At 29.5% G+C, this 62564-nt stretch overlaps 5 protein-coding genes across 9 annotated transcripts; 2 read left to right on the top strand and 3 right to left on the bottom strand.

Moving 5' to 3' along the window:
• Nucleotides 1-2651: 2651 nt before the first annotated feature.
• LOC8265526 (nuclear transcription factor Y subunit A-7) lies at nt 2652-11373 on the bottom strand. 3 transcript variants are annotated; one of them, XM_048372831.1, is made up of 7 exons: nt 11220-11365; nt 8789-8846; nt 8483-8546; nt 7666-7814; nt 4617-4727; nt 4339-4503; nt 2652-3422 (listed from the first exon to the last, which is right to left on the bottom strand). In XM_048372831.1, the coding sequence occupies exons 3-7, from the start codon at nt 8508-8510 to the stop codon at nt 3234-3236; spliced, it is 642 nt and encodes a 213-aa protein (XP_048228788.1). In that variant the 5' UTR covers nt 8511-8546; nt 8789-8846; nt 11220-11365; the 3' UTR covers nt 2652-3233. The 3 variants fall into 3 exon arrangements, with proteins under 3 accessions (XP_048228788.1, XP_048228789.1, XP_048228787.1); XM_048372832.1 differs by lacking the exon at nt 8789-8846 and adding an exon at nt 8143-8361 and having other exon boundaries at nt 11220-11359; XM_048372830.1 differs by lacking the exon at nt 8789-8846 and having other exon boundaries at nt 11220-11373.
• Nucleotides 11374-18991: 7618 nt separating this feature from the next.
• Nucleotides 18992-23340, top strand: LOC8265524 (ferredoxin--NADP reductase, embryo isozyme, chloroplastic). 2 transcript variants are annotated; one of them, XM_002523145.4, is made up of 5 exons: nt 18992-19293; nt 19607-19663; nt 21078-21410; nt 21912-22131; nt 22608-23340. In XM_002523145.4, the coding sequence occupies exons 1-5, from the start codon at nt 19267-19269 to the stop codon at nt 23105-23107; spliced, it is 1137 nt and encodes a 378-aa protein (XP_002523191.1). In that variant the 5' UTR covers nt 18992-19266; the 3' UTR covers nt 23108-23340. The 2 variants fall into 2 exon arrangements, with proteins under 2 accessions (XP_002523191.1, XP_048229014.1); XM_048373057.1 differs by lacking the exons at nt 18992-19293; nt 19607-19663 and adding an exon at nt 20215-20233.
• A 2143-nt stretch (nt 23341-25483) lies between these two features.
• Nucleotides 25484-32373, top strand: LOC8265523 (ADP-ribosylation factor GTPase-activating protein AGD12). Of its 2 annotated transcripts, none has more exons than XM_015721775.3 (9): nt 25484-25723; nt 26501-26590; nt 28061-28142; nt 28447-28522; nt 29672-29835; nt 30099-30234; nt 30572-30691; nt 31254-31349; nt 31867-32373. In XM_015721775.3, exons 2-9 carry the CDS (start codon nt 26554-26556, stop codon nt 32146-32148), a joined length of 993 nt encoding a protein of 330 aa, XP_015577261.1. In that variant the 5' UTR covers nt 25484-25723; nt 26501-26553; the 3' UTR covers nt 32149-32373. The 2 variants fall into 2 exon arrangements, with proteins under 2 accessions (XP_015577261.1, XP_002523190.1); XM_002523144.4 differs by having other exon boundaries at nt 25485-25751.
• Nucleotides 32374-35117: 2744 nt separating this feature from the next.
• Nucleotides 35118-36128, bottom strand: LOC8265522. Its single transcript, XM_002523143.4, has one exon. It carries the CDS (start codon nt 35675-35677, stop codon nt 35183-35185), a length of 495 nt encoding a protein of 164 aa, XP_002523189.1. The 5' UTR covers nt 35678-36128; the 3' UTR covers nt 35118-35182.
• A 22141-nt stretch (nt 36129-58269) lies between these two features.
• On the bottom strand, nt 58270-59599 carry LOC8265521 (caffeoylshikimate esterase). Its single transcript, XM_048372589.1, has one exon. It carries the CDS (start codon nt 59290-59292, stop codon nt 58321-58323), a length of 972 nt encoding a protein of 323 aa, XP_048228546.1. The 5' UTR covers nt 59293-59599; the 3' UTR covers nt 58270-58320.
• Nucleotides 59600-62564: the final 2965 nt, after the last annotated feature.

The following is a 62564-nucleotide window of genomic DNA, read 5'->3' as shown; positions in this document are numbered from 1 at the left end:
TCAAAAGAAATGTCTAATATACCAAAAACATCAAGTAATTACACCTTCTAAGTGTGTTAAGTAAGATAGGTACAACAAGGATAAGACTCTTTAATGATTTTGACTCCAAGACCACTTTTGATGGTGGTGTTAGCAATGGCAATAATGCATCAATTCTCTCTATTTCTTTTCTCTCTCTATCTATCATTCAAAATTAAAAAGAAAAAATGTTAAAATGTAGCAAAATATAGTTTTTTTTTCGAGCACTAGCATATTCTCATTTTTTTCTTCGGCGGTATTGGTTTCAAATTTAAACAATATTTATTTTTCTCCTATGTTATTTTAGGGTTTGAAAAGGTAAAGAAAATAATAGGAGAAGAAAGAGAACGAGGGTTATGTTGGAGAAATTATAGTATGAATCAAGTTTACGTTTTTCATGTCAGCATCTAACATAAAATGATAATCCAATAGAATTATAACATATAAAAAATTAAATTCATAAAAAAAATAAAATCCGACATATACTATATTTCTCGTCATATTAAGTTCATAAAAAGTGAATGGACTTATTTTGTAGTCTTAGGAGAGATGCATCTCACTTAAACAACATCAATATTATTTTTAAAATGAAAATATTTCTTTTTTTTCCTAGCTACCATGTTTTTTTAGGTAATTACTATTTACTCTCTGAGTTTTACTCTAATATAAGTAGCCCCCTACATTGATTTTATTATATTAAATCCCCATTATGTTCTTATAAAACTAACTAATAATCCTCTACATCTAAAGTCAATGCAGTCAAAAGACTAAATTAAAAATAAAATTACAACTTAGTCCTTAAACTCTTACTGAGTATGAAATTTATCCAAATTTTTTTTGTCATGTTAGAGTGAAATTATTAATTTTAGTGAAAGTAATAGTTAGTTATATAATAAGTTAATTTTAGTATTTTAATAAATTTAATTAATTAGCATTTTTACTTACTCTAATTTTTAGCACAATTTAACCCTACAAATTTAAATATTTTAAAATACTTATGATTATATTAATATTATCAAAATAGAATCCATATTCATATTCATAGTTAGAAATATATAGTATAGACATTAGACTTAAACTATGCTAAAAATAAAAATCTTATTTGAATTTTATAAAAAGAAAATTAATTTTAAATGATTTTAATATTTAATAAGTTCAAAAGATTAAATTATAATTTTATTTTTTAATTTAGTCATTTGATTACATTCACTTTGAATTTAGGTGCTAGCAGTTAGTTTTGTAAAAACAAGAGCCCATTCGTATAATGGAGTAAAAATCGGAGATAAAAATTAATTACCTTTTTTTTAATTAACCTGTTTAACTACGAATTTTCGTTCTTAAAAACCGACTTTGGTAATTCAGTTCAGCCCTCAATTTGATGGCCAAAAGAAATAAAGACTTCAGCAAAAAGACAGAACAGCTGTATGGTTTGTTTTTAACTGCCAGTGAAGAGACAGCGCCCTGCGAAGTGACGCAGTCTAAGCAAAATACCTGACGGGCACGATACAAGTAACTAGTGGTCAAGGCACCAGGCTGTTAAACATGGCCTGAAAGAATTGGACATTAACCATATCTTTACGGATTGGGATTTAAGTTTGCAGATATGTATTAGTTAAAGTTTATCCTGTCAAGTTACCTAATCAGGCTTTACATCTTAATTAGTGGTTCTTTTATTAGTTCTGTAAATCACTGTTGTCTCTCTCTTCTGATGATCATCACGGCTAATCCAGAAGACAAACATCCAATACTCACTGGGGCAACTTCATCATCACCATTAGCAGAAAACTCATCATTACGTTGAAAATAATGCAGAGCCAGCAATCAAACCCTCCCACTTGATGCTGTTTCAACGGATCAGTTTTCTGGGAAGAAGCAAGACTGGGTCGAACAGACATCTGTTGCCCAACCAAGAGGATAAAAAAGAACGATTGTTGTTTCGCAGAAAAGGCAAGGAAATTAGAGCAGATTTCAGAGACTTTTACGGTGCCACAGAGGTAGAATTCTCATTACAAGGTTTATTGCGCATGTCGGCCATGGATATCTCAAGAAGAAAAAAGAAAAAATGCCCATGTCAGTATGATCCTCAACCTATGCTGATTTCTCAGCTAGATAAGGTGCACCATTTGGAATAGTTCCAACCTGATCCAGGCTTTAATTGACCAACTTTTGCTTTCTGTAAAACCTTTGGTTCTTTCATCACTCTGACCATGTATTAAAGATATCAGACAAAAGGTAAACTGCATGTTCTCTTTGCTACTTATCATGTGGGTTCTAAAAACAAATCCTATTCCTAGCTAGGGTGCTGATGAGAATTACTAAGTCAATTACTGTGTATGATTGATCTTGATCCTTATCAAGGAATACATAATTATGCCTCGTCTCCAAGGGCTAAGCGCGCCACCATGTTCGATTGCTGCTACAGCCATACAATATTATAGATGATTTGAGTATAACTAGCTGGTACATATGCACAATCGGACTCGGATTAGAATCGCAAATGCATGGTAGACAAGATACATAAATAGCAAAGCTGCTGGTGCAGGTTCGCAAGTTTCGGAAAGCTTGGTTCACTTTCACTGGTAATACAAAGCTCAAACCTTAACAACAATAATAAGACTCGAGAAGAGAGAAAATTATGGAAGGATGATGCACTGTATTGAGTGCATCACTTCAAACTTTATGCTATTCAATGCAACTCAAACATGGCTGTCGTGCCAAACTATTTCACAATACTTAAAGTTCGAATCAAACCATCCAACTTATTAGGAAAGCTGACAGCAACAAGTAATGAACAAGCTAATACTAAATAGAAACAGCCAACCTAATCTTCACTAAGCTAATGACACAAACTTAACCTGACCAATTAACATCGCTACAAATTTGTTGTTAGAAAAGGCTCTAGCTCAACCACGTTCTTCAAAGAAAGAAAATGACTGCACACCAGATGTAACCATCACTCCCCCCATGAAGAAAAGGTGACACTACAAATAAATCCACTGCTGCGAAGACAACTATCCATGCCCCTTAATTACACTGCCTGCTTCATCTTTGCAACCTCACTACAAACCCACTGCTAGAAAAAGCTATACATACTAATGACTCACAAGTAAAGAGCCAGAGTCGAGCAATACAGACTTTGGGGGATGACTACCCTGGATGCCACCTTAACTATCTCATTTGTGGATGCAGTGCATGTACAACCAGCTTCCAGTGTATCAAGACTTCCCATCTGAGGAAACAATATCACTTTTATCAGAATTAAGATTGATATTGGATTGTGATTTGTCACCTGATGCCATTTCATTCTGCTCTTGATGCTGATTTTTCTTGGCATTGAGAAACCTCCCCCCCAATCCTCTAGCTCTTCTTAATGCATGCTGATGTCGAGATTCATGCAGGTATGGCTGCAACATTAGTCAAAGCTTAGTCATAAAGATCCAAAATCAAAAGAATTTAGAAACAAAAGACTGTTATACATGGTGACCAGATCTCATGTAAAGTTGAAACAGAGGTAAGATCTTTCACATGGAATCATTATCGACTGTGATTCGTATGATAATAGCCATTCAAGGAACATGCATACATTATCACATGGCATAACAAGATATGTGATTTGGTTTATCATTGATATGAGTCTAAATGACAAAGACCAATTCAAAGTTTATAACATATCTGGAAAAGGGGATATTTATCAACCTCAAGCTTTGAGTTGGCAGACAATGCAGGAGAATTCATATGAGAAGTAAATTAAACTATAACTGAGGAGTACTATCCACAGTGCTGTAGCGAGGATTTTGGTCACTGATGATGGGTTAAATTAGTCTTTCGGGTCTTAAATCAAGCCTATGACATAATTCACAGTTGTGATCTTTTTTTAGTTGTATAAATACTCATACTTCTAATTCTTACTATGCTTTGTTTATCTCTTATTCCTTTGCCAGCATTAAGGCTTCCTGGAGTTCTCAGTGCAAGTCTATCCCTAGGAGTGAATCCTAGAGCTTATAAATATGAGGCTAGTTGTTCTATAGTTTTCTGAATCCTTCTATCCTACTAAGATCAAGTATTTTCTCCTTCTCGTCCTACACCACCAACATTATACTTTTTGGAAACTAAACCAGTGTCCTAGATATGATTGACCTTGCAACTTTGAAGCAAGAAAGAAGATACATATAGTCTAACAGAATCAGAATGCATCAGCAGAGCAATTGCCAAAACTGATAATTGATAACAGATATAGATTTTTCTTTCTTATATTCTAATCAATCAGGTGAGTCAAACATAAGTAGGAAGATATTTGCTTCTGAATGGTCGCCAATATACCTTACGCGACTTGATGACTTTATTTTCTGATTCAGCTTTTGCACGGGATTGTCGACGTCTCAAAATACCATGATATTGTTTTGCATTGACAAAAACAGGTTCCTCAACTGTATCCGATGGCAAAGGGACTCCAGCTTGCTGAATTCCCATTAACTGAAGATGGACCTGAAGCAAGTAGTTATTTTACAATCATAAGTTACGTGTTAGAAAGAGTTTTTCAAGGATAAAAAGAGACTAGGGTTCAAGATGTTAAAGCATATGACAGCAAATGGAATCACCATTGGTTGTCCACCATAGGGCTGTGGCGGATATGGCTGAGCATCATAGGGAGCAAATATGCTTCTATAATAGGGATCCGGGTATGGGTAAGCTGCTGCTCCTCCTGCTGCCTAAAATTCCAAAAGCCATGAATGGAAGTTAGTACAGCAAAGTGCCAAATCTTATTCAGTCTGAGAAAATATCTGATTCTGAATCTTTAGCCTTATTTACAGGAGAATTTCATAGTACAAAGAAATGTTAGTAACTCTAACATGAAGAATAGAGAAAATGCAAAGGGATAGAATAAAAGAACCCTCAAAAGCAATTGTCAATAACAGCAGATCAGAAACCAAAGGATCACACTGTTCAGACCATAAAATTATATTTAACATAAAAATAAGTAGAAAGACATAAACTGGAACTGCAAGTTGTGTACTGAAGTTGATTCTCCCTCTGACTTTAAGACTTTTGTCTAGTAGGCAATGATAACATTAATATTAGACATGTACTCCCTATGCTTTTATAGTAGTGAGACTAGTAGGTGCATGAACTTGCATCCTTCGATTTCATAAAGTGTCTTAAATAAACCTTTTTTCTGTTGCTGGATAAGAAATGGTTCTGCCTACTTTAAAAACTCTTAGTTGTTTTCATTTGAAGGGATTCAGGAGAACAGATGGGCAAGCTCATTGGGTTTGTACAAGTATTAGGTGCTTTGAAGTGCTAGTTTGGAGCACAATCCTAGAGTTTTCATACCCTATCCACTGCCATCCCTATTAAGTCAATTGATCATTATAAGTTCATTCGATCCATTTCAATAAATTCTACTGAATTAATCTCAGTGGTAACAGACAGTTGCTACCAGTTTAATCATACAAATTGTATCTCTTAACTTTCAATTTCTCCATGCAAGCTGTTTGTACTGCTTTAAGTTATCAAATTTCTAAGTAAATCTCAAGTTATTGGCATTTTTTTAAACTTGCATGGCTATTTTGTTCAAGGAACAAGTTTGCAGTGCTATTGTTTTGAAATAAAATGGAAAACATGTTGTCTCTGGCATTCACTTAGTTCTTTAAGAGGGGTTCCAGATAACTATATGCAGCAAGGTTGGAGATTCCCTTCTTTCTATAACAGGCAACTTATGTTCTCTCTTTAGCTTATCTTAGAAGGAAATCTTTCCTCATTTTAATCTTTCTCTCCCTTAACTTTAAAATATTTGAATAAAACAAGATTTGGAACTTTCTTAAGCAACAGCTAAAGCTCCTTCCTTATTATCCGGAATCCTAAATTCTAGCACCTAAAATCACGAACCTGTAATGTACAATTATTGCTTGATGCCTTCTCAAGAAACAAATCTTTATAAAGACTGTTCTAGGCTGAAATCTGCTATATGTGATTGAACTTGATCCCAGAGAAAAAGAGATGATCCTGAAAAACTCTCCCTGCTTGAATATCTAGTTTCTTCTGCTTTTGTTCCCTATGAAAAGGATGGTACGAGTTGCACCTAGACTCCAAAAACATTTTATTTTCAATAAAATGTAAACAATTGATGTGACCAATTTTATTTACTCAGAAAACTATTAATCGGTGCTAAATGATAACAAATGACTAAAGTATCAAGGTTTAAGTCTTAATTTAAGCTCGCTTAGGTCAAAATCCAAATTGCCCCCCGTATGCCCTTTGATTTCACCAAAGAGATCTTGAAAAGGGGAGAAAGAGAAGAATATTTGTTCTATTTTATTATCACATATCCTTTCATATCAGCATTCTAGTTTTAGAATTGAGATAACCTTTTGATGCACTATAAGCCTTAGCTTCAAGTTTTACGACAAGCTTCAATTCTAAGAGTCATCATTTTGATAAAGGTGTTGCTGTACTTATGTTCCTTGCAACCGCCACACCATATCACTAGTTTTAGAAATACACCACCGCCAGCAGCAGCAGAATAATAGCTCTTAGTTAATTACTTTTGCTGAATTATAAACATATGATATGGCAATTAACAGTTGCTACAACCATCATATAGACCATTTGCAATAAGACGTGGGTATCCAAATTATTCAGCAGCATCACCTTATTGAACATTGAGCTTGAACCATCACTTATATTTTCTGCAGCCACCATAACCGCCACTATCTACCTCGTCAAGCCCTCTATGATCCAACTCAATTCTTATAACATTTAAACAGAAGTGAATCTGCATCTCTCAAACTTGAAAGAGCATCGACATAACGAATGACCTAATCCAAAATTTGATTCCCTACCTCTAAGAACAGACTGAACTTATCTATCACTCCACCATATTACCTATTTATACACTTCTCTATTCTTCAGTTCCACATTGCATTCAAGCATCCATCACTAAAAGGCATTCTAAAATTTTTTTTTTTTTTTTTTTAAATATCTGAAAACTCTAATTACTTGCCAATTTTCACAATCAATTAAGTTTATTGAGAGCGGACTTTTTCACATATGTGCTGAGACCTCCTCACAGCAATAGTCATAGTTAAATTTATCTTAAAGTGATCATGTCAGATGAGAATACTTGTCCATTGGCATTTGGCAGGACAAATCAGCACTTCAAATTACTGACAAACTGTACGAAGATTTTGGAAAACTGGGCTACATGAGATACATGCACATAGGCCACATTACCTCAAGTCAAAAAAAATATGATGGACCTCATGTTAAATAAAGATAACAAAATCCTGACCAAAATTTTTTAAAACAATAATGGACTAAGAAATACTAGATAAAATATAACTGAAATTGCAATTCAAGCTTTCAAGACACTGTTTTTCCACCTCTAATAGTAAATTAATCTAACAAGAGGAAGTATAGCTACCACAAAAAACAGTCTTCAAATAGCATATTCCATTTGACGATATGGAGAATCAATTATCTTCACAGCTTGAATTTACTTCCACTTTGTTTGGGGACACATAAAACCAACAAGCAAAACAGCATAAGCAAAAGACGCAATGAAACAACAGACTATCTAAATATTGCTTTCAAACACACAGCCATTGACAGAAAAATAAAATTCAAAAGAATTTACTTTCAAGATAGTACCATAGCGTGCCCAGAACCAAGTTGCCGACTTGTTGTATAATGAGCATTTGGGGTTGAGATCCCAGGGTGCACCATCGCAGTTGCAGGTGGTGATGACTGATTTTGGGTTTCCGAGAGTTTCTGCTGCTGCTCATTAGCATCACTATTATCTGGAGAATCATCTTAATTAATATCATATTGTTAAGCATTAAGAGAAACTCTAGACACCATAACAGTCAATTTGATTAAACTGCCTAGACCGTCAAATATTTGTTAAGCACAAGATCCTCTTAAGGCTCCTGTTTTACCCACAAGAAGTGCTAGTAGTGGAGTAGAACAAAAATGTGGGTATTGTCGACCTTATTGAGAAAGCCAAGCTCAGTGTTCATTATGAGCATCAAAGACTATATCTAGTAAGGAAGAGTGTCAGCTTATATTGATACTCTTCCAAGACAAACTGAAACACTAGAGAAATCCCAGAAAATACAAATATCTTACGGCCCGATTTTTTGACCATTAGTAGAACATTCCCTCCACAAGAGAATACAGATTTCCCACAAAATTTGGTAGGTGCAATAATCCTTTGCTTAGTTAAGAAACCTGAAAGTCCTTAAAACATGTATTAGCCCCACGATTGCCAGGATTCTGCTATACTAAGAGAAATATATAAAGCTTATCCAAGTACTTGTGTGGGAAAAAAAAGAATCCCATGTATCCCTGATAAAAGCAATGTAGAACAGAATATCTTAAATCAGTCTATAACCGAGTAAAAAGAAATTATATACTGATAAAGTTATCACTAAATTGCTTAATGGATGAACATTTTCAGCTAATATACCTGAATGATCATGCACGGAAGAAGTCATGAGGCTATCGTGCAGACAGAATCCTCAATATCAGATCTGACAAGACAATTAAAATAATCAGGTCAATGTGATACCAAAAATATTCAATAAAAGCTAGTCAAATGTCAGCCAAGCCTACCAAAGGTTTAAAACTACCAACATCGTTCGATGAACAGAACTGGAAAAGCTAAACTTGTGTATAGAATTGAGAAGGTGTTATGTCTATATGACCATCATATTTCTCAAGATGGAATGACAAGAGCCACTAGCTATGCGTTAACACTAACTTGTCCACATACATTCTTTAATTCATCAAGCTTACAATTGCACAACGGATCTGCCCTCATAACCTCACATCTATTTATTTAGACAAAAGAAAGGAAATAGCAGAAACCAAAACCAAAATAAGTCTACAATCAAATCAGTACATTGAAAAAAATCATTATAAGAGTAGACGTCTATAGTTTAGCTACTGATTATGCTTTAACACTCAAATTTTCCACATCTAATCTATAATTCATCAAGCTTACAGGCACATAATGTGACCTGCCCACATGACCTTGCATTATCTATTTATATTCAAAAGAAAAAAGGAAAGAGCTCAAATCAAAACCAAATAGATGTACAATTTCATTGGCATGTTAAAAGAAATCATTATAAGACATAGATTATGTAGTTTCTATTTAGAATTTTTAGTAACAGTAACCTTCTCAACATGCATCATAAATGAAAACCTATGCTACCCAAAAGAAATCCGCAGAACCTGTGAACCTCCTGCCACATGGTATCCTGCAGTCTGCACTATCCATAAAGAACAAATCAAACTATTCAATGGATTCAGTCCCCTTGTTCTGTGAGGGAATCAAATCTTGATACTTACACCATATAGTGATAAAATCATAAATAAGCATTAAGCAAACAAAACTACCTTTAAAAAAAAATGCTAATTACATACACAAACATGCACACACACACACACACACACACACACACACACACACACACACACACACACACACACACACACACACTCAAGTGCCATTCTGATATTTTTTCCCATACCATTTGGAATTTATAGAGATGAGAAGACACACAAACATGAACAGAGACGGGGGGGCAGTAATGCGGAAGATAAGATGTAACAGCAGAGAGAAGAAAATGGAAGAGATAATGGGAGGATGAGAGAGAAAAATTCTTGCAAACAGCACCAATAGCTTGTCCAAATTAGCAACATCTCCACATTGAGATGTTGCAAATATCATAACTAGTACTTGTTTATGATGTCATGGACCAAGTTTTTGTGCCTTTTCCACAAACGTACAGGCAAAAAACTACAACAGCAGTAGCTGCCTCCATGTAGAAAAATAAATCTTTACTTCTGATGACTTTAAGAACACAACAACACGAAAGGAGAAGAAGGGAAAAGAAAAAGCAGCCTATGCTACATGGTAGCTTGCTTTAGTTTAGGTATTATCACCATGCCAATTTGGATCTGGAGAGGTATTATCTCAATTGCCTACTTGATCCAAAAAATAAGCAGACAGTAATAGTTATATTGCTTTATATTAAAAAAAATCTACTTGTTTTACAAAGTTTATTCATCGAAGCTTTTTCTTCCAGAAACAAAATGGAGGGGGATCCTCCTTTTTAGTTTTCTCCATTTTACAGCCAAAACGGTTTACAACTGGAAACTTTACAAGATCTAAGAATGGCACCAAGGTTTAGTTAGATTTCACCAAAGCTGGAGCCATGGCATGTGCACCAGTTACACTTTTCTGATTGAACAAAGAAAAAAAAATACCTTAGAGAACATTAGAAAATGTATTACATGTTTTCTTATCATTAGGGACATGTTAAGGAAGTAAATGCAAAAAGCAATTTTTTGTGACAAGACCGCAAAACATATAGATAAGTAAACTATAAGCCAAGCACTGGCACAAGAAACTTAGTATTACAAAGAAAGTGAACCTTGAGGACAAGATTGACTTCAAATGCATTTAGAGTGTATAAAGCATGTCATTCAAACCCTAAACATATTTTAATCAAAATTATCTCATATGCATTTTGTTCTTCAAAATCCAACAATGGAAGGACAGCAACTACACAAAATAATAAGAACTTTCAACCAAACAATTGCTTAAGTCCAAAGCAATTATAAAATTGGATATAGAAAGGGCGCACACATTCAAAGAACTAAAATTAATCACAACTACGAATCAACCCCCAAAAAAGATCCTAAACCAGAGCATTGGCAACAACAGAAAGAATTCAATTATAGCTAAATTCACAAAAAGCTAGCTCAATTAATTCACGCAGCTACAAAATTTCCAACTCAACAGCAAAAAATTTCAGCGCTTCAACTCACCAAAACACACAAATTAAACTCAATTAATCAACACCCAATAGACAGAGTACTGAACGCTCAGTTAGCAATGAGAAACAACCAATCGCACAACGCTTCTTACAGTCATTTCCCATTCGTCCAAAATCCTCCAACATTTATTTTGTTTCTCTTCAACGAAACAAGGAAACTAATAAAAACCACACACGTAATCATATATACATATATATATATATAATATATCTTAGAAAGACTAATCCAAGAATTCGTTAATTCGGAGGCAAATAGAAAATCAGATTGTGAGAGACATAGAAAGAAATTTATCATCTCTAATGCAACAGATTAAGGAAAAAAGGGAGGGAATTAGGGTTTCGAATTTCGAAACTTACCTTACGGAGAAAAGAGAGAAAGGTATGTTTGTTACAAGTGGTGTTATTGATGTTCGAGAATCCTCTGTCGCAACAGGGGAAATGAAAGGGAATTATACAGGAAAAAAAAAATAGTACTATTACTGGTCTCTCTCTGTCTCTGTTTCTGTTTCCGTTTCCGTTTTTTCTTGGTGAAATTACTTGTGGACAAATGGTCAGATTCCCCCTTGAATTTGTGGAGGGATCAAATAGGAAGAATTTTGAACTATTATGATAAATTGGCCCACATTTTCTATTTGTGGCTCAAATTATCTTAAATTTTAATAGGCTAATGCTCTATTTTATTTCATGGAAAAATAAATTATTTCTGAAAAGCATTTTATGAGAAAAATATTTTTCTGAAAAATAACTTATTTTTCTAAATTTAGCTGTAATGTCAAAATCACTAGAAAAAGTAAGGTAAAGATATAGAAAGAAAGAGCATAGTATGTATTTTGAAGAGAGCAAAGGAAAATATTTTTTTCATTTCTAAAATGAAAAATATTTATTCTCCAAAAACATAAAAAACTTATATTGACTGAAAGAATATTTTCCTTTAACTTATTTTCTAAATCATTTCTAATACAAAAAACACATGAAAAATGTTTCCTTAATAAGTATTCTTTGTGAGACAAACAACACTTAAATAAATTGAATTTGAAAAGAAAATAGATTTTTTATATATTTAATGATAAAAAATATGATAATTATTATCTAGATATATCTTATCTCATTATTTATGTGTATTAACGTCAATTGAATCTAATTTCAAATTGGAGACTATGGAGATCAAATTTATTAATTTTAAAATAATTGAAATCTTGTTAATTTTTACTATAGATAGTTCATATGAATTTTATAAATTTAGTAGTATTTGAAAAATGAAAAATTATATATGATGGTGATAGAGTGGCCATGATGATAGCGGATGAAAATAAAAAAATATAGTTGATAACAATAGAAAAAAGAAGAAATAGATGACGACGAGAGTTCAATAATAGTATATGATAAACAATAATAAGAAATAATAGTAAATGATAATTTTGATATAGATAAATAAAAAGTTTCTTTTGAAATCTAATAACTAAATTAAGTACAAAAATATTTTAAGAATAAAAGTTTTATAAATAAAATATTTTATTTCAATGTTCTTTAAATAGTCTCGATTTTTAAATTAATTCTGGATTTAATATTGAATCAGTTTGTTAACATAATTTAAATTCGGTCCATTTTAGACCTTGGATACAAATTCAAGGGGGAAACCGACCCTTTGTCCAGTTACTTTATTTTACTCATAGATTGAGATGAACTTTTTAGTTACTGCTGTATTTCGCTGCTTCCTCTGTCCAAACATTGACTTTTTTTTCTAATTTTAGGCTTTTGATTTCATTATTTCAAAGATATTATTTAATTTCTTTTAATGTAACAAAACATGACAAATAATTCAGACATAATTATCAGAAAAGAATTTGCAGTCAATTTATTAAATTAGAAAATATATATAATAGATAATCTAAAATAATAATACTTAATACTTTATTAAAGAAAAATAAAACTAAAATCCATAACAATTTACTGTCACAGTTAACACACGCACTAACAAACAATGTGATTGGAGGAACGGTAAAAAAGTGAAAAACAGTTCTAGTGGTGGTAAAAAAGAAATGGGGACCGCGAGGGGAGATTCGGGCAGGAGAGAGAAAGTGCCCTGGAATTTAGGAAGCGCAAATTTGGACCAGAAATTGAAGTGGGGCCTACAGAAGAGTGGAAATGTGGAAGGGGTGACCGGTGACCGTGTTTTTTTGAGTGCATTTATTTATTTATATTTATTTTAAGATTAGGATATTATGTGTTGGAAAAGTGTACGGATCTGATGGAGGTGGACCCATGATAAGGGATATGATTGGGGTTGTAGAGTTCCAGCGCTTTCTATCGTGAATAACGCCTGTGGTTATTGATGTACACTTGCCACCTTCTTTTTTCTCTAATTATCTTGTGGGTAATTATAAAAAGGGGTAAATCGTATTTTTTTCCTTATATTAATCATATTTTCTATCAGAATTTGTATTAAATAATTTTTAATTTAATTTAATTTCTATACTATTTATTTTTTATTTTTTATATAATAAATAAATATTTTTATATTTTATTTATTATACTAAAAACTTTTTACACTAATTTTAATTATAAACTATTTATTTTGGTCACATTATATACCATTATTAGTATTAAGACCAAAAACGCATTACCACCTATACCAATTTTTTATTTGCTAAGCTAATTCGTTAAAAATCTGAAAAATATATAAAAAAATTAATATATAAATTTGATTAGGAATTATATATTATAAATAAATTATTATTAAGATATAATCAAATTAAATTCATATAAATAATTGAATAACTAAATTGAATTCATATTAAAAGTTGGATGACTAAATTGATAGCATATGTGATTTACTTTCTAAAAAATGAGTAAATTAAACTTATATTAGAAAACTTAAAATTAAATTAACTTAGAAAATAACTAAATTGATTTTGAATGCAAAATTTAGAAAGCTAGATTAAAGTTGAGACTTTCACATAGTTTTGGGTTTACGGTATTTGTTTTTACAATTTTTCTTTCAAAAAAAGTTGTGTTTATATGGTTTATTTTACTGCATTATAGTATTTTTAGTATTTTATTGATTTTGTTTTAGTATATTTTTATAACCGTTTAATATATTTTTAAATTTTATTTTAGTTAGTCTTCATGTATTTTAAATTATATTTAATATATTTTTATATATTATAGTATATTTTTTAAAATATATATTTTCATATCATTAAAACACATTAACTATTAAAAATATATATATAAAATCATTCAATTCACGAATACCAAATATAAAAATATAAAATAAAAATGATAAATCTATCTTATTTGGTTGATTTTATAGTTATACAAGTTAAAACTATATATTATCGGTATCTTATAAGTATATTTTTAGTATTTTTTAATGAAATTTTAAAATGTGAATTCATAATAATACAAGTTAAAATAAATAAAATTTTTGATATCTTTTAAGTATGTTTTTAGTATTTTTTTCTAGTAAAATTCTGAAAAAAATAAAAAGATAGAAAATAAAAACTGAATTTCACAATAATATAAATTAAAAAAATATTTTTTTGGTATTTTATAAGTACACTCTTAGTATTGTTTTCTTTCGCTTTCTTTTATATATATTTTTAATATTCTTTTATAACAAATTCTGAAAAAAAAAAAAGAAAATATATAGAATTAAAATTAAAATCACAATAAAATAAATTCATTTTTAAATTTTTTGAATATCTTATATTTCAGTATATTTTTTGAATAAAATTTTAAATAAATTAATATTAAATAATTTTTTTTAAAAAAATCATAAAAAACAATTTCACCGTAGAAAGAAATTTAAAAAACTGGAAAATTCTTCATTAAACTTTAACCCTAATCCTATTGGTCTTCGTACTAGGTTGGGCTTGGTTTTAGCCCAAGAGGAAAAGAAAAGGGTTATATATATATATATATATATATATATATATATATTTATACGAGAAATGGGCTTTATGGCCCAAATTCTTTTTGTTTTTTTATAAGGTTTTTTTGGAATTGCTTAATGGTAGTACTCATTTTATTATTATCTTTTTAATAAAGTTACGGTAACATCCTTAATTTTAATATATCCTTTTATTTTCATAAAGTTCAAACATAACATAAAGCTACTATTTCTTTTTTACACCCTTAAATGATTTTTTTTAATTTATCTTTTTTTATATATTGCAGTAGAATAAGAAAATCTACATCAATAAATTTAATGATAAAATCAAAGCAACATGTGGCTAATGCATTATTTAAATGATTTTGGTTTTTGTTTACACCATTCATTAGAGTTCCATCTAACTTTCAAAACCTAATGACCAAATTTAATTAGGTACTAATCCCCAATTTAATTTCAACTTACTTTCTTCTTCAATGTCATTCTACTTTAATCACGTGATAAATAGTATAATAATGATAACAATATCAATTAAATGTGCGATTTTCATTGTGAAATCGAGTTTTTTTTTTGTTAATATTTAATTATTATTTTTTTAAATTCAGATGAAAACAAATTTATTATAAATTCGTGTTTTTAAATCTAGGACAGAATCTAGCTCGCAATCAAAATATATAATTATTCATATATAACTTTATAAATGAACTGAATTTGCTAGATGACTATTAAAAAATAATATTTTTAAGTCCGTCTAAAAAATAATATTTTAAGTTCTTGCTCGAATAAATTTATTATCTATTAATATTGATAGAAGTTTATAGTAAATATAAAATAAAATATTGATATTTTTTATTGCATAGCCTATTAATTGCCATGGAGCATTCAATGAAATAATAATAAATAATAATCAAATTTGAAAGTTGACATGTGCTGTTTGCACATGAAATTTTACTAATTTTCTTGTTTAATGTAGAGTCAAGCCTCCATTGATGAACGAAAGGCTGCTTCTTGTCATATAAAACAATATGCGAACCTCTATTTTGACTATTCATCCACGTGGCTGCTCTTTAGTTTAATTTTTACCATATGATCCATATTATTATTATTATTATATAATAATCAAGAAATTATCAAGGACATTCAAGATGATTGTCGACTGACAAGAGAAAAAAATTGCTCTATTAGGAGTTTGACTTGCATAAAAATAATAAAATTATAAGAGCGACGAAAAAAAATCTTTTTTGTGATCAGTTATGATACATGTCTTAATAATTTGAGTAATAAATTTAAAAAATAAAAGGAATAAAATTTATATTTTTAATATTTATTTTTGTGATGTAAATATATAACCGTCAGATAAAATGGAACTATAAATGAATTTATATTCGAAACGGTGTAAAAAGAGTATAATTTGCATAATAAATTATTTTATTTTTTCCTTTATTTGTGAGAATGTAGGTTTATTTTATTTGTTTCGTTTTATGAAATATTTGAAGTGGGAACAAAATAAGAATACTCACGGGTTGGTTCAGAATCAGAACTAGACCGGTCAAAATCAACTTAAAAATCAGTCAAATTCGAAATTGAAATCGAAATCACACTGGCCTATAAAACTGGAGGAGACAATGCCGGTTTCGGTTTCGAATCGAAAAAATAAAAAATTAATTAAAATAATATAATAATCATGTAACTAATATTTAATATTTATTAATTGTATAATTAAGTTTAAGCTTTTTTCTTAAAAAATTATTTAATCAATGAAATGTATTATTTCGTTGGGGGTGGCCTTTTGGATTTGGTAAGAGCTTCCCTAGAACTTTAATGATGTGCCCATAAGCTTATTATAGCCCAAAAAGAAACCATTCGTAAAGCTTATAATAATATCAAATGCCTTTCCCAAAATAACCCTCAGACTGGCTCTCTCCCTGTGTTCTTAGCGGCAGCCGCCTATCAGCCTTCCCATGTAGCGCCGTCGTCTGAAATTGACTCTCTTCACGACAAAACAAAATTAAAAGATTTATAATACTCATTCTAGGATTTGATTCAAGAGCATCATTCTCTGTTGTAAAAAGTATACGTGAAACACAAAAATTCCTGATAATTGATTTTCTTTTAAAAATATTTTAATAATTATATTTTATTTTTCTAAAATTTAAAGATTAAGAGAATTATTTTTAAAAATATTTTATTTTCTTAGGAGTTGTATTTATTATTTTTTATAAATAAAAATAATTATTATAACATATTTTAAAATAAATTAAAATAAAAATTATGTATAAGTCAATAGAAACACACTTAGATAATATTGTAAAGAATCATTAAAAACATTTCTAAGATATCTTATATATATATATATATATATATATATATATATATATATATATATATATAATTTTTAATATTTAATTTTTTTGACACGTTTTAACATATAAAATTTTCATTTTGACATGTGTACGTTTTAACACATAAAATTTTCATTTTGACATGTGTACATTCTTAACACATAAGATTCAAACATATATATAATTTTATAAATTTTTCTATTAATTTATTGATTAATAAGTTACATTTATAATTAAACACTTATTCTAATCTTAAGGAACAATATAATTACTAATAAATTAATTTTTTTAAAAAAATAGCAATATCAATTATATTGATAGTATAATTTACATAATATTAGAGTTAATAAATAAATATTTTAAAAATAATTTATTGATAATATTAATTTAAAAATAATATTAATAAATAAATATTTTATTAAATACAATAATATAAATAAAATTTAAAAAATTAAAAGCATTTACAAATAGTTAGTTTGCTATTATTTTTAAAATTATTATAAATCAAATATTAAATATTGAATAATTGATTAAATTGTATCTATAAATTTAATTTTATAATCGAAATAATAATAACGGTCATACAACACATAGATAGACGACTAGTATATATTAATTTTTGAGATTTAGATTTTTTTATATATGTGTTTAATTTTTGACATGTATAATTTTTATTTTGATATGTGTACTTATTTTGACACATGAAATTCAAGTTTAAATGTAATTTTGTAGTTTTTTCTATTAACTTATTAATTAGTAAATTACATTCCTAATAAAATTTTAATTCTAATCATAAAAAATAACATATTAATAATAAATTAGTTTTTTAATTAGATAATAATTATTTTAAAGTATAGTATATTAATTATTTTTTAATATTATGTTAATTAATAAATTAATTTACTAACTAGATAATAATTCTAATTATAGAAAATAATATTTTTAAATATTATACTTACTAATTAATGAACTTTTAATTCTAAAAAATAATAACATTAGTTATATTGATAGTAATAATTTATATAATATTAAAATTAATTAATATATATATTTAAAATAGTTTTATATTATTGCACTAAAAATCTAAACTCTAAAAAATAAATTAAAAACATTAAAAATAATTAGTTTTCTATTATTTTTTAAAATATTATAAATTAATATATATTAAAAAATTTATTAAATTATATCTATAAATAATTAAAATAATAATAATGATAGTACTTTGCACGAATAAACAATTAGTACAATAATATTTTAAAACAATCATATTTTAAAATAAAATTTTAATATATTTTTAATTTCTTAAATATAATGTAAATGGTTAGTTTATCTCTCTTTTTTGCGTTCAATAAATATACTACAGATTTTTATATATTTTATTAATTAATATTCTTTTATTTTATTTTTTCATTAGTTAAAATAAAAATATTAGAATTAATATTATTAATATTTATAAAAATAAAAATAATATAAAAAGAAAACTACAAAAGGGTCTATTATATTTTAATGAAACTTTTTAATTCTTTATATATAAATATTTTTTTATCATAAAAACTGTATCTTTAATATAAAGACTACTACTAAAAATGCTGCAAGCAATATAAAATTTAAACATTTGAATATATTTTTTTTATTATAAATTTATATTTGACTCATCAAACATTACAGAGTTTTAGAGTGTTCATGTAAATCCTCTCCTTCAAACTAAGACTTATTATCATTTTATAATTATCCTCTTATATGCCCACAGTCTAATAGATATTTCATTAATTGAAGAAAGGTTTAAGAGAAATGGATTAACCAAAAAAAAAATGTTAAAATAGTGGAAAAGAAGAAGAAGAAGGGAGTTGTTGGTAAATGCAATACATAGCATTGGTATAAACTACATAGGAGAAAAGTTTGACAACATTAAAAAAACAAAAGGCAACATATAATAGAGAGCAGAGCAGCCAGCAGGTTGGTAGTACCACTATAGTAAACTGGAGAGGCACACCCAAAGATCCGTCTTTTGCTACTCTCCAAAGGGTCACTCTGAACTACTCAAGTTCTTCATCATCATCTTTTCTTTTTTACTTTCTCATGATCCAATCTTATAGACCCTATAAAACCAATTAAATCCCGTATTTTACAAACTCACTACACTCTCTCTACCTCTTTCTCTGATCTGATCATGGCCCATTCTGCAGCAGTTTCACAGGTCAGCCTCATCCCTCAAACTCATTGTTTTCAATTTTTTATTTATTTTTTAACATTCTCTTGCATTCTTTTGAATTTTTTTTTGGTTTCCCGGAAAGAAAAGTAAAAGAAAAGCGAAAATTTTGTATTGATTATAACGATTATGTTTGCTATGGGCATGCACTGGACACTTTATAAATTTTGCTCCTTTCTTAGCCTTTTCCTTCATTTTCTGCAATCAAACTTAGTTTTAATCATACCCCAGTTGGATGATTATAGATTAGAGATTGATTCTTGACAAAGTTGATTTTTTTTTTTTTTGTGTGTTTCTGCAGGTTTCTTTAGCTGTCCCTGTTGGGAGCGATTCGACTCTCAAGAGATCAGTTTTTAAGGTAACACCAGCAGATTTTAGGGATTTTTTGACAAGTGCTAATTTTGTTTCATGGAGAGATAAAAGTTTGACCTTTTACCTTTTGATAACGATGTGTACAAATTTGGGCTTGTAAGCATTGAGTGGACCCACTATTGCAAGTATCTAAATATCTTGCTTATGCGTAGCCCTTTTCTTAAAAATATTTAATACGTACTGATGGATGTATAACCATAATATCTTTTTCATGCTCAGATATGTTGAAAGGGTCTACCGTCTGCACTAAACTGTAGCCTCTGTTCTGAATGTTTACATTCCTTAAGAGAGTGCATCCCATTTGAAGAGTCTTTTAAGTGGTTTCATTTGTATTCTTAGGAGATAGCGAAGGGTAAACAATGAATAAGAAGATCTGGTGTTCTTCGTTCTTCCTTGTTCCTTTTATGTTCTTGTTTCATGGTTAAGTGTTATGCCAAGTTTGCTGATATGCTTCTTCAATCTGACTTAAGCTGCAGGCTGAATTATTAGATGGCTTGATCCTGAATGGATCAATGGAATTCTAAAGTAGGATTCTGTTGTTTGTATGCAGTGAAAGGTATATAGCCTTTTGATTTAGGTTGAAATGAAATTAATTTAAGTATGACTTGGATTGCTAATTGAATGAAAAATGGGCAGACCTTTTTAGTAATCATCTAAACTTTAAAGCCTAATAGAAGGAGTTGGTGAAAGAGAAAAGTGAAGTGCAGTTTTTTTTTTAACATGTCCTTGGCTTGATACATTATCACCCACATCTTGGGCTTTCGGCTTTACGGCTTTCTATCACTATATTTGGTGTTCTTAGAGAAATGTATAAATTGCACATTAATTCAAATAGGTTTAATTGCATGCTGGCCTTCTTTGTTTTCTTTTCGTGAAATTGTCTAAAGTTAATTCCTAGCACATGTGTATATCGCATTCAAGGTGCAAGGCGTTGTCACTGTATGAACTTTGTTTATTAAATTTGGATACTGGTTCTTATGCTTCTGTACTTTGTTTAATCAATTACTGGGAAACCCTGTATTTTGGTGATGAAATTGCCTCCACAAGGAAGAGCTAATTTTTTGACAAATCCTACTCAAAGAGGTCTAGTAGCCATGATTAAACTATTTCATTATTATCCTAGTAAGTATAACTGTAACTATGTGTATTTTCTTTGTTGATACAGCATTTTCTTGACTATTTTTTATTATAAGGCCAAATTCAATGTGAAGGATATGTTGTTGAGTTTCTAGATGTGCATCAGTATTTGATTCTGAATCCTTAGTATCTTTTTATCGGTTGCTCCTCTTGACAGTTTCTTTTGTCGCGATTTCTAAAATGACATTAACTTGCAAAGGGGAAATAGCCACCAAGTCTTTCTTATTTTTTGCATGTACTGAGCGCACTTTATCTTGTTGCAGACACACAGTATAAGCTTCAGTGGTAAATCATGGGCCCCTTCCTTGGCTTTGGACTTGAAATCAAGAAAGGTTCAATTGAAGAATCAATATGTAGTATGCATGTCAGTTCAACAAGCCAGCAGATCGAAGGTTGCAGTTTCACCATTAGAACTTGAAGATGCCAAAGAGCCTCCATTGAATTTATACAAGCCCAAGGAACCTTACACTGCAACTATTGCTTCTGTTGAGAGGCTTGTAGGCCCAAAAGCTCCTGGAGAGACGTGCCACATCGTGATTGATCATGGTGGTAATGTTCCGTATTGGGAAGGGCAAAGTTATGGTGTTATCCCTCCTGTAAGTTAGGATATTTATCGTGCTTTTTTCTTTTAATGTTTTACACTTTATTTTTAGTTGCTATTGCTATGTAATTTATTCTTAATATGTCACTTCTATCTTTTCTGTTTTGGGTGAGTTTAGCTAGGGGATTTAAAGGATTTATTCTTAAAAGCAGACGTTAAACTTTCTTTCATGGATACATTTCATTTAGAAAAATGCATGTTCTCAACTCTGCATTATCATCTAATTATTTTTGTACTGAATACTATGTGGCTGATTTGTTAACTATTGACTTCAAGTTTACATAGTTGGGATCCTCGGTTTTTTTTTTTTTTTTTTATCTTTTTATTGAATCTCCATTTGCTATCCAGTCTTTGCCAAAATGTGGGTTCAAACCTGTTACCTTATAGCCTCATTTATTTCCTACTTTGTCTTGGCATCTTGGTGCGCACATTATGATATTACCCTGTACAGAAGTATTGCAACTTGTTTCCTGATTGAATTTTTTTGGCATTCTAGGGTGAAAATCCAAAGAAGCCAGGGGCTCCTCACAATGTACGTCTTTATTCGATTGCATCAACCAGGTATGGAGACAATTTTGATGGCAAGACCGCTACTTTATGCGTTCGCCGTGCTCTGTACTATGATCCTGAGACTGGAAAGGAGGATCCTTCAAAGATGGGCATATGCAGTAATTTCCTTTGCAACTCAAAGCCAGGAGATAAAGTTCAGATCACTGGTATGGCCTTACTAATTTGTGGAAGACTACAAGATTCACCAAATCTCTTAAATCAGATCCTTTTACTCATTCATTCACTTTTCATGTTCTGTTGCTTGATGTTCAGTTATAGATTTAACTCCTATTCGCAAGCTAATAGATCAATCATAATATTTCTGTATCAAAAGACATGATATGGGTGTTTGGAGTTTTCTGCTTGTCTATGATGCTTAATTCTTGCCTATACTTATATCAGCAAATGGATTAGCTTGAAATTGTTCAATCAAACAAGTGGTAAGTGCATGTGGCTGCACACGCGAATTTAGGATTAAAATACTGTGTACATGTAAAAGAAAGGTACATGTGTGTGCATGTGCTGGAATTTTGAAGTTTACGTCTAATAATAGGTCTATTTATTTATTTAACTAGACAGTATGCTTTCCTTCCTTTTCTTTTCATTCCCCTTTTATTCAGCACTAGATTGCTTTTTGTGGCAGGACCCTCTGGCAAAATAATGCTTTTGCCTGAATCTGACCCTAATGCTACCCACATAATGATTGCTACTGGCACTGGTGTGGCTCCCTTTAGAGGTTACCTCCGACGTATGTTCATGGAGGATGTTCCCACATTCAAATTTGGTGGTCTTGCTTGGCTTTTCCTTGGGGTGGCAAACACTGACAGTCTCCTCTATGATGATGAATTCACAAAGTACCTTGAGGACTACCCAGATCACTTCCGGTATGACAAGGCACTTAGCAGGGAACAGAAGAACAAGAATGGGGGAAAGATGTATGTTCAAGATAAGATTGAGGAATACAGTGACGAGATCTTCAAACTCTTAGATGGTGGAGCTCATATATATTTCTGTGGGCTTAAGGGAATGATGCCTGGGATTCAAGATACACTGAAGAAAGTTGCAGAACAAAGAGGAGAAAGCTGGGACCAGAAGCTCTCACAGCTTAAAAAGAACAAGCAATGGCACGTTGAAGTTTACTGATATTTGCATATTATGAACCTGGTTCTTGCCTGTTTTTCCTTCAGAAGAAAATTAGCAGCCCCATCAGGCAATGTGGAGATTGTTGGATATTGAATTTGGTCAGCTTTGCAGAAACTTGATTAGCTGTTCCCATTCATCTGTATCATTTAATAATCAAATGATTCTCTTAATCAGAACAAATTAGCAGTCCTTCTGGCTTTTATAGTTTAAAGATTATTATATTAGTCCATCAACCAGTGTTGTCTTTGCCTGAACATGCATAGCCAGCGGATACCTTAGCTACTTAGCCCTTCTCTGTCTCTCTTGCACCACCATTTTTCTTGCAGATGCAATGGCAGTTGCAAATGGGCAGTCGCATTGTCTCCTTGGACATGCCTGGCTTCTAGGCACACATGCCTCAATATGTCAGACACTGTTTCTATAGTTTAACAATAGAGATTAACATGAGATTAGCTTCTTAATTGGAGTGGAATTTATTATAGTATTTTAAATTCAATGTTCCAAAGTTTCTGATTCTTTTGTTTTTCTAAATAAAAAGTGAAATTCTGTATCATAGAATAAAGTTTTTTTAAATAATAGGACTAAAAGAATCTGCACATTAATATATAAAAAGATTTTTGCATGATAAAGAACATAATTTAAATTTGTCTTATAATTTAGTTCTTAAAATTTTAAAAGCTTGATTACTTTCTATTCCTTTAATTGTTATTTTATAAAAGAGTTTCATTAAAAATAAATAAAAAAAGGGAACTTTTAAGTAATAAAAGAATGTCCAGTGAGAAGAAACTTCATAGATAGGCTTTTCATGTTGGTCCCTGGGGGGGAAATATATGCCTTGTTTCAGCCCCTTATATATAATATGGTGATGTTGACTCCTAAATGTCAATTTCCATCCTACTTTAGGAGCAATTATCAATGCCTTATCTTTTGCTTTTGTTCTTTCTTTTTCTTTTTTTTTGGAAAAATATATTATTAAATTGTTGAACTTTTAAGTATTATTTTGATGAGCCTCTTAATTTTTATTTTATATAATCATATTTTTATCTTTATTCTTATTTTTATTTAAAATTTAATAGTTTTTAATAAAAATAAAAAATATAAGTCTGTAAATATGTCTATTAGGTAATATCGAAAGTTAAAATATTAAAATAACAAAATGGACAAAAATCAACTGTGCAAATATGCATTTAGCGAAAGATTTTATAATTGTAGTAATTCTTGTAGGCATAAAAAATGGCATGTATGTATGCCATATCAGAGCTAGCGCACACCAAATTGAATTAGGATATATTCGACTAAAAATGAAAAAGTAATAGACTAAATTGATAAATTTTAAAAGTAAAAGTATATTTAAAAAAAAAATACATGATAGATGAATCATTTTGCTTTATATTAATTTGGTTTAATTCGAAGAAATCATCGATAAATTTTTTAGTCTTAAGATGGTTTGATTTTGATTTGTTTGATTCAAATCTTAGTATTGTGTTTTTGTTGAAAATTCTACTATGCATATAGGTTTTGGTAAGTAGATAAGTATTTCAGATATGTTTGTGTGTCTTCTCTGAATTTTCAAATCTTGAATTTAATAAATAAGGCTATTTATTTTATTTGATGAGATACATTGTATTATGTGGTAAGACTCTTCTAACACATTCGATCACGGTTAGCCATCCAAAATAGACAATTTGGTAACGTACAATTTTAAAAATTTAAGTAATAAATTAAAAGGAAAAAAATAATATATAAAAATAATAATTAAATAATACTCATTCTTTATATTTAATATTTTTTTTAGTTTTTGTCATTTTTTTTTAATTATAGGAGATCCAAATAGGTTACAAAATATATAATAGAAATAATTATTTAATTTTCTTAACACTGATTATAAAATAATAATTGATTTAATATAAATGTAAAATTTTGAATTTTAAAGTAAAAGTAAATATTTTCACCAGTTAAATTTATTCAGATTTTTAGAAAGAAAATAATAGTTATTTTTTTAGAATTTTATATTATATTTAGTCGAATTTTATTTAATTTAAAAAATATAAAAAATAAAATAAAAATAATAAATTTTTAAAAAATATTTTAATATTATTAAATATATTACCATATTAATGTAAAAAATTTTAAAATTTAATTTCAGCTGTAATAATTCAATACAATTCTTTTCCTTTAATCTAAACCAATTTCTTGTAAATGAAATAAATTTTATAGATTAAATATATACAACTTTTGACAATTGGCAGGTAGGCATTAATGTAGTAAATCAATTATTGATTTTCTGTTTTCTTAAACGAGAAGTTTTTCATATATTTATTAATTGCTTATTTATAAATTGGATGCGAGGGAGGGCATTGGCAGCAGAACAATCCATTTCCAACGAACAGATCAATTCATGTCTTGACCTTCCCATCTCACAAACTTTATCTCATACCAAAAAAACAGTCATATTTATTTTTCTTAATATTGCTAAAATGGTTTAATTTTCTTAATATATATTAAATAAATGGTCTGAAATACTTTCTCTTTTAAAGGCTGCAGCTTTTGTCTCTCTCTCTCTCTCTCTCTCTCCCTCTTGAGGAATAAGGAAGGATTTTTGGATTTTCAATTCAGGTTTTCAATTCTTTGACAACTTTTACTGGTGAATTCCCAATTCCGTCTATATCTCTCTGTCTCTTATTTAGATCATCTTATTCTTCTTCTGTTTTTTCTTTTTAATCTTTGCTTTCTTGGGTTCTGCATGTTATATTCTACATTCTATTGCCTATTTATTGGTTTAAATTGTTTTTGTTGCTATTCATTGATTATATATCATGGTTATAAATCTATATTTGTCATTGATTGACAATTTCTATTGTTTGTATTAATCATGCAATTAGAAGTAATTCTCTTTTTCATCGATTCTGATTTTTCTTTCTCTATATTGTTTGAATGCTGAGAAAGGGATAGAAATTTACATTTCTTGTGTCGTTTCGGATTTTCCCTCATTTGGGTTCTGATTTAACACGGCGAAGATCATTTCTTTTTCAATTTTTTTTTTTAAATTTTCTTGCTCTTCCATTTTATCCACGAGTAATAAAGATTTTATCTTTCTGTTTGTATACTGATCCATTCAGTTTACTATCGTGTGATTGCGTTGGCACTTGAGTGCCTATATAATAATCTTGAGTCCCCACTTGCAGATTTCTCTTATTTATATTTGGAGTTTCCTCCCCTTTTCTTTGAACCACTATCCGGATAAGTTTTGATGCATTCAGATACTGTGTTGTCCTTACTAGGCTATATTGGTTATTAGGTTCTTAGCCAGAAAGCACAAAGCTGTAATGGCTACTTTTGCTATTATTGTTGCTAAATTAGGTTCTACCCTCCATTTTTTGTGATTTATTGCAGACAGTTTAGTGCTTAAAGCTTTGTTGGATGATTTTTTTCTTATCAAAGAAGCAATGAACCGTGTATCAGACCTTCAGAGGCCTGGCTCAGGTACGATGTTGATGCTTCAAGTAATAATGATGATTGTTTTTATCGGCAGCAAAACCTGCGACTAATATATATGAATCTTAGTTTAGAAGACATTAGGAGCACATTTATGGATTCTTAGTGTACTTTGGATTAGGATTTGCTCAATTATCATCATGTGAAGGGAAATAATGCTTTACAAGCCTCTAATAACCTTCAGAATTGTAAAAACAAAAATGGCTGCAGGGTAATCAATAAGATAATTCAGAAGCTATTTGATGGCAGGGGACATTTGATAGGAATGAAGAAGCTCTTGGAGATGGAGAATTCATTGTGCTTATTAATAAGTTAGAACATGAATATCCTTAGGGCAATAAGGTGCTTAGCATTTGTGCCTTTCCCATTTGTGTTTGATCCAACATCGAGACAAAAGTTGAATAGTTAACTTCAAACACTGTACTGTCCTATGGAAAATTAAAATCTTTTCTTTTCCTTTCATTTTTCTTTTTCAACTAGTCTCTGAGCTTTTCTTTTATAAACTTATACTAGGACTGATGAATATAAGTTTCATCACTCTTACTTTTGTATAAGATTTAAATTCCTTAACAGTATAGGGAATTCTAATCTGCTTGAAATGCAAATTAGGTGTATTATTGCTTATCTGCATTATTTTAGATTTGCAAATTATCATTGTATTCTGGCAGTTCATGCATTTGCAATTTGTGAGGAAACTTGAGAAGCAATGCATTGCTTGTGGAGTCTAGCATTTATCAACCCGTGGAGGGTAATAGCTTACACTGGTGAAGTTGCAGATACTCTACAACTCATACTGGTCTGTAGGATGAACATCATGTAGTGTCGTCTTTCAGCCTAGGATTATTTTTTATATTAAGTTCGGGGGAAATCATTCTAGCATTCGACAACTATTTAGCGGCTGCTGGTATTTGAAGTTTTATTTCAACAGAGGTTAGCATGCTGAAGATTGCAAGGGGTTGATTCTTGTTGTTCTCATTCTTCTATTACCTCCACACCACTTCCCAGCACTGGTTGATGAAATTGAATATAATACATATTTCTTTCTTGTTTTCAACAAGATGCATCAAAGAATTTTTCAATTTTTTTAGTTTAATATATATATGAGACTGAATTCTTTCTGTTGTATCTGTGTTTATCCCTTGATCATAGGCAACAAGTAGTAGGATGGTTCCCCTTCAGGTGCAGAGCAGGAGGGATGGAACTTTTTTACCCCCCCTCCCCCCCCACACACACACACCAATATAGCAGGAAAAACAAAAATCTCCCTTCCCCCCCCCCCTCCCAAAAAAAAAAAAAAAATTGAAGTTTTTTTTTTTTTTTATAGATTTTAGATCTTTTCATTTTAGTGCTCTGCAAGATTATTTTATGACACTATCCACATATCAGAATCTATTCATTTGACTGCTCTGCAAGATTATTTTATGACACTATCCACATCTTCTGATTTATACTTTGCAGGTAAAAGAAGATTAAAAGATTTGTTGCTCAAAAGTGATAATCGCTTTTGTGCTGACTGTGCTGCTCCGGATCCTAAATGGGCGTAAGTTGCTGAGTCTTTTATAACTTCAGATTGAATATAGGCTTTGCATATATTAGTGGAATGGAGGCTTCCACATTCTAAAGAAACAGCTCTATGACCTAGTTTCTCCTTTATTTATGGGACAGAGAGGTTTTGTAGGACTTGGTAGTATGAACATATTCGCGCATGCTTCCTGTAGAGCCTATAAAAGGCATAAATAACATTTTTGTGCATGGTTGAAGGAGAATAAAGAACAATAAGTTAATTTTATCTGACATATACCTGTCAAAGTTAATAAGAAGTTATTGGACAACCTTATCTGCAGGTCTGCAAATATTGGAGTTTTTATATGCTTAAAATGTTGTGGTGTGCATAGAAGCCTTGGTACTCATATTTCAAAGGTAATGCTTACATGTTGCTCTCAGTTTAAATATTTCAATTACGGTCTCACACCATTTTAGGAGGTGGTTTTTGTTTATTTGCAATATGCCTCTCATTGAAGATCTATTGATTGTTGAATTATGAGTACATTATGATTTGCATTGGCTTGCATATTTTAGAAGATTCACTTATCTTTATCTGTTAAAACATGGAAAAGCATCTTCAGACCCAGAAGATAAACTTATTTGATTCTGTTGTATTGTTTTTTGCAAATCTCTCTCTCTCTCGTTTGCAAGTAACAAGAAATATTGTGAAATAGAAGAAGTACAATACATCCTGAAGAATAAGATATCTCTCTAAGTCACATAATCAAAAGAGACTAGCGGAAAAACAAGAACCTCAAAAAGCAAGCCTTCCAATGAAGCTCGATAATGCAAAAGTTGCCCCACTCAAAGCCTTTTTTAAAGCAGAGCTGCCAGATAATGATACGAACACCCGCTTATAACTCAGCAGGTCACTAGAAGCCTGATTTTTGCACATGCAGGCAATTACTTACTCTATGGCTAACCAAGTCCAAGGCAAGCTAATTTCTTCTGTCACGGAGTCTTCTCCATCTTAAACTAACAAAAGTTTCCGAGTATCTAGGCATGCACAATTTTTTTAAGGAAACATTAGAGATGACAAATGGCCCAACTCCAAAGCCACCTTACAGTGTAAAATCATGTTACTATGAAATAAAGTGTTTGTGAGTTTTGCAAGACTTAAGTACCAACCCACCATTTTTATGCTCAACAATTGTCAAATGTACATTTTGACTTTTGAGGGATACACCAAATTGTTTAGTACTAAACTGCTTGCAAAAGCATCCATCTATGTACTTGACCTGAGAGGCTGAAAATTTCAGGTTGAAATTTCATTTTTTTTTTTAATTGCATTTTCTAAGGCAGCTTCTAGGGTGTAAAAAATGGAACTTAGCATTAGGTGCTTAGGTCTAAAGGTTATGTACATGTGAATGTGCTAAAGTGACCTAATTGGTGCCTATATGATGCTTACAACTTGTATCTGTGAGCTTGTCTGTGTCTTAGAGTATGATGAGCTCACAAGCCTCCTTAAACTGCTCAAAAAATTCTGATTCCTCACTTAGGGTAATGTTAATTTGAATTGTTCAGGTTTTATCTGTGACATTGGATGAGTGGTCTGACGATGAAATTGATGCGATGATTGAAGTTGGAGGAAACTCTACTGCTAATGCAATATATGAGGCCTTTATACCTGAGGGAGTTTCAAAGCCACATCCAGATGCTTCTCACGATGAGCGTATGAGATTCATCAGGTTGGAAAGATTTTCTTATGGAACTATGTATGAAAATTGATGCTTAGTATTGATACCTTCCAACACTACGACTCACAACCATAACAATTATTTATGTGTTTATAGATTTGTTTCTGTTACTGTATCACTTGTATTGTAAGTTTGAGAGCAAAGTCACTATTATTGCAGTTTGGATCTTGTATTGTTGGTACCGAAAAGCAGTTACTGATCAGTCTTTGTCTGGTTATTAGGTGATCCCTTACTTATTTTCAATATTCGTGTAGGTCTAAGTATGAGCTTCAAGAGTTTTTGAAACCTAGCTTGCGGATTACTTCAGGAAAGTCTACTATGTCTGTTCAATCGAGTTTTTCTAGGAGGTTTTTGGATAGTTTTCGAATTGCAAGTACATCACAGACATCGGTAATATTGCTGTGCTTTTTTCACCGCTAGTTTGTATATCTGTTCTTGGAATAAGTTAGATGTTCATATTGTAAAAAATCGGGTCACAAATTTGTTTTCCAACCTTGCACAGCCATGCACTTATGTGCATCAGATTGATTCCTTTCAGCTCAACATTTCTGTATGAAAGTATTACCATCTGGAAATATTCTTGTGCAATTACTAACAGGACATCAAACAATTTATGATAGTTTGATATTAATATCAACAAAGTTTGGTAACAATTAATTTCACTAACTATATGTTGATGCTCTTATTCTGTAAATAATTTCGGCTGATTTGGTGCTGGAATTTGCAGGAGGAAGGCATGGTCGAATTTATTGGATTGCTGAAGGTCAAAGTTAAAAATGGTACAAATTTAGCTATTAGAGATATGATGTCAAGCGATCCATATGTGGTCCTAACTCTTGGGAAACAAGTTAGTTACATTTTTCTTCTTTTTATTGTTCATTATTTATTTATTTACTTTAATCTTCAAGTTAGCTATTAGAGATATGATGTCAAGCGATCCATATGTGGTCCTAACTCTTGGGAAACAAGTTAGTTACATTTTTCTTCTTTTTATTGTTCATTATTTATTTATTTACTTTAATCTTCAAAGTAAGAGGATTAGAAAAGTTCATAATAATTTTTCAATTGTAAAAGTCATGTTGATTCTATGGCATTTGTTGTGGGATTTCCTACATCCTTTTTTCCTTTTGTTGTGCATGTATAAGTGTATGATGATCACTTGGTTACGATTTAATACCATTCAATTGGTTGAATGACCAGTCAGACATTTTCCAAAGCTTTGTTCTATGGTGTGTATGTATGCATGGTGTAGAGCAACAAATATGTGCTGTCACCTAGTGTAGAGTTACTCGTGCATTGTGATTTATCAATTCCTTTTGGTAGAAAAGATATAACTAGTGAAGAAAGGCCACTGCTTCATTCAAAATGGTGCATCATACTGATGATATACTGGGTGTTTTTGTTATTAGACAGTTCAAACGACTGTAGTACGTAGCAATTTGAATCCGGTTTGGAATGAGGAACTCATGCTGTCGGTTCCACAAAATTTTGGACCTGTAAAGTTGGTAAGCTTTTTATTCTTCTTAAATGATGTGAATTCTTTTTGCATATCTGTTGACACTTTAAAGATTCAAAGTTCAAAGAGTGAAACTATTTCTTTGTTTCCTTAATTAACACAAACATTATGTAGTGGTGTAGAACCTGAGATATTTTATGTCTAAAAAGACCATATTCCATTACTAAATTTGTAAATATGCTGTGATATGAGGCCATAGGTATTATAGGCTCTGAGGCACCAAGGGCCAAGCATGCGCCTCTGGGAGGTTAGTTGCAAATGAAATAACTTTGCTAGAAAATTCAAAGTTAATACTATGCATTAATAAGATAACGACAAGATGCCGCAATTAATCAGTAGGCAAGACTTCCTCTAGTTGTAAGCATTGCGACATAGATCCCTTTTGGAATGATGACCTCTGAACTCATAGAAGATTATATGCCATTTCCATATATGAGAAAGAAAAAAGAACATCAGTGCCTAAGCCGCACAATTGTTGATCTGATCTTTCACTTTCTATATTGCAGCAAGTATTTGATCACGACACATTTTCAGCTGACGACATAATGGGAGAAGCGGAGATTGATGTCCAGCCATTGATAACATCAGCAATGGCATTTGGGAGACCGGATATGTTTGGAAATATGCAAATAGGAAAATGGCTGAAATCAAACGACAATGCGCTTATGGAAGATAGCATCATTAACATTGTTGATGGGAAGGTAAAACAAGAGATCTCACTGAAGCTCCAAAATGTTGAATCTGGGGAACTACAACTAGAAATGCAGTGGATTCCTCTTGAGCAATAGGTGGCATGTTGCTGCTTCTCCTCCCCCCAATAAGAAAGAATCTTGTAATATTGTTGAATGAGTTGATTATATGGACGTACCGGGGCAACATCTGCCTGTGTCTTCTTTCAATTGTATTATTCATTCATTCATTATTAATTTTCGGTTTAAAAACCTTCTTTCTATAGGGAAAAATTTGGTGTTTGAGCGAACAACTTTAATTGCATTGTCATCTTTAATTCCTCATCACCTTTCCCCCCCTTTATATATTTGTTCTCTCCATATTGTAGTGCAGCTTGGCAGATGAAGTCTCATTTGTTGAGTTTTGTTAATTGATAGAGATGACAATGATTTTTTCTAGTTTAATTAAGATTTCGAGTTTGAACTCAACAAATGAAATTTTATCTGTCAAAAGCCCCGAGATTAGATGGTAAGGGTCTCTTCTAGTTTAACTAAGATTTTAACTTCAAACTTTTGATATGCGGCTTTGCCACTTGTACGTTTTAAATTAACTTCAAATATATAGACACTAAAAAAAGAGGTCTTTTGTTTTATTTTTTAGTTTTAAAAAACTTTTTTTAATAAATAAATTAATATATTTTTTTATAGATAATTTGTAAAAATGGTTTATAAAAAATTTAAATATATTTTTATAATATCCGAGAGCAAATGGGGGCAAAATTAAGGGCGTCAAGGCTATCGCCAATCATTGTTTTTTTATGATTCATGTGATCAAGTGATCAATTTTTGTGGTATAAAAACGAAAAAAAAGAAAAGAGACTAAATTATGAAAATAGTAATAATTTAAAAAGATCAATGATGGTTCTTTCTTTTATTCAATTGTGGCTTTGACCTCTAATGTAATTTTCATGGGGAAATTTATTATTTTATTCATTATTTATCATTATTACTCATTAGATCTTCCACTCAATTATCTCCCTTCTATTATCCATAAGAAGACCCATCCCAAAATGTCCAACAATTTTGATAATTATCCTAATCAGAAATAGTACTACACTATAATGAATTAAATAGACTCCTCACCCAACCAACAATCATAACAGAAGCCTGATTAATTATTGTACTAACATAATTTTCAGAAGCCTAGCTGGTGATTGGTTATGCCCTTTACATCATTGTTCAGTGCATTGATTAGGCAATGCCATTAGTTGGATCCATCTACTTATTTATTTATGGATATCTCTCTCTATAAAGGCACACATCACTAGTGATGATGATAGTGGAATTGGAACTGAATTTCTTGGATTGGTAGGGCATATATACATGAAAAGCTAGTCTTTTTAAGTTGACACTCTTGCAAATTAGGATAAGATAAGGAAACCCTTCTTTTGAAGCCCACAATTTGCAATAATTTCTAGGAAAAAATGCACTTTAAGGCCATAAATCTTTTAGTTAATTCTTTAATTTTTATTTTATTTTATTTTAATTGTTATTTTTGTTAAGACTACTAATTCTTAATAGAAATAAAAATAAAATGTAAGAACTCAATAAAACAAATAAAATATTTATCTAATATATTTAAGAACTAAAAAACACTTAGTTTAAGTAAAAATAAAAATTTAAAGATTTAATAACGAGTTATGATATATGACATGGGTTACAATAATATGTTTTATCTATATTAATCGATGTAAATTTATTTATTATTAATTATAACTAAAATTAAAATAAATATAATTATAATTATAATATGTTACGTATCATATAATTGGAATGAAAAGTTTATAATTCTTCATAATATTTATTCCCAGGCCACTTGCTCAAAAGCAAAGTTTCAGCTGTATCAAACAACAAGTGCCAGCCGACAAAGGCAGTGATAATATTCTTTTAATACCTTTTCATTTTATTTATTATTATTATACAAAGGAACCTTCCAACTTGAAAGTTGTGGTTACTATTGCATCTAAAATCCATTTTGGAGATTTTCTTTAATTTCTTTTTATAAATATTTTCCTTCTTGGTAGGATATGTATTAGGGTTTGGATTGTGCCCCTTGAATTATTTAATGCCTATTAAATAATTTAAAGAATTCAACTCTTAATAATTAAGAATCTATACAAATTTGTTGTTATAAAGCATTTAGAATTCTAGTTGTTTAACTCTGTGGTCAGAAGTATTTGGTTTCTTGAGCCTTGCTAGTCAAACTTTTTGGTTTCTTTTTTTTTTAAATGGCCCTTGAACTTGTCCCATTTTCAAAATTGGCCCCCAATTCAACTTAAATCCTAACTCCGGCCCATATATATTTAGAAAAACTTCATTATACTACTTCTGGTTTTAACACATTTTTATTTTAGAATTGTAGTACTCTTTTTTAGTAAATAATGATAAAATTATACAACACCGTAAGACATATATTCTGATGTAACACAAAATAACTTTTATTCTTTTAACTGCCACGTCAGCATTTGCTAACAGTGTAGTGTAATTTAATCGTGACAGTCATATTTACAAGAAAACTAAAAATTGTAAAGTGAAAATAAGATTAAACCATAATTAACATCTCACTAACCATAGTTAAGTGCATGACCTGTGCTCGTTGTCAGCAGCGTGTTGGTAGTGCATGAACTATATTTGCGTATTTGGATATCTTTTCTTCTATTCGAAGATTCATTTATTGATGGTGGTAGTGTATTTTTAAAGCCTTGAGTATTTCTTTTAACCAAATTGGATTTTATTTTCCATAGTTTTAAAAGGAGCTAAATTAACTAATGGTGTTAACATAAAAATTATTATTTTATTTTAATTGTTAATGATACTCTTAAAAGTATTAAACTCTGTGTTAATGGAAATTAACCGCCTAATTATTTATTTTGCTTTCTCAATAAATAAATACTGAAAAGACATTTTAAGAAAGTTGAGCCAAGTGACGAGTGATCTTCAAACATACAAAATAAGAACAAACAAATGTTTATTTAAACATATAAAAAAATTGAAAATCACAAAAAAAAAAAAAAAAACGAAGAAGAAGAAGAAGACAAAGCAGAAACTCTGCACTCTGCATGTGTTAATCCGCTAATAACTGATTAAACTATATTTACTTACTAATAACAATGGCTTTACTGTTATCCCCTAACGTCGTTGACGACGTTGCTTTTCGCTTTTTATACTTGACAAAATACACAATACCTGAAGCCACTAGCAACGCCGCCCCAGTAGCACCACACGCGACACTCGCCACCAGCAGCACGTGCCTCAACTGATCTCCGTGATCGCCGTTGTTTTTACCTGCTATGCCATTCCACCAGGCGGTGTCGTTTGAATTCATCGCTTTTGGCAATGCCACGTTAGCACCTGATCTCGAAGTTGGCGCTGCAGAAGCTGACGAGGACAACGATCCAAAGAATTCCTCCATTTCCGGCGGTAACTTCTCTCCTACTGGTGCTGTGCTTTGGTACTCCAGTCCGTGAACGGACGGCCGTAGTTCCCTCGCTGCTGATACTGCGATCATCATCGTCGTCATCATTACGGTTATCATGATCGGAATCAACGGTGTGTTGATGGCTATCAGTTTGTTGCTGCAAGAAACCATGGTCTCCAGCTGCAGGTACGCAAATACGCCCTCTCTAAACGCTGTCGTTTTGTTATGTCCTCGATGGCGCTCTTTCTTTCTCACACACAACAAACACCTGGTAGCTATATACTCGAACAAAGTTGATTACATTATATATTGCTTGAACAAGCTGCAGAGGGACCAAACCTGTGTCGCTTTCTTTTTTATTTTCGGATGCTTGGTATTTGTCGGTTGTGGAGTGAGAGCGAAGGAAGACACGGTGTCGTTTTAGTTGAGAAGCGTCAATACTGAAACAGTAGAGAGAGAGAGAAATGGCGTTTGAAAAATGAAAATTTGAAACAGAAAAAATAAACGCGTGAAGCTGTGTCGGGGACTAGCTTCACAAGAAGTCTACTGGTCTCGCCGCTTGTTTCTTTGTCTTTTTATCTGCTTTTTCTTTCTTTTTTTTTTTTTTTCTTTTTCATAAAAGCATTAGTTCCTAATGCCCTATGCACTTTAAATTATTGTTTGTAACAAAAAACATTATGTATAGAAATTAGTATATTCTATTATTAGATAATTAATATAAATTTTATTATTTAAAATTAATAAAATTAATTAATATATATATATAATTTATTTGAAAGTGAGATAAAACACTGAATGATTGAAAATTCCAAAATCAATTAGAAACTGAATTCAGGATATCAGTGCATATTGATAGAGAAACCTACGAAGAACAAATAGATTAAATATAGTTGTCTCTTATTATTATTATTGGATATAGAATGGTGTGTCTCCTAGAATACAACTAATCGATACAGTAGTTAATGAATACTATAACAATTGTAATTCCAAACCTAAAAATATGTTTGATCTCTATCAATCTCTTTGAAGTAAGTATCACAGAAAATAAGATAAATAATAGAATAATGTATTTAAATCTATCAAAGAAAATGAAAAGGCTTATATATATATATATATATTGATATATTTTGATTGAATATAATTAAAACATATATCAAAATTATTTAATTTTTTAGTTTTATTATTCTTTTAAAATCTAAGAAGATGTTCAAGAAGTAAAGAACGAGTACCAATCATTTTTCTAGCTTGAAAAAATTTTAGATTTAGAAAGAGTGTTAATTTTCAGTCTTGTTTTATGTCCCTATTTAATACCATGATCATCGTGTTAAATATGTTAAACTAGTTTTCATATATGTCTAGTTTAACATTTTACTTATGTATGAATCTTGTTACTTATTTATTTAATAAATAATTTTTTTATCTTATATATTTATTAGTTTCAATTGTTATTATTGATTGACTATCATATCAATTTAATAATAATACTAGTTATAAAAATATTTAGGTTGAATATATTAGAAGCACCATCTTTATTTCAATCTATGTTGGTAGAATAAACTTTAATTGCATCATTAGTTTGAGTGGCTAAATGAAAATGCAGATCACCATCTTATTCATTAGATATAGATTTAAGATAAAATAAAGAAATTGCTAAGTAATTGGCAAAGCTAAATACTATTTTCATCATATATTTTTAAATCATAAACATTTACATTATATATTTATTTATTGTTTGGTTACTTTTATTTATGAATATCATATTTTCTTAAAATATTAGTTTAAAGTGTTTAAATTTATTTTTATTGTTTGGTGTTCATAATTAATCTCTATAATAAGTGGCCTCATAGTTTTTTAAGAGATCCACCTCAATATGAATTTACTGCCTTACTATAATAATAATTTGTGCCATTGCTAGTAATAATTTACAAACATCACTTATTCAGAATGAGACATTAATGAAATTGTTCATACCACATCAAAAAATCTAATTAATAATTTCATCGGAAACTAAAATTTTAATTAATATTAAAATTTTAAAATTTTAAAAGATACATGCTAAATTACAATAAGTGCAAAATCTATTTTTTGACAATTAAACCCTACTATTATTATAATAAAGTTCACATGACACCGAATCATGGTTAAAAACAAGTAATGTGAATTTGTCCGGTGAAACAAAGTTGTCTTCTTTCTTTCTTTTTCAATCGTTTTTGTGGAAGTTAAAAGGAATAAAGTTGAACTCACTTTATTATTCAGATTTAATTTAATTATTTTTTAAATTTATTAACATTTTAACTCAAATCTTTATATATTTAACTCAAATTAGTTATATTTTTATAAAAATAATAAAATGAGTCCAGACTTTCTAAAAAGAAAGTGGATACAATAAAAAATAATTTATATTATTAAATTAATATTTAAATAAAACATAATAAAAAAATAATGTTGCTATTTTTTAGTATTTTTATTATTTTTCTGTTAATAGTAACGATAAAAGAGACAGTTATGGTGGTAATGGTGCCGATACTAGTAGAAATAAGCGGTTTCAGTGAGAATAATAGTGGTAATAGCTACTTATTATATTAATTGAAATGAGATTATTTAATAGTTTCTAAATATTATTATAAATATTTTAATTATTTTTTATTTTTAAAAAAAAAATAATTCTCACTTTCTCTTTATTTTTTTTTTAAATAAAATTAATTTGAACTAAATATACAAAAGTTGGGATTAAAAATTTTATAAATTAAAAAAGAAAGATTAAATTAAATCTAAATGACAAATAGTAACCAAATTAAACTTTATTTAAAATTCACTAAAACAGACAAAACAGTTTAACAAAATCAAGAACTAGGAAGCCAAGCAAACAAAAAGACTCCCCTTCGTCGAGAGGTTTTAACACAATTCATCCAAGAGGCCTATTTCTGCTCTTAATGACTGCATGAATATTACCTCAACTTTACCCCTAAATATGTTAATACTCATTCTCAATGAATATCCCCCCAATTTATTTTACCTTAAATATATTTTATTATTTTTTTATCAATTTTCATTATATGTTTAATCATTTTTATTTATATATTTTAAGTGCGTGCTCCGTTCATTCTCTAACCAAAAGGATTCAGGTTGAACTAATTACCTTTTCTTTTTATCAATGAATTTGAATGTTTTATTACAAAAAGACAATTTAACCTAATTTAATTAATAACATAGCCCACTTCATTCAATGGTTTCAGATATATATTGACTGCATTTAAATATACATTGACAAATGCAACTTGGTAGTATTTAAAATGGATGTAAAACATAAAATAAATTGGCATATAATGTGGGGAAATTAATTAATTCAACTTGGTCAGTCAGACTTCATATTTAATTTCTTAGTGATAATATATATATATATCATGTAAGTTGGATTGTGTTGGAGTTTTATCACTTCTTTTTTGTTATTATATAATAAATGCAACAGCTAATAATATGAATTTAAAACCAGAGAACTTCTGTTCTTAGGATTTTTGGCAAATTTTCTTTTATTAAAATTTATTTTAAAATTCATCATTTGATTGGAAAATATTATCAATTTTTTTATTCATATAGTATCTGAAGGATTCTAATTTTTTTTGCTTCTGATGAGTCACAAATTCAGAACTTTATTAATTTAATGTATACACTGGATAAAAGAAATATGAATAAATCTATGAAATTAAAATTTTAATTTTTACAGTCCATTTTGATAAAATTTATAGAATTTAAACGAATCTTTGCTATAATATTGTTCAGAAGACTCGAGTGCTTCTTTTCTAGATTCGACGACAATTAGTAATATTCTCAATATAAAAGCAAAAGAGAAAAAGAAAAAGGATTAGACAGTTTTATCTTTAAACAAAACGACAATCATGGCCTCAATCATCGATTTGATTTGGAGATAATTTGAGTGGATTTGTCGTGTAACCTTTAGCCTATGTTGAATGAAAGAGATGTGAATATCCCTGTGATTAGTTTTATTTATTTTAATAATAAATTAAAAAATTAATTTAAATTTAAGATTTTTTGAGTCGATAATATGTATATATATTTATTATCGGATTAAATTTTATTTTAGTGTTATTAAAATATATTTTTTCAAAGCAGAGAAAAATATAGGATTAAAGGAAATAAAATTGATTGCATTTTGTAGATTACTTTTTCCGTGTAAACAGATCACATGCTGCCTAAACTTAAACATACGACTAGTTTATAAGATAGCCATTGATTTATTAATCTGCGGTCAGGATTGGATTAGATAAAATCTAATGTTTTGTTGATACAAGTGGTGGGTACTCTAGTATGACCCTCTACTTGAAAACAAATTATGAGATTCCGCCAAATTTCCCAACTATCAGCAGTGGTGACGTGGAAGCAACAAATTGAAGTATCCACACTTATTCACACTTTTAATTCGACTGGTAAGAGTATTTATTTTTTAAAAAATAAAAAAAAAAATTTTTAATTTTATTTTTATAACAAATATAAAAAAATTTAAATTATTCCGAGCAACAACAGTAGAATTAGCTAGCTTAAAGTGTTTCCTATTAAGAACAAATATGGCTAAATTTCAGAGAAGTTATATTATTAAAAGATCTAATTGCTTAGATATTACGTACTAGTATACGATTTGTTTGAATTCCAGGTCATTGGTACCTCTTGGACCTTTTTTTTTTTTTTTTTTGAGTTGTTAGCTTTTTACCACTCCGAGTGGTAGCATGGTGGGATAAATTTCATCCAGCAGTTCAAGATTCCAGGTTCAAATTCTAAACAGAACAGTCTTTTCAAGGATTTCACTTTGGTTGAGTCTTCCTATTTGGTTCCGAAATGAGTCTTCCTATTTGACTTTAAAATTAGTACTACGATGACGGGTTTGGACTCGGTTCAAACTAATTATGACTATAAATATTCTATAGCAGAAAAGAGTCTATATAATTACAACAAGTAAAATTTGCTAATGCTAGTTGAATCCTCTCCTCATTTCATCAATAAAGAAAAAAGTAAAATTTGCAATGATCCTCCACCACCACCACTTAGCATACTGTCTTCTTTCAAACTGTGCTATAGCCTATGAAAATAATATACAAGATAAGAAATTTTTTCTATAACCCCTTATTTATACGTAAAAATCAATGCATGATTGACGAATATTTATTAGTTTTAAATAATAAAATACGTATCCATTATTTCATATCAGAATATAAAATATTTATGTACACGTATTATTCTCTTATTAATTATGATGTATACAATTGCATCTAGATATAAATTTACTTTGGAGATAAATGTGATCGCGAGAGTGATGCTAACACCATAATCACCACCAAACATAGAGCAGATGATATACCAACTTGCTGTGTGTCCTAATATTAATGCAAAACTTCACCATTAGACAACCACCTGTTGTGCTTAACTGGGCAGTCAATTAGTATCCCCAGTTGTGAAGTAGGGTGAAAATGGAGAATGCCACCATCCCAATTATTTGGGCCAATGTTATCATTAATGATGCTATCAAAAAGTTTCTGCATCAGTTAGGAGTACTCGATTACAGATATTAGCAAACATGGCTAATAATAAGTCACAATAAAAGCTGTCTTCATGATGCATCCGGACATCCTCTTAACCCCTTTCTTTGTCCACCAGTCTGATTAGACCCTGGCAGCTTAGCCAACCCCCTCCCTCTACAGTCAACTTCGTCAGCATATTCAAGAAGGTGTCCAGAAATCTGTGCGGGCGAGGCCATATTTACGTGGATGAGTAGCCTAATGGATCGTAAGAAACATACATTGATACTTTTGCTCAGAAAAAACGTATAGTTATCTTGTGGTCTTTGTCTTTCTTTTCAACATAGGAAGATATTACTCAAAAGAATTAAGAGATACAGTGATCCAGCTGGAGAAGCTTCTGTCAAATTACATATTCAATTAGGATTTCACTGTAAAGCTTAGACTTTGACGAATGGATGTATATAGATGGATGTAGGTTGAATATAAAGATAGTGGGTCTTAAATAATCAATTTATTTATTATATAACCGATTTAAAATTTATACGGATATCCAAACTTATATAATCCATATGAATTTTTATTTACTCATCAATCTAGTTAGTATTAATTTAATTAGTTTTAGTAAAAAAAATTATTTTGAATATATTATTATTATTATTATAGATTTTAATTTTTTATTATTATTATTATTAGTACTCAAATTTGGTAAATTATTTTAATTTCATAATTTTTATTATTATAAATAAATTTGACTGACATAATTTTTTTCTTTATTTCTCTCAATTTTGTCTTTATAATTTTATTAGCATCATTTTCTCTCTAATGAAGTTCTTTTTATAGTTTCTTAATGTATTATCAGTTTAATGCTTTATTTTTATGTTATTATATTAAATTTATCAAAAAGAAATATATGTGATCAAGAAGAAATTTTTGGTGAAATCTTTTATCTTTTATATTTTTATATTTTTAAATTATATTTATTGTGATATAATCACGTGTCAAGATGTACCCATTTATTTTTATGAATGACAAACGTGATAAATTCCATTCGGAAAAATTTCATACAACAAATATCTTTTATTTTCATATTTTATGTTTTCTATTTATTATTAAACTAAACTTTGATGAATTTAATTAAACTATTTAACTATTCATCTCGACTATAAATTAGAGTATATTACTTTCTCCATTCTGAAATAAGTGTAGTTTAGAAGAGATTTTTTTCGTATTTTAAATTAAGTATTATTTTAAGCAAGTAATGAAGTACTAATTACTTATTTTCTAATCTTATTTTTATCCATTGTGAGAGAAAATATTAATAGAGTAGAAAAAGGAAACGAAATTCACTGAAGTGAAAAAGAATTCTATAGAAATTTTATATATTTTAATAAATTCATATTTTACTCATATAAAATTATTTTTACTATAATTTAAACAATTTAATATTGTATATTTCTTAATTCTTATGTGTGAGCTTTAACATGGCTTATTTAAGGACATGGATGTTGTCAAACTGAAACTTTTTAAGTTTTACATTGAAATTTAAACTTTATATATTTTATTTATTAAATACTTTAATAATTTACTTTCTATTGATTGAAGCCACCGATGTTCGATTCCGATTGGTTTGATTTTTTTGATTTTCTTACTCACCTTTAGTTATATTGGTTAGGCTTTTCAAGAGCTACAATAACTAGAAATCTTTCTTCAAAAGTTATGTGACAAATAAAAGAATTGTTGTTAAAAGATTATCGATAGTTGACTGAGATTTCAGTAAGAATAAAAGTAGAATAATAAAGAAAAGGAAGAAGTGGCAAATACCAGTGAATTTTCTCTTATTAATACTAAAACTTATTTCAAAACTCAGGATGATGATAGAAATGATCATTGAACTTTGCATTTAGTTTTATTTTAATCATAAAATTGTTATTTGTTTCGTTAAGAAGGTTCATTAACGATATTCATGTCCAATCTAATCTGATCCATATAAATAAGGGTAATTCTTTTATTGAAGAAATAAGAGTGGAATACACTTAGTATATATAATAACAAGATTTATTAGATTATCAATGGATAAGTTTTATTAAAGCAGCAACAATAGAATTTTTTCTTTGAAAAAAAACAAAGCACTCAAAAGGGCCGTGGTTCATGACAGTTTAGAACTTATATTAAGAGATTTGAAGTTAGACATAAACTACATAGAACCATTAAATTTATTTAATAATTTTTTATTCAATATTTAAACAAAGTCTACACCAAAATCACATTCCACTATATATAACAATGATTTATTTATTGAGATAATAGTTAAAATTATATAAATTACTATTAAAGATACAATATTAATATGCAACTTTTTATGATAAGAAATAATTCTTTAATTAAGAAACAAGTCATTTACTACTTAAAAAAGATTCATAACAAACAATATAATTTAAAATTGTTTAATCTTCTATTAGGATAAGAAGTAAGTTTCAAATTAATTCCAATTATGACATACAATTTGAGTAGAATAACGAAGGAATAATAAAAAGCTTCATACTCCCGTTATCAAAAGTAATATTACATTTTAAATATTAGTTTGATATATATTTTTAGAGGCAATTAATTAAAAACAGCCGCTAAAACTTATTAATTTTAATTTTTAAAAACATTTTACCTAAAAGAAATTAAATGAACTAGAAACTGTATGTAAATATATAAATTAAGTATGAAATTCACTCAGTAACATCTTATACAATGTGAATTAAATACTAAAAAAATTCTTTATTAGTGTTAATTCTTTTTTTTCAAACATGCATTATTTGTAAAGAAGAGTTTGATATGTGTCCATCATGTCCATGCATATTCAAGCAGTCCATTGCTATCAGCTATCATCTCCACCACCTAATTAATTAAGGGACCATTTCCAAAATAATAATTAGTGATACAAAATATTAAAGAATGTGTGTACTTGATGACCCTGAAAGCCTAGTGATATTCTTCACCAAAATCATCCATTAACCCAAATCTGTCTGCCTGAAGCATATTATATATATTGCACATGAGAGGACAATTATATCTTCCTGCCACCCACAAGCATAATGTACCCAATCTACAATGACCTTTCCTTGTTCATATTCTATCTCTTTGTTCTGGGTCATCATGATGTTCTATGGTTTTATATACATAAATATATATAATTAAAATCTATTAAATATTAATTCGACAATTTTTTTGGAATAATAATGTTATTAAATTTTGTGTTTAATTTTAGTTAAAAAAATTTAATTTGTATCTTTAATTTTGGGTATAATGTAGTTACCTTGATAATGAAGAATGGACCGAGTGACATTCTCTTTATTCAACTTTTATTTGAATAAATTAAAATCCATAAAAGAATTTATTTTATTTGAAAAAAAAAACATAAGAAAAAATAGTAAGATAAAATTGAAAGAGATATTTTAGTGTTATAGAATGTATTAACTTACCAATGTGGAATCTATTTAGAAATTCTATCTATTTTGTTAAAACTTAATTTATTTATAACCAATTCTATAATAATTTGATTGTGTAGAATTTAAAATTAACTTTAGATTTGCAAATAGATTTTATAAATTTTATAGATTTCAACCAAACAGAATATTAAAGTCGAATGATTGAAATAAAAAAATTTAAAAATTTATGATCAAAATGAAACTAATTGCAAGTTAAATTTGGCGACTTGTTTACACCATTTTTCTATACTTCTTTGCTATTCATCTTTAAATTTTTGAATCAAATTATTAAGAAAAAGGATGATATATTGGATTTAATTGTTGGTTTGATCGAGGAATTATTATATTTTATGCATACTGATGCTTTCATTTTCTGATGCGTTTTTACAAACACAAGGTCTGTTTTTTTTTTCACTATAGTCCCTTCCAGTCGCAGCAAATATCACTCTATTTTCAAGTAATATTAGCCAATAGAGAAAAATATGAAAAAAAATACTCAAAAAATGAGTTTAATTGGACATATTTGTATCAAAGCCTAAGATTAAGATATATGGACCTGTTATTTGTTGTGCTAGCCGAATTATATAAGGCCCAAAAGGGGCATTTTAGTCATTTTGTATTATTATTAGAATTTATATTAAGAGTAGTTTGTGAGATGATATTTTATGGAGATAAAGATATTTATAGTCTTATCTATTAGACTTATGTTGATATACTTATCTCTATATATATCTCTACAAATCTAATTCTAAAAGGAGAGTGAGATATTTCTCCTATTTGTTATCTACATCTGTCTAATATTCTTTATGATTCTCTACAATTCTTCTATAAATATTTAGTCTTGGTTTTTCTTTTCTGAGATCTAATGAGCTTTTCAAGAAATTGAGAGTAAGAACTAATCATTTTCCTATTTAAATAAATTCTATATCTAGAGGGAATTTTAATTCTCAGTCATGTTTTATGTCTTTCTATTTAATACCATAATCATTGGGTTAAATATGTTATGGTAGTTTTCATAAATATTTAGCTCAACCTTTTTACTTATGTATGAACTTTGTTATTTATTTATTTAATAAGTAATTTATTTATCTTCATATCTTTATTAGTTTCAGTTATTATTATTAGTTAACCATCATATTAATTTAAACAATAGTAATTGTTATAAAAATATGTAAGTTGAATATATTAAAGACATTACTTCAATATACGTTAGTAAAAGAAATTTTAGTTGCATCATTAGTTTCAGTGGCCGGAGAAAAAGTCACATTACTATTTCATTCATTAGATATAAGCTTAAGGTAAAACAAGGAGATTACTAATTAATTGGCTAGGCTAAATATTCTTTAGCATATAGTTTTCATACATCATAGCATAACATATTTACTTTATAAATATTATTCTCTCAAAATTATCAGCTTAGAGTGTTTAGATTTACTTTTATTATTTTGTATTGGTAATTAATCTATATAATAAGTGGCCTCATAGTCTCTTGAGAGATCAACCTCGAGGTACTTTATCATTTTTACTATAAGAAAGGTTCGTGCCCTTGCGAGTCCTTTATGCTACAGATTTAATTCATTTTGAGTTGTTTATATTACTTGTTGATCATTCACATTAAATTGAATAAAGAGCAGCAGACTTAAGGTTTTATATGAAATTTAGTTAATTTTTGTGAAAATTTTATCTTTTTCACTGGCTGCTGCTACAGCTCCTAATTTGATGATTTCATGCATGTAAAGGGTGTTGAAAGATTATCTGCAAATCGTTAGTTAAATGATATCTTTTATGGGTCTTTTAGATCTTCTGATAAAAAATTTAAAATATAAAAGAATCGTATAAATAAAAGAAATCGTGTGCCGTAGGATTTGTTAGAATAATAATAAATAGTAACACTTAGGCTATTGGGCCTAATGTCATGAGGGTGAAGATTTAATTTTATAATTTTTGTGTGCGTTTCGTGTTTACGGGATGTAAGTGGGCTAAGAGGGGAGTGGGTTGGGGCTTCAGCTTCGCGCATTCGTAGTATAGTCTGTGTGGGGGACATTAACATAAGGGTTAAAATTATCCTCTTTTCTTATTGTGTGTGTTTATGTGTGTATATAATTTGGTCAAATCAAATAAATAAAAATATTAATGAAAAAAATACTTACTACTTATTCTAAGTAAAATAATAATAATAATTTTATTATTAATATTAATTACATTACATAATTCTTATATATATATAGTCATGATTATTATTAATATGTTATTTTTTAGAATTAGAATGAGTATTTAATTAGAAATTAATTTATTAATTGATAAATTAATAAAAAAATTATAAAATTACATATAAGTTTGAATTTTATATGTCAAAAATAAATATACATATCAAGACAATAATTTTATATATCAAAAATTAAATATACATATTAAAAAATATTTAAATCTCAAAAATAATATATATATATATATATATATATAAACTGATTTTCAAGATTTTCCCTCCAGGATGGTATTTCAAGCCCTGTAATATTTCAAAGCCCCAATCCTACTACCAGTCTATCATTGAGGTGACTGGTTCTACAAAGTTCAAACACTTCAAAAAACACAAAGACCATGAAGACCCCGCAAATCCACATGGACCATACAAAGAATCCTCCACCCTACAGATTGGGGAATGGATTTACACTCTTCAAGATCTTTCCCAACTTCCCTCTAAAGAACCTACCCATCAAGCCTAAACACTTCCTTCAACTATTGGGATTACCAACGAGCTTGATTTAATACCTTTTTTCTCAAAAACGAAGGACAAAGCCATTCTTGGCTTTTCTACTTCGATACAAGCTCAATCCAAACTTCAAAGATCCCCTATTGGTTTAAACAATGGTGAAATTTTTATGGCAATGTTCCTGAGACCATAATTCCAGAAGTTCTACCTCTGTTTAACCTTTTCAAAGCCCACTACAAACCAAATAAAATAGAAAGACGTTTTTCCCCGTTACTTCTATTTTGTTCAAACTTTTTTCTCCCCTGGGTATGTGTTTGGTATTTCCATTTCAATCAAGCAGCAGATGAAGCAATCATCCTTACCCGAAGGTTCAAAGTCAAATGGTGGGATAAATTTAACCACCAAGAAAAATTATCACTAAAGTTGGTATAAAATTTCCTTGCAAAAAATAGCTTCTTGCCACCTCCGAATGAACAAACCACTTTCTTGGCACAGAAGTCTTTCATAATTCCAAAGCTAGCAGCGGCCCAGACAGAAGAGGATTTCTTACAGTTGATCAAACAATTGTCGGAAACCGCCTCTTCCAAAGGAAAATCAAAAGCCTCATCTTCCTCTTCCAGCACCAGCTCGGCAGCAATAGACCTAGATGGTGACTCAAACGAAGATGATTATTTTTGGATTTTCAAGCCCATTAAATGACACCTCTGTAAAGCCCTTGGTTTGAAAACCAGAAATGGCAACCCAAAATACCCAAAGCGGTACCTCTAATAGAGCCATTGCTGAGCTCCTTATAGCTGGATTTTCTGGCCAGCTTAAGAATGGTGGGATTACCATCTCACACAAGCACAACAGCTCCAAATCCTAGGTGCTATCCAAACCACAATAAAAGGACCCCCATCTTAGATGAACTAGGAAATCCAATTGAGGATGCTGTGTCAACCTTAATCCTAACGATTTCCCTCCACTTCATAGGAGACCCTTCTCTTCTGAAAGATAAGAATACCAAACTCCTTAGCAATCTAACCTGTAAAAAGCTTAGCAATTTCTAAGCCTACAAAGACACCTTCCTGACCAGAGTCATGCTTAGGGAAGATTCAAACCAACCTTTCTGGAAAGAGAAATTCTTAGTTGGTTTACCTAAGATACTAGGTGAAAGAGTTAGGAATACCATAAGAGAACCTCATAATGGCCAGATCCCTTATGATTTCTACACTTATGGTGAATTAGTGAGCCTTACCCAGAAAGAAGGATTGAAGATATGCCATGACCTTAAACTTCAAAGACAACTCAAATGGGAAATGAAGAAGACTAGGCAAGAACTATGTAGTTTTTGTAACCAGTTTGAGTATAATCCCATAGAGCCTCCCCTTACCTGTAAAGAAAAATGCAAAGAAGATTTTTCCAAATCTTTTAAGAAAAAATATTTTTTCAAAAATAGAAGGACTCCCAAAAACAAAGAGAATTTCTACGAAAAGCCATCCTCTTCTAAATTTCCAAAACAAAATTTCAAAAAATATTTTAGCAAAATAACTTGCTATAAATGTGGTAAGAAGGGTCATACTTCAAAGTATTGCAAGTTTTCCAAAAAACTCCATGAGCTCCAAATAGAAGATGAAGTTTTAAGCAAAATTTCAGCTCTTCTTGTTGATTCCTCTGAATTAGAATTTTCGAATAGTGATGAAGAGTTTGAAATTGATGAAATCAAAACCTCATCCGATTATTCTGAATCAGATTCTGAAGGTATTTCCAAGAATATTAATATGCTCACTAGGCAAGAAGAAGCTCTTCTTGAAGCCGTCAAGCATATTAATGACCCCCAAATCCAAAAATAAGTTTTAAAAGAAATCTTAAAAACTGAGACCCTTGTCCCCTCTTCTAGTAAGAATACTTATGATCTTTCTATGATTTTGGATAAAGGGAAGAAGCTAAAAAAACCTCTTCCTACCATTCAAGAACTTCAGAAAGAAATCAAAGCAATCAAAACTAAGCTCAAAGATTTGAAAGAAAAATAATAAAATGATTCTGTTTTACTCCAAAGCCTGATTCTCAAACAGAATAGTGATTCTGATTCTGAAGAGGAAAATGATTTTCAAAATCTTGAAGTTTCTGAAAATGTTCCAGAAAACTTCATTAATGTTTTAAAAGAAATTACTTCAAGAAAATATTTGATCCAAATAAAGCTCATTTTCCCTGGTGATTTCCAAATAGAAACCATCGCTTTGTTTGATACAGGAGCAGACCTCAACTGTATCAATTATGAGCTGGTTCCTAAAAAGTATCATCAAGAAACTAAAGAAAGGCTTACTTCAGCTAATAGTTCAAAGATTAGGATTGCGGGTAAAACTGAAGCTGCAATTCTAAATAATAATATTGCTTTAAAAAATATTTTTATTCTTACAAAAGATCTTCAGCAAACAGTTATTTTGGGAACTCCTTTCATCAATTTAATTACCCCTTTCAAAGTAACTACTGCTGGTATTATTTTTAAAGCTAAAGATTCAAAGATTATTTTTCCTTTCATAGAAAAACCAAAAAAGAGAAATCTCAATCTTATTAAAGCCCACTCAATTTACAATTTTGAGATAAATGCTTTGATCAAAGGAAAACAAACCGAGATTTTCCACTTAAAACAAGATATGGGTTTGAAAAGAATTCAAAGTCAAATGCAAAATGATTTTGTCCAAAGAAAAATCTCTGATTTGCAAAAGAAGATTGAAAATGAAGTTTTTTCTGATCTTCCTAATGCTTTTTGAAAACGAAAACAACATATGGTAGATTTACCATATGAAAAAGATTTTTCTGATAAATAAATCCCTACCAAAGCAATACCCATCCAAATGAATGAAACTCTAGAAAGCCATTGTAGAATAGAAATAAAAGATTTAGAGCAAAAATGTTTGATTACCAAATCTAGATCCCCCTGGTCATGTGCAGCTTTCTATGTCAACAAAAATAGTGAGATAAAAAGAGAAACACCTAGGTTGGTGATTAATTACAAACCTTTGAATAAAGCCCTAAAGTGGATTAGATACCCAATTCCAAACAAAAAAAATCTTCTTCAAAAGCTTCATTCTGCTTTTATTTTTTCAAAATTTGATATGAAATCAGGATTTTGGCAAATCCAGATTCATCCAAAAGACAGGTACAAAACTGCTTTTACAGTTCCATTTGGCCAGTACGAATGGAATGTAATGCCCTTCGGATTAAAAAATGCTCCTTCTGAATTTCAAAAAATCATGAATGACATTTTCAATCCTTATTCAAAGTTTTGCATTGTCTACATTGATGATGTGTTGATATTTTCAAATTCTCTAGAGCAACATTTCAAACACTTAGAGACATTTTTCTCTGTTGTTAAGAAAAAAGGTTTAGTGGTTTCAAAATCCAAGATATCTTTATTCCAAAAAAAAATTAGATTTCTTGGTCACTATATCTCCCGGGGAACTATCACCCCAATTGAAAGGTCTCTAGCCTTTACTTCAAAGTTTCCAGATAAAATTTTGGAAAAAACACAATTACAAAGATTCCTTGGTAGTTTAAATTATGTAATGGATTTTTATCCAAATTTGAACTGTCTTGCAAAGCCCCTTCATGATAGGTTAAAGAAAACCCCCCCTGTATGGACCGATGAGCATACAAAGATTGTCCAAAGCATAAAAAAACAAGTTTCTGAAATACTATGTTTACACCTAGCTGATCCATCTGCATTCAAAATTATTGAAACTGATGCATCAAATCTAGGATATGGTGGGATTCTTAAGCAAGTCCAAAACAACAGAATGTATTGTCCAGTTTACTTTTGCACACTGGAATAATACACAAAAAAACTATTCAACTATCAAAAAAGAAATTCTTTCGATAGTTTTGTGCATTTCAAAATTTCAAAGCGATCTTTTAAACCAAAGATTTCTTTTAAGGATTGATTTTAAATCTGCTAAAGAAGTTTTACAAAAAGATGTTCAAAACATAGCTTCAAAGTAAATTTTTGCCAGATGGCAAGCCATTCTTTCTGTTTTTGACTTTGAAATCAAATACATAAGAGAAGATTCGAGTTCAATTCCAGACTTTCTAACCAGAGAGTTTCTTCAAAAACAAGAGTGAAAATGCTAAGAAAATCAAAAGCAAAAAAAGAAAAATCGACAGCAAGGTCAAAGCCTGTCCAAAGTCCAAAGAAGGAAATTTTGCCTTCTTCTTCAAAGCCCATCAGAACCTGGACCGAAATCATCCAGGAAGAAATTGACCAAAGCAAGGCTGATCCGGCCCAACAACAGTTGCAAATTCATGAGTGGCTTGCACAACAAGATCCTGAATTCCTAAAAAGGGTCGAAGAATATTCAAAGCAAATGGTACAACTTCAACCCGAAGCTTCTCCAAAGTCATCATCCTCCTCCAACAAGGGTAAAGGTATACTTTCTATCCCTTTTTCAAAACCTGAGATAGAAATTTTCCCTCAAAACCTATCTCAGAGCTCTAAAAGTATTTCAAAGCTCAACTCTCAAGAAATAGTTTTGTCACAAACAAAACTTTTTAAATCCAACGAATATATAGAAAAGAAAAATTTTCAAAACATTTTGACTATTGAGGAAGGATTCTGTACAGAAAGCCCCTCAAAATTGATTTCCAAGATTTTCCCTCCAGGATGGTATTTCAAGCCCTGGAATATTTCAAAGCCCCAATACTACTACCAGTCTATCCTTGAGGTAACTGGTTCTGCAAAGTTCAAACACTTCAAAAAACACAAAGACTATAAAGACCCCACATATGCCACATGCACCATACAAAGAATCCTCCACCCTACAGATTGGGGAATGGATTTACACTCTTCAAGATCTTTCCCAACTTCCCTCCAAAGAACCTACCCATCAAGCGTAAACACTTCCTTCAACTATTGGGATTACCAACAAGCTTGGTTTAATACCTTTCTTTTTCAAAACGAAGGACAAAGCCATTCTTGGCTTTTCTACTTCGATACAAGCTCAATCCAAACTTCAAAGATCCCCTATTGGTTTAAACAATGGTGGAATTTTTATGGCAATGTTCCTGAGACCATAATTCCAAAAGTTCTACCTCTGTTTAACCTTTTCAAAGCCCACTACAAACCAAACAAAATAGAAAGACATTTTCTCCCGTTACTTGTATTTTGTTCAAACTTTTTTCTCCCCTGGGCATGTGTTTGGTATTTCCATTTCAATCAAGCAACAGATGGAGAAATCATCCTTACCCGAAGGTTCAAAGTCAAATGGTGGGATAAATTTAACCACCAAGAAAAATTATCACTAAAGTTGGTACAAAATATCCTTGCAAAAAATAGCTTCTTGCCACCTCCGAAAGAACAAACCACTTTCTTGGCACAGAAGTCCTTCATAATTCCAAAGCTAGCAGTAGCTCAGATAGAAGAGGATTTCTTACAGTTGATCAAACAATTGTCGGAAACCGCCTCTTCCAAAGGAAAATCAAAAGCCTCATCTTCCTCTTCCAGCACCAGCTCGGCAGCAATAGAACTAGATGGTGACTCAAACGAAGATGACTGTTTTGAGATTTTCAAGCCCATTAAATGACACCTCTATAAAGCCCTTGGGTTGAAAACCAGAAATGGTAGCCCAAAATATTTTGTAATGGGCCAAAAGCCCAATGAAAAAAAAAAGATAAAAGAATCATATAAAGAAAAAAGAAAGAAGACAAAAGACTCTTTAAAAAAGCAAAAGATTCTTTTTCAAAGCATGGTCGACAACTTTCATAAAAGGAGTAAAGCATCTTACTCCATTATCACAAGACTACAAGAACAAGTGGAGTCCTCTTTATTCCACTAAGAAGAGTATCCAAAGCCTTAAGAAGAGTATCCAAAGCTTCAAGACCTCTATAAATAGAGGAGTTTCCCTTAGAAGAAGGCAGACTGAAAAATACGAAGAACCTCTTGTATTCTTCAAGTCACACAAAGAAGAAATATAGTGAGAAAAGAGAGAGTATAGTGTGAGAGTGATGGTGAGAAGAAATACCTTCTTCTTATATTCTTATCCTCCTCTTGTAAGTTATATTTCTCTAGTTTAAAGCTTTCATTTTTAAAGCTTTTATTTCAAAGCTTGTATATTTGTTCAAAGTTTGTATATTTGTTCAAAGATTGTGTTCAAAGTTTGTATCTATCAATAAAATTTATCTTCTTATCTACTATTTTTAAGATTTAACAAGCGTATGCTCTGTGCTTGCCTCGTCTGAGGATCCTGCACACCAGAAACTTGTTGATCTATTTTTGTTTTCTTCTTGTTGCCTAGTGATCATATTAATATTCTTTGAAATACCTTCATAATCTGATTCAGAATAATCAGATGAGGTTTTGATTTCATCAATTTGAAACTCTTCCTCACTATTCGAAAATTCTGATTCAGAGTAATCAACAAGAAGAGCTGAAATTTTGCTTAAAATTTCATCTTCTATTTGGAGCTCATGGAGTTTTTTGGAAAACTTGCAATACTTTGAAATATGGCATTTCTTGCCACATTTATAGCAAGTAATTTTGCTAAAATCTTTTTTGAAATTTTGTTTTGGAAATTTAGAAGAGGATGACTTTTTGTAGAAATTCTCTTTGTTTTTGGGAATCCTTCTATTTTTGAAAAAATATTTTTTCTTAAAAGATTTGAAAAAATCTTCTTTGTATTTTCCTTTACAAGTAGGAGGAGGCTCTATGGGATTATACTCAAACTGGTTACAAAAACTACCTAGTTCTTGCCTAGTGTTCTTCATTTCCCATTTGAGTTGTCTTTGAAGTTTAAGGTCATGGTATATCTTCAATCCTTCTTTCTGGGTAAGGCTCACTAATTCACCATAAGTGTAGAAATCATAAGGGATATGGCCATTATGGGCTTCTCTTATGGTATTCCTAACTCTTTCACCTAGTATCTTAGGTAAACCAGCTAAGAATTTCTCTTTCCAGAAAGGTTAGTTTGAATCTTCCCTAAGCATGACTCTGGTCAGAAAGGTGTCTTTGTAGGCTTGGAAATTGCTAAGCTTTTTACAGGTTAGATTGCTAAGGAGTTTGTCATTCTTATCTTTCAGAAGAGAAGGGTCTCCTATGAAGTGGAGGGAAATCGTTAGGATTAAGGTTGACACAGCATCCTCAATTGGATTTCCTAGTTCATCTAAGACGGGGGTCCCTTCTATTGTGGTTTGGATGGCACCTAGGATTTGGAGCTGTTGTGCTTGTGTGAGATGGTAATCCCACCATCCTTTAAGCTGGCCAGAAAATCCAGCTATAAGGAGCTCAACAATGGCTCTATCAGAGGTACCGCTTTGGGTTTTGTAAGCATTGGCTGCCATGGTCATCTGTTGTAAGAGACCAAGAATATTGTATTCTGACATTCCATCTATATTCCATTCATAGACGGAGGAGGCATTGAATCTAGATTGGGTTAGGATATTGTTCCTATTTTCTATTCCTAGATCTGGAGCAGTATTCCTAGGAGTATGCCTGGTTAATCTAGGGGCTTGCTATCCTAATCTGTTGATGTTGGATGGTTTGTTAGTGACACTTTCAAGCTCTGAATCATTGGATTCATCGCATTGGGCTTGATCTATGGCGCTGATATTCGTACTGCTTTGAGGAGTATCTGGCACTAGGTTTTTAGAAGACTCAGAAATTGCTTATTTGCTAAGCTGTTCTCTGACTGTTCTCTCTATATATATCGAGAGAGAGAGAGATTTGTTGGCTCACTAACATATGGATATGTTGTTGATAACCATCCATTCTAAAATGTGTTCATACATAATAAATTATAGTCTAAAATTCTATATAAGTCTAAGCTTTATATATATAATTAAGCCTTGAAAAAAATTGGATATCTCAAATACGAATACCATATTTATCATTTTCTTTTTGAAAAAGATGAAATAAAAATTTTATTAAATTAATTATCAATTATATTTTTAAAAAATCTATAATAAAAAAAGACATGATAAGTCAATTTTATTTATTAAAATAAGCTTAGTGAGTCGATGAAAAATTTTGTAAAACGGATATGTAAAAGATATTCTTTTTATATAAAAGAAATATTGTGACAAACAATATAACTATGAGATTTTAAGTGATCATATTATTAAATTTTTTAAATTTTTTTTTATTGATTTATAATTATTATTATTTTAATAAATACAATTGGTTAATCATGTCATATTTAATTTTATATTTAAAATAATTAGATAAGATTATAAAAAATACAAAATTCAATTAATAAGTAGTCTATTTTATTAGTACGATCATTTTTAAGTCACTTGGCCATTTTATATATTTGGTTGTAAGCAATTAATTATACAACAAAAACAGTGGCGTGAGTGCAGCCATTTGGCAAAAGGCGATCAAATGCCAAATTATATAAAATTCTTTGTCGGCAAAAGAAAAAGAAATTATAAATAAAAATAAAAATAAAAAGAGGGTCGCAGTAGGGACATATATGATATTTTGTAATTCTCTGTAATAAACTCCGAGGAAACAAAAGATTAGGGAACTAAACTTAATGCAAATACATAAGAAATAATAAATCAGGTTAATTTATAATGACGGATCCGTTCTATTCTGAATCGTATATATTTATAATTAAATATACGTCAGTTTTAATAAATTATTAAGTCAGACGTGTGTTTAATAAATTATAAAATTGAATTTGTTGATCCAATATTAATTGAGATCTTATATTATTAATTCTTTTACTATATTCTAACTCTTTATTTATGTTATATTATTATTATTATTATTATTATTATTATTTTATTTTTATTGCAATTTTAATGTTTTAGTATATTTTATATTTATTTTTATATAATTTATTTTTTAATATAAAATCATAATAAAAGATTTTAAAATCTATTAACTATTAAATAATAAAATTATTAATATTCAATGAAAACGAAATTAATTTTTAAAAATTAATACTTAATAAACCTATTAATTTATAATATCATTCACACATGTTAAATAATTTAAATATACGGTGATATACGTATTTAAGTTCATGATATAATTCGACATTTTAAATTTTATTTTTTTGGTTTCTCCACTGCTCCACATCTTTACCTCACTTTTTTTTTTTTTTCCTTATTAATCAATTTATCAAGAATGTTGATTCAAGATGATTCTTCTTGGTACGGAGAAACTATTGGTCCATTGATGATTATCTTAAATTGTCCTTTGCTTAAATAGATGCCTCTTTTATTTTGTATACCTTTTTTTAAAAAAAATTAATTTTTGCCGTTCTTGGGTTGATATAGTTTTTATTCTAGGAAAAAAAAAAACAAATGGGTTTGTTTTATTGTTAATATGCTAATTTAGATAATTCATAATTAAGTTTCTAACAATATGCCACATAAAAGAATTAGCGAGTTTCAAGACATTACTCTTTTGTACATCGTATTTTTCATTAATTATATATATTGTCAGTTAATATTTTTTGTTACAAAATATGTTCTATAAAATTAAAAGAGATAAAAAGTGAGATTTGAAAAATTACACATATTTAATATGATCAATCTTAATGTATAATTTAATATGTCTAATTTAATTATTGTTAACGCATTTTAGATATTAATTTATTTTGAATGAAATATTTCTAATATACTAGAAAGAACTAAAATTGGTGAAGGAAAATAGAGAAGGAAGATGTCTCTACAGTCTAAATAGCCATGCACAAACCTTATGATTCTGCTTTGCTTTTTCTTTTTTCTTTTTTCCTTTCCACATTCTTTTAGCTCTAGCCCGAAATAGTAAACTAAACTAATACATAGTAGAGAAATAGAGAGAACTCTACCTAAGGGTTTTAATCAATTTAATTTTCTACGTTCTTTCTTTCTTTCTTTGATTTGATTATTTATATTTCTCATTAAATATGTCTAATTTATTGATGTAAAGTGAGTTAAATTAACATATTTAATTAGTAAATAAGAGAGAAAATAGGACTTATAAAGAAAAATGAAGTACTTGTAGCCATTAATAGAAATGAGTGATTGAAAAATAATGTAAGACTAACAAATTACACATATGTAAGTGAGTTTCATTATATATATTTTCTCTTTTGTTAAATAAATTATTATTTTATTTATTTATTTTTAGATATTTCACTTAATTACTTTTATCGTGATTTAAGGATTATCATTAATTCAATATTCATAATTTCATTTGTAATAATTGAACAGGTTTTAAATTTGAATTTGATTTATTATTTTCATTTGTAATAATCTTTTATAATAAAATGTATAAAGAGACCGCGATCTCCTGTTTTGCAACACAAGTTTCGTTGAGCCTTCAATAATTGTTTTTTTTTTTTTTTTTAAAAAGGCATATTTTGTTTGCAACATTTTCGGATTTTGACAATAGAAAGAATCAATTTTAATTTCCTACATTCAAACATCTGAGGAGTACCAATACATATTTGGTGGTTAGACCTTTCCCATCAGTTTCTATGATAATGTTCAATGTTCAATGTGACATAATTAATGATAGTGTAATGAGATTAGCACTTAACTTATTCTATAATTTAAAATATCAAACTATCTAAATTTTCATAATTCTTGTGGTTCAGTGTGTTTTTATAAGGTGGGTTGGAGTATAGTTTGATTGAATATTTCATACTATTTAACGATGAAGAGAATAGATAGATCTTTAAGCTCAAGCTTAGCTATTTATCAATAATGATAAAATAATTATCGCTTAAATATATAAAATTATATTTGGCAAGCTTAGCTATTTATCAATAATGATAAAATAATTATCAGTTAAATATATAAAATTATATTTGGTACCTAATTTAACGGCTTAAATTTTTAATAATTTTTTTTAATATGGTACTGTTTTTTGATGAAATTTGATTATTGATAATTTTTATATTATTAGTTAAATATTTTAATACAATGTAACATAAATTTGTGTTTATCTAAATTTTAAATTGTTGTCGTTGTTAGAAAGAAAAAAAAAATTAAATTTTTTAATTTGATATATCCATTTTTTATAAATTATTCTTTAGATTTATTTCTGAGAAAATACCAAATATATCCATTTTCCAAAAATAATTTCCAAATTTTAAAAAATTAAATAAAATAGAAATTGAAACCTTTCTTTTAGTAATAAGCTTTATCTCTAGCCTTGGCAGCATGGTCTCCCAACCATGAAAAGATAGTGCAAAAGACTAGCTCCACATTTTCCTTCGGTTCACCAATCAACATATGCCACATGCCAGGAAAGATCTTCAAAGTTTTGTCCTTAGTTGCAGCAGATTCATACACAAATCTAGCAGCATTAACGTCACAGACTGCATCCTCCTCTCCATGCACCATTAACAATGAAACTTCTAGTTCATGGCAGTGCCTTCTTATATACTCGCAAACCCTAAGAAACTCCATTGCAGTTGCTGCCGGCGGCTTCCCTGGTCTCCTTCGATTCGGGTTCTTCGCTACCAGTCTTCTCTTCCATTCTTCTTTGTAAGATTTACTAGCCACTGGCTTTGACACTAAAATTCTCCAACTTGGTGCGAGTAATGCTGCAACTGGAAGTAGCTTCTCCAATGGCCAAATGGGTTTGAATTTAGCTGAGATCCCACACATAGAACCACTTAAGATTAAACCATTCCATGCATATTTCTGCTTCAAGCATATAAGTATTGAAATTGCACCACCTAAAGATTCACCATAAAGAAAAGCAGGCAGTTTAGGGTTGTCTGCTTTAACTGAGTCGAAAACCTGTATACAATCATTGACAACACTTTGGATATCTGGGATGTGACCAGGTAATCCGTCCGAGTAGCCATGGCCTTGAAGGTCAAGTGCACAAACCAAGAACCCAGCCTTGGCTATAGCTACAGCAGTTAGCTCATTGATCCAACTACTTTCAGAAGAGTACCCATGGACCATGGCTACTAACCCTTTTGGTTGTGAAGCTGAATCTTGACTCCATAATTGAGTAAAGATTTTCATATTCTCTTTGTTCAAGGTGAAAGATTGGTGCTGGAGGATTTGGTGTTTTCTATAGAATTCTTCTCTTGTGTACTCTCCATATGGGCTTTCTTCGTTTGCCTGGTGTATGGGGTGAGACATGTTTCTTTTTCTTTTTCAAGAAATGATAGAAAAGCTTACCAGAAGGTTGGGAAAGATTGAGGAAAATTTGGTAGACTGAGAATGAAAAGTACTGATGATGGCAACGGAGTTTATATAGATAAACAAATGAATAAATGAAGAATATAAAAAAATAAAATAAAACCAATTAAAAAAATATATATCTCTCCTCCATATGAGAAGGCACTTGGCAATTTTGCATTAATTATATACATACAAAGAAGAAGTTGAATTGTATTCTCTCACTTCAGCTGTCAACTGATTGTCCTCTCAAGTTTACCCCATACCTAATAGTAATTAATGTTTGGGTTAAACATAATTAAGAAACTAATTAATTCAGTAACCACATGACATTATGAACTAAATTAAGGCCCTCAACTGTCAAAACAGTAAAATAAATCTGTTGCATTTTACATTTCCTTTGATCAAATATTATACCCTCATTAAATAATGTCCAATTGAGGTTTAAAGAAGATTAATTAACAATTGAGAAGCTAACATTTAGCAAATCTTATTTTTACGAAGTCTGACAAGAATTGGTGAGCCTTTATAAAGTTCTGGGCATCTGTCTTATTTGTACTTTGGCGATTAACAGTTGAGGGGCTGATTTAATTTAATTTTGTACAAAATCTAATTTAATTTTCTTACATTTAACTTATTTATGTAAACCTTTTTCTAATTGAGAGGATGGTTTAATTTAATTTTTGTGTATTTATTATCTTCATACATTAGCTTTCTTTTCATAAACGGTTTTAAATTGAGAGGTTGAAATGATTTAATTTTATATAAAGTCTTATTTAATTTTATATACATCTCTTATCTTCGTACATTAATTTTTATCTATAAAGTTTTTATAATTGAAAGGCCGATTTGATTTAGTTTTATACAAAATTAATCTTTTATCTTTGTATGTTAATTTCTTTGTAAAAACTTTTGAGAGATTGTTTTAATTTAAATTTATATGAACTCTTATTCAATTTTATATAAATGTCTCTCTGTAATGTTTTTCGATCGAGATATTAATTTAATATAATTTTATACAAAGTCTAATTCAATTTTATACATATGCTATCCTCGTACAATAACTTATCTCTATAATGACTTCTTAATTGAGAGATTTATTTAATTTAATTTTACACTAATTTTGTACACTTTTAACTTCTCTATGTAAAAGCTTTTCAATTGAGACTTGTTTGTGTTTTAGAAATAAGACTATCAAATATGGGCATCCATCAATCAAAACCACCATACTTGTTTTTTAATTTTTGGATACGACAATTGGAAAACAACTAAATAACAATTAAAAATAACAAAAAAATTAAAGAAAATTAATACTATAAATTAAAAAATATTAAAAAATATATAATTTTAAAAAATTACATAATAAAAATGATATATTTTATTAATTTTAAAATATTTCTCTAGATATAATAGGTCGGTAACTCTATCAAGGAAATTTTGGGTCTGTTTAATGGGTAGCTTCTTTTTTAATTGATAAAATAAATAAATAGGTATACTGGTTAGGCAAATATGGTGAGGACATTGATTGAAACAGAACAGAAATATGCAAATTTCACATGTGGTGCTCCCAAATATTGGACCAACAAAAGCACTATTAATTAAAGTCACTTCGAAACATCAAGTTAAAGAAAAAAGCTGAATTAATTACAAATCAACAGCCACAAATTAATTATTTCACATAATTGTGGAGCTGCATCACTGACAAACTTGAAAATAAAATCTAATTTAGCCACTGATTTTATCATATTTAATTTAATTTTTTGTTAAATTTATAAATATTTTAATTCAAATTAATTATATTTTTAAGAAATAAAAGAATAAGTTATATATTTTCTGAATAGAGAGTAAATATAATAAAATTATATCAAATTAAATTTTTAAATTTAAAATATATGTATTAATATTTAAATAAAATATAATAAAAAAATAAACTATTACATTTTACTATTTTTACAGTTTATTTTTTTAATATAATGGTTACAATACTGTCGAGGATGGTGGAGTGGGAGTAGTTTTGGTATGATACTAATAACTATTTTTATTTAATTATATTAATTTTAAAATTATAAAAATAAATAATTTTAAGATATTATTAGAAATTTAATTATTTTTTATTTTTAATAAAATTTAATTTTAATTTTTTTTTAATTTAAAATAATGAATATATATAATTCTTTCTTATAGGAATTCAGAAATATTCTCATATTTAAATCAAATTCAAAAAATAGTAAACTGTCATAATCTCATGTTATTTTTCTGTGGGCATTTTGGGCAAATATATTTCATTTGCCAAATATATAAATTAGGTAAAATAAACTAATACTTTGCAATTTTAATGAGACAATAACAGAGGAAGACCTGTCTATATAATTCCTGTAGTGTATGCCGACGTCCACCTGCCACCTAACTCAGCATTTATCATAAGAACTTTTTAAAATTCATAGCCACAATAATTAATTAAGAAATAATTATTTCCAATAATAATTATTGATAATTAATAATAAATGATATCGATTTCGTTTATATATTTTGGGATTCTTTTGGCCACTTGTCGCTACATCCAATGTCCACGTGCTCCATCCATGCACGTCATATAACAGTTCATTTAAGAAGGTCCGATGGATCAATAGGGTAGAGATGGAAGGATAAGGATGATAAAAGGCAATTGTCACGTCGTGTTGGTATTATGTATATTTTAAGTTATTAAATTTATTAATTTTAATAAAATAATAATAATTTTATGGTCTCATATGAAGAATTTATCAATGGTAAATAATAAATTATTTTTAATAATTACATGCTATATAATTATAAAATTTAGTAATATTTATATTTTATTTCATCAATTATTATATATATATATATATATATCTTTAAAATTAATATTTTATTTTTATCAAAATAAAAATTTTATAATAGTATTATGTGATATCAAATAATATTTAATAAAAAAATATTTTATCATATATAAATATTATATTTAGTACATTTTAGATTAGTGTAAATTATTAAATAAAAAAACACCAATTAATGCTTTAATTCTTTTGAATTGCTGTAACAATTTCTTTACAACTAAATAACCTCCTAGTTTCAAGAAAAGAAATAACCTCTTATATAACACATAAATTTCTTTTATTTTCTCCTCACTCCAGGCTAATATCAATGTTAACTTGGTAAGTCTTATTCGAATTTCGAAGTATTCGAAAAAGTGGTTAAAAAGTATCGAATCGGCT

This window comes from Ricinus communis, chromosome 4 (assembly GCF_019578655.1).
Source record: "Ricinus communis isolate WT05 ecotype wild-type chromosome 4, ASM1957865v1, whole genome shotgun sequence".
Lineage (NCBI taxonomy): Eukaryota > Viridiplantae > Streptophyta > Magnoliopsida > Malpighiales > Euphorbiaceae > Ricinus > Ricinus communis.
Note: the sequence above shows the minus strand (reverse complement) of the source record. Positions and strands in the feature narration are given on the sequence as shown.

Excerpts from the sequence above, each read along its gene's own strand:
- LOC8265526 (XM_048372830.1), bottom strand. The coding sequence starts at position 8,510 with ATGACTTCTTCCGTGCATGATCATTCAG. Across the intron at positions 4,728-7,665 it reads TTGGTTCTGGGCACGCTATG|GCAGCAGGAGGAGCAGCAGC; the intron begins GTACTATCTTGA and ends TTGGAATTTTAG. Across the intron at positions 3,423-4,338 it reads AAGTCATCAAGTCGCGTAAG|CCATACCTGCATGAATCTCG; the intron begins GTATATTGGCGA and ends CTAATGTTGCAG.
- LOC8265524 (XM_002523145.4), top strand. The coding sequence starts at position 19,267 with ATGGCCCATTCTGCAGCAGTTTCACAG. Across the intron at positions 21,411-21,911 it reads GTTATGGTGTTATCCCTCCT|GGTGAAAATCCAAAGAAGCC; the intron begins GTAAGTTAGGAT and ends TTGGCATTCTAG. Across the intron at positions 22,132-22,607 it reads AGATAAAGTTCAGATCACTG|GACCCTCTGGCAAAATAATG; the intron begins GTATGGCCTTAC and ends TTTTTGTGGCAG.
- LOC8265523 (XM_015721775.3), top strand. The coding sequence starts at position 26,554 with ATGAACCGTGTATCAGACCTTCAGAGGCCTGGCTCAG. Across the intron at positions 28,143-28,446 it reads GCTCCGGATCCTAAATGGGC|GTCTGCAAATATTGGAGTTT; the intron begins GTAAGTTGCTGA and ends CCTTATCTGCAG. Across the intron at positions 31,350-31,866 it reads ATTTTGGACCTGTAAAGTTG|CAAGTATTTGATCACGACAC; the intron begins GTAAGCTTTTTA and ends TCTATATTGCAG.
- LOC8265522 (XM_002523143.4), bottom strand. The coding sequence starts at position 35,677 with ATGGTTTCTTGCAGCAACAAACTGATAGCCATCAACACACCGTTGATT.
- LOC8265521 (XM_048372589.1), bottom strand. The coding sequence starts at position 59,292 with ATGTCTCACCCCATACACCAGGCAAACGAAGAAAGCCCATATGGAGAG.